The 72,089-nt window shown below is 42.7% G+C and overlaps 2 non-coding genes across 2 annotated transcripts; both read left to right on the top strand.

The window, feature by feature from the left end:
* The first annotated feature begins 21,985 nt into the window (after positions 1-21,985).
* On the top strand, positions 21,986-22,148 carry LOC124717484. Its single transcript, XR_007005755.1, has one exon. It is a non-coding gene; the product is annotated as a U1 spliceosomal RNA (small nuclear RNA).
* Positions 22,149-24,531: 2,383 nt separating this feature from the next.
* LOC124717485 lies at positions 24,532-24,695 on the top strand. The gene has a single exon (XR_007005756.1). It is a non-coding gene; the product is annotated as a U1 spliceosomal RNA (small nuclear RNA).
* The last annotated feature ends 47,394 nt before the right edge of the window (positions 24,696-72,089 follow it).

The following is a 72,089-nucleotide window of genomic DNA, read 5'->3' on the forward strand; positions in this document are numbered from 1 at the left end:
ATATGGCAGTTAAAATTACTTTCAGTCCAGTCAGTCCGTTTTTTAAAAAATGCACATAGGTGCTCGACACAATTTCCCACAGTGGCATTCTGCCACTCATGAAACCTACACAATACGCTTGTCCGTCCCTAATTCATCCCTTCTCCCAGCCCCTAGCCTCTTGGTTCTTATCCCCGTAATATATGTTGAAGCAAGACCTTTCCCATTCATGCTCCCACCAGCACCTACTCCAGTTCGGTCACAAGCATCACCTATCCCTTCAGAGGCAGAGCAGTCATGTGATCTACAAGCTGAGCTGCAACTACTGTGCAGCTTTCTATATGGGCATGATAACCAACAAGGTGTCTGCATGAATGGCCACTGGCAAACTGTGGCCAAGAAACAGCTGGACCACCCAGATGTTGAGCACACTGCCTAACCAACACAACATTCTTCATTTTGATGACTGCTTCACAGCCTGCACCATCTGAACCCTTCATACCAACAGCAGCTTTTCTGAACTGCACAGGAGGGAACTCTCCATGCAATATATCCTTTGTTCCCGTAACGCCCCTCCTCGACCTTTGTTAGTCACTGTCCTTCACACACCTATCCCATTCTGTGTTCCCACTCCAGAACTACACAGCCTTGTATTCCACTAATGCACCCACAGTCTTTTCACTTCTCTCCTTTTTGGTTCCCTTGCCCCCACCCTCCATCTAACCTCCTGACTGCACCTAACTACCCTATCCTCTCCTCACCTCATCCTTGTATGCTCCCATAAGCAGCACTTGGCAGTCCCCCACCGCTACCCTACTGTCCTTCCACCTCCCTACCACAGCCTCCTTTTTCTAACTACCCAGGTATACTTCATCACATTTGATCCCGTGCCGATGACTGTGCCCACAACTGTGATGTAATGCAGGGCAGATTGAATAATGACATTGGTTGTAATATCTGTCTTTTTCATTGCAGATCTAGATTTCAGCCAGCAGTGCAGCTATTCATCAATGCTATAAATACAGATAGTACAAGAATCAGACACCGAGGCAGCACATTGATCAAAAGCTATGTCATAGTTGTGCTCAATTCCAATTCGACAAATACAGATCATTAGAGATAGTCATGTAGACACTTTTATAACAACACATATTCCAATATATTGTAGCATTAGTCCAACTGAAGCTGCTGTTTACAGACACATACAGCTAAAATCAGTTTGTGTCATACTGGATAGACAGCATCTTCTATTTTATTGATCATGATTAAAATACTGGGTTAAGATAAATTATTTTTTGATACATGACAGTACAGTGAATTTAAATAACAATTATAATAGACGCAATCTGCCTGTAGGCATATAAATTCAAACATCCTTACAGCAAGTATTACATTATACGAAACACTTTTTGTAAAGCACATCAGGATGTTAAAAACCTTTTCTCTGAAACAGGGAACAAAGATTATCAAATTGGTGTGAAAATTATAATTTACCATTCTTTACTTAATTAAATTGTCCAAATACAAACCATTTTTTCCAATATACTTGTAAGGAGACAGAATGTGGTGAAATTTTGAACCTAGTTTCTTAGCTGCACTTTAAAGATGACATTCAGTACCGTACGTTGTTTATAAAATTTTTATATAGCAATTTCAAGAAAAAAGATAGGAGGGCAACAGATATACAGGAGAAAAGGTTGAAGACATGGATGCTGAAAGAGGATGAACGGAGGACCCAGTACCAGTCACTGATCAGGAAGAAGCTGCCAAAGGAAGATCAGAGAACAGTGGAAGAAGAATGGGGAGATTTTAAGAGGGCCCTAGTTGAGGCAGCTGAGATTGTGTGCGGAAGAACTAGCACAAAGAGGAGAAGTAAGGAAACCCCATGGTGGAACAACATATGTAAAGAGGCAGTACTTCGAAAGAACAAAGCCTTCAGAGAATGGTTCCAGACCCGAACAGAGGAAGCTAGGGTAAAATATAAGGAAAGCAAGAAGCGGCACAGACCATAGTAAGGGCGGAGAAGAAGAAGTGGATGGAAAAATGGACAAGAATGTTAGAAGAGGACAGTGAAGGGAACAAAAAAGTACTTTACACCATGGTAAGAAATAAGAGGAACGACAGAAGTGAGTGCCTGAGGATCATGGATAATAATGGAAGAGTTGTGGAGGAAATGCATGAGCTCAAAAAGATTTGGAAGGAGTACTTTGAAGATCTGTTGAATCCCGCCAAGCGGGTAACTAACAGCGATGGAGAGCCTAAGGCAGCAGACGATGATAATAGTGGGGAAATTGATGATCTAACTTGGAATGAAGTGGAAGAAGCCATAAAGAGGATGAAAGGGGGCAAGGCACCAGGTTGGGACGAAGTAACAGTGGACATGATACGAGCAGCAGGAGAAGTAGGAACCCAGTGGCTATACAGAGTGCTGAGGGTGGTGTGGAAGGAGAACAGAATTCCTGAGGATTGGAAGAAAGGAATTATAGTCCCGATCTTCAAGAAAGGGGATAAAAGGAGATGTGAGAACTACAGAGGAATCACCCTGCTATGCCACTGTGGAAAAATCTATGAAAAGATCCTGGAGAAGAGAATAAGAAGCAGTATTGAAAGTAGACTGCAAGAGGAGCAGTACGGTTTCAGACCGGGAAGATCAACAATGGACCTCATATTTGCGGTAAGGCAACTGCAGGAAAGGCACTATGAGTACGGGAAGGACTTAATCATGGCCTTTTTAGATATTGAGAAGGCGTATGACAGTATCTGTAGGGACAAGCTCTGGGATGTGCTGAACGCAAAAGGGATAGATGAAGAGATAACACGAAAAGTCTGAAAAATGTATGAGGGAAATGAGAGTTGTGTGAAAGTCGGGAGGGAACGTACTGCATGGTTCAAGCTGGAAAATGGGCTGCGACAGGGAAGTGCACTTTCGCCTTTATTGTTTATTATTGTTATGGATGAAATCCTACAGCAAGTGTCAGATGCAATTGGAGATCATAAAATGAAAGCAGTGCTTTTTGCCGATGACCTGATGTTATGGGGAAATTGCGAGGAGGAGGTGCAAGAGCAGTTAGATGCATGGGAGGCAACGGCAGCACAATATGGAATGCATTTCTCTGCAAAGAAAAGTGAAATAATTGTCACAACAAGGAAGACGAATAGGCCAAATGTGGATATAACTTGTGGAGGGGAAAAACTACAAGTGGTAGAGAACTTCAAGTACCTGGGAAGCGTGATTGAAAGTAAGGGGGGAAACGCATTGGAAATAAATGAAAGGTGCAGAAAAGCAGGGCAGTTCTACAAATGCATTAGGGGGCTTATTTGGAGCAAGGAGGTGCCACAGAAATCCAAGGGAATTATATACCGAACCTACTTTGTCCCCATATTGGCATACGGAAGTGAGACATGGGTAATGCACAAAAGCGACAAAAGTAGAATACAGGCTAGTGAAATGAAGTTCCAGAGGAGCAGGTTGGGTGTAACAAGACGAGACAGATTGCCAAATGTGTATGTGAGGGAAAGACTAAAGGAGGAACCGGTACAGGACAGGATAGAAAAATCAAGACTGCAGTGGTATGGACACATGAAGAGAATGGATGAGGGAAGAATTCCAAAGAGGATGTTTGATCTGCAACTGGAGGGGAAGAGGCCCAGAGGAAGACCAAGAGATAGATGGGTGAAGGGAGTGAAGGAATGTGTGACGAGAAGAGGAGAGAACTGGACGAAGGTGGAAGAGGGGGAATGGTGGAAAGACAGAACACGATGGAGAGGCTTGTGTTCCCGACAGACCCAGCCAGTGGCTGGAAACTGTCCATGATGATGATGATGATGATGAATTTCAAGAAATGTAAGTGGCATACACTGATGTTAAAACAGCATTACAAAATGTACAATTGATAGGTGCTGGAAAGCTGTCTTAGATTTTTGGTTGTACCATTTGTACTTGGTCCGTGTACTGCCAAACCATTAGAAATGCATCTACTAGGTTGAATGCGTCCCTCCTGGTTCACCACCACGCCTTCTATGATGAACGCAGTTTTCAAAAAGCTCCCACACTGGGTGCTTCTAATTGCCCCTTGCTCAGTGAGCAAGATAGAGCAGGGAGATTTCTGATGTCTAAAAATCTCCGTCTCCTCCATCAAATGTAAAAATCTGCCCTTCTCAAATCTATGAAGCAATTTTAAATGTGAATTCAGATCTGGAACACTGTGTCTGCTCTCAGTCAAGTGAGTGACAAAATTAGATTTGTCAGTCACATCCCTTCTTTACAGTACCACATGCTCACCAGATCTGGCCTCAAGCTATCTCCCAGGTTGACCCACATAATGGTCTGAACACTACAATTTGTATACACTTTTTTTTTTAATATTGCATAATAATAACTGACCACAATTGTTCACAGTGAGAACAATTTCATCATTAATGCACAAAGAAACAACTTGCATACAATTCAGCATCTTACCTCAAAAACAAGAAATCTCCAGCATACTCCCAAACAACCAAGAGCTATCTAATGTTAATACTGTTAAGCTTCTTAGTATACGATTTGAAGAAAACTTGAAATGGAATAAGCTGTTAACTGTGTGTTATGTTCTATGGGTAATCTGCAAATCAGTCACCAGTTTGGTTCTACTACAAGTACATTATTCTTACTTTCAGTCAATATTACAGTATTTAATCATCTCTCCTTGCAAAAGAGATGTCTTCAGAATGCAAAAGAAGGCAGGCAGGTTGTGGATTTGGCGAATGCCCCGTGAATGTCATCTGCCAGCATGTGTAGTGCCAACAGTAAAATTCCGAGGCGGTGGTGTTATGGTGTGGTCGTGTTTTTCACGGATGGGGCTTTATTGTAATTATTGTGTGTAACAAACTTGTGTGAAAACAGTGTTCAAGAGTGAGAAAAAGTTTAAGCAATCAAAGGCTATAAGCAAATGCTACAGGCAGAAGCGTGCCATAGTGGTCCCGGTATATCAAGTCAAAACGGACGTGTGATTAAAAAAATTGTTAGAGTATCCACAACAAAGGATTGCAGCACATTCTAAGGGGCTTCCTGAACACAAATGCTACTAATTAGGAAAGAAGAGGATGATCTGGACACTTGCCAGACAGTATTCTGCAGCTGGTAAGCTGTGCATTGGGTGCTCCTTGGCTCTGTAATTCCACACCAGCTATTGTACTTCTTAGGATGGAGTATTCCTACCCAGTGCTGACAGGCACCAAACATATAAACTGTTCAGTTACTAACCATTTGCATTGCAGAAGCAACCAACACAGATCGGAAAAACCACACTCGACAATGGGATTTGGGAAGATAGTGTGAACAACAACCCAAAAAAGCTATCGTGAATTTAAATAAGATTTGTACGAGATAAACATTATATTAAACAACTTTATAAACTGTATGGGTTGAATATTTAAACTTCGAAATGAGAATGGACATTAATATGTTTGGACTTGCCAGCCTTACTAATTTGTATTTTACTTCTATTTTAACTTTTGATTCTAGTGTATAAGATATTCATAAGAGGTTTTGAACAAACATGTACTTGCAAAGAAATGGTCTCTTAATAAAGGATTTCTCTATCCCTGGACTGAATGAAAAGAAAATTTTAGATCTAAATGTATTTTCAAATTGTGTAAAATGCCAGTGTCCATTTTCTAAAGTCTCTGTAAAGATGTATATTCATAACAGACAATGCTGACTGCCGTAATCCATAAAAATGCTACTGCTTCTTATAGCAGTCACGGAGGCGAATGCAATGAATCATTCAAATATATAATGCCTGCTGAAGGTTAATGTCTAAAATGACGAGATTCCTTTTGACGAGCTCTAAAAGGTCAATCATTAATAGGCATGCGAGAAAAACAACAATAATAATAATTTAAACTTGTATGAAATCGAAAAAATGTTGTAAATGCTTTGAGCATAATTGATCGTGTCATTGAGTAATAATTATTACCATTACATTACACTGTAGCTTACTGCACATTAAAGATGTGGTATTATATGACGTATCATAAACTTTATATTATACAACTTGAGTGTCTTCTTTTGAATGTAGTGAAAGTTGCAATACAAAAATTATTTTCCAAATAAAAAACAAGTTAATTTATCACATATGTGAACAAATGTGCGAGTTGTACCACTACTGCATGTCTTAACCTTCCAAGGTAAGTAACACCTTTGTATTATTACCAATACTGATTCCACAAAAGAATACAGTAAACCACAAACTTCTGACTCAATAAAAACACAAAATACAGTATATATATTGTATCATCAAGAGATTTCTCAACTTCAATGTCCCAGGCAATATTGAATATAAGCATTTGCACTTCAAATTACTTTTCATTGGTACTGTGAGCTTGTCATTGTAACATACATTAATATACACTAAAGAGCCTAAGAAACTGGTACACCTGCCTAATATCATGTAGTGCCCCCGCCAGCATGCAGAAGTGCCACAAACCAACGTGGCATGGACTCTACTAATGTCTAAGTAGTGCTGGAGGGAACTGACACCATGAATCGTGCAGGACTGTTTATTACAGGGTGTATACGACCCAGGAAAGGAGTTTTGCTATTTAGGGAGTAAAATAACTGATTGGTCGAAGTAGAGAGTTTTGTGGCGGTGTTCGTAGCGACAAGCAATTCGCTGTAGAAACGGCTTACGAAGTCACCGCCACACTTTTAATAGCGGGCCGACCGGTCCGCTGGAACAGTGAACAGAAAGATGAAAACCGAAACACTCTGATTAAATAAAAGTCGGTACTTATCTTTATTAACGAAGATACAGAACACAGTAGTGAATGCCGTGTCTACAGAGATCTGTCTGGTTCGAGTCGGAGCGGCTAGGTCAGCGTCGGCTGACGACAAACAACTACTCTGCTGCGATGAACACACAACTGACTAGCAAGTACACAATTCGGTGGCGAGTATACAACTGAGCGGCGAATACAGAACTCCTAGTGCTTGCGACTCCAGCGCTTAAGGAGCCAGAATCCAGCGATGGCGCGCGCAGACTTGCGGCGATTTCCTGTCTCGCTGGCGCTGCTTATGCGAACGGCGTCCGGACTTTGATGCTGCCAACCTTTTGGCAGCGGGCTCGGGTGGCATTACTGGTTAGGATATAACACTCCTCCCCCCCAAATCGCCGCACCGTCGTTGAATAATGACGTGGCGAGCGTCGACGGCGGGGCAGGGGTCTGGCCGCAGGCGTAGTGGACGAGACCGGGGCGGAGACTGTTGTTGGTGGCAGTCCCCGGTCTGCACCCCAGCATTGGCTGCGCGGTGTTGTAACCGCAGGAACAAGCCAAGTCTAATTGCAGTACCTTAAGAATAGTACGTGGAACGAAGTTAAAACTGTAGCGTGGGACGCCAGGCATGGCAGAAGGGCCAGCCGAGGCGGCACTCGAGCTGCAGGGCAGCTGGGTGCTTTGATAAGAAGGTAAACAGCCGGTAGATACAAACGAGGGTCTGTGCAGGGACTCATGATAAGCATTCAATTAAGAATATCAACAGTAAGCATTCCTGGCTAGAGAGAGAGGTCTGGGAGTGGAGAGAGAAAGAAAGAGGGCCCTTGGTGGGGACCGCACTACGTCATGAGGAGCCAATGAAGGGCTCAGGACGCAGTGCGTGACCATATAGGGAGAGGCGCCTCTGCCCCTCCACTCAGCCTCTGAAGAACAATAGCAACAACAATGTTTTAACGATACCAAATAAGGACACGTTGCCTTCGACGCTACGTCAGGCCAAGCGCTGGCGGGGTCGGAGGGGAAACGTTAACAAAACCCGAGGGCACGCCGCTCTGGGGAGCTAAGTCTTGTCGTGTCGGGTGAGGGCGAAGAGTTAGATAGCAGCAGCCGACTTGGGCTGGGGAACGGGCTGTAGGCAGGCAGCCGGAGATGGTCGCTGGAGAGCGTTAAGGCGTAGCCGCGGGACTCTAACGTAGGGTGTTAAGAAACGTTGCAGACCTTCTAGTAGGCAGTCGGAACGGTGGAGTCAGTCACCGTCTCTGTGTTAGACTTGGCCTTCCTGTGAGTACAATCACCGTCAGATAGGGCGATTTGTATTCACTTAGAATAAACTGCAATTTGTTAAAGTTATCACGACTTTAATTTCTATCACCTTCCTAGCCTTGTGAAAACCAGGGATTATACATCTTAGCCAGATCAAAAGTCTCCCTCTCATTACGGTCAACCGGCTAAAATCCCATCCACGAACCGTGTCGCCCAATCCCTCGCAATACCCACGCTTGGGACGCGACAGCGGAGCCTCGGGAAACACCGACTGAAAACCGAGGTCAGGGTGCACGCCTGTGACCACGGGCACAGCTTCTGGTACTGGACGCGACGGGGCGTCGGGACCCACGAAGAGAGGCAGCGTCTCCTGACACTGCGTCGACGGCTGCTGAGTGGGCGCCGGACAAGGCGCTGCGGTGTCAGACTCCTTGGGAAGGCGGCCCGGCTGAGGGGTCGACATCGATCAGCTCCGAAGGCGGTGGCGAGTTAAGAGGGACCGCAGGCGCCGGAGCGACCACCTGGGGCGCTCCCGGATGAAGCTGCGCGGGAGGCATCAACGGGACGGGCTGTCGGCATGGTAGCGGCGACGGCTGCTGCTGCTGCCCTGGGGGACGCAGCGAAGTCGGAAGGCGTGGCTGGAACCCGCCGCAGACCAAATCTGTGGACAAAGAACGAGCGGCAGAATCCGGGCGGCCAGCGCGGCGCAACTGGTTCTGATGCCTCCAGTGCACCCCAATAGCACCTTGAACAGTATAAAAACCGCGACCCTGGACACTTATCACGGTACCACGTTCCCAACGACGGCGACCATGATAAACTCTGAAAAAAACGGCGTCGTTGCGCTGAAAACGCGTGCGATGCTCAGAAGCGGCGGGTCGATCCGGGGGGTGCAACAACCGTAGTAGGGTGCGATGACGACGGCCGTGGAGAAGCTCCGCAGGCGAAGGGCCGTCGCGTGGCGTGGTCCGGTACGACGACAGGAACGTGATGAGGGCCTGCTGACGAGAGTGCGTAGCACGAAGGCGGTCCATATGATCCTTGAATGTGCGTACAAAACGTTCCGCTGCACCATTCGATTGAGGGTGGAACGGCGGAGTAAGAACATGGCGAATGACATTGGCAGAACAAAAACTTTCAAATTCAGCAGAGGTAAATTGTGGACCATTGTCAGACACTAAAACTTCTGGAAGACCCTCAATACAAAAAATTGAAGTCAACGCCTGTATAGTTTGTGCAGACGTTGTAGACTGCATGAGCACAACAAACGGAAAATTACTAAATGCATCTATCACGATGAGCCAACAAGAATTCCAATATGGACCAGCGAAATCAATATGTATTCGCTGCCAGGGACCGGCAGGGCGTGCCCACTCAAAATAGCGTTGAGGCGGAGCAGCTTGGTGTTCGGCACACGTTGAACAATCTGTAGACATCTGCGTAATCTGCTTATCAATGCCGATCCATGTACAATGACGGCGGGCAAGCTGCTTGGTGCGGACCACTCCCCAATGACCTTGATGCAACAAGTCGACGACCTTGGATTGGAGCACTTGGGGAACCACTACACACAGCTGGTCATTCTCGGTGCGTAACAGCAAAACTCCGTGCGAAACAGACAACAGATGACGTTGCGGATAATAGCGACGAACCACAGGATCCGATATGTCCTTTGCCTTGGACGGCCAACCACGTTGAACAAAACGTAATAGTAAACTCAGATGAGGATCCGTAGCTGTCTCACGTGCCACCTGACGATAATCAATCGGAAAATCCCGGAGGGATTGATGCTCATCGGCGTCAATCTGATGGCAAGAGTCGTCAGAGGAATCGAAGACATCATCCGCAGCAATCAGCAATCTAGAAAGCGCGTCAGCGTTTGCATGCTGAGCTGTAGGGCGATACAGTATCTCATACTGGTATTGTGATAACAAAAGAGCCCAACGTTGTAGTCTCTGAGCTGTCCGCTGAGGAACTGGTTTAGACGGATGAAACAGTGACGTCAGGGGCTTGTGATCTGTTACTAAATAGAATGGTCTACCATAGAGGTAGTGATGGAATTTTGTGACACCGAACACAATAGCCAACGCTTCCTTGTCCAATTGGCTATAATTACACTGAGCTTTGTTTAGCAATTTAGATGCGAACGCAATAGGACGTTCGGTGTTACCGACTCGGTGAGACATCACAAGCTAACACCAGAGGCTTGTTAGGGTCGTAATGGACCAGACAACGATCATTCAATAAAGTCTCTTTAAGCTGCTGAAAGGCTGATTGGCAATCAGCTGACCACACAAACGGAACATTCTTACGGCGGAGACGATGCAACGGTGCAGCAATCTGTGATGCATTAGGTATAAACCTAATATAATATGTCAATTGGCCAAGAACTGCTTGCAATTCATGCAGATTGCGAGGGGCGGGCAAATCACGAATAGCTGCTAAATGTGACTGGGAGGGATGAATGCCTTGAGCATTAATAACATGTCCCAGATACTCCATCTCTGTAAGGAAAAATGAACATTTATCGATGTTGCAACGTAGGCCTGCCTGAGACAACACTTTAAACAAACACTCCAAATTACGGAAATGTTCAGCAGGCGTCCGACCGGACACAACAATATCGTCTAAATAGTTGCAACACGATGGCACATTAGCCAGAAATTGTGACAAAAAACGCTGAAAAACAGCTGGAGCTGACGCACAACCAAAAGGCAAACGCAGAAAATGGAACAACCCCAACGACGTGTTTATGACAAAATATTGTTGTGATTGCTCGTCGAGGGGCAATTGCAAATGTGCTTCATGGAGATCAATTTTGGAAAAGAAACGAGCTTCCCCTAACTTATCCATCAGCTCGTCCGGTCTAGGCAAAGGAAAAGAATCAATGACAGTCTGAGGATTAACTGTCGACTTAAAATCAGCACACAAACGTAACTTGCCAGACGGTTTCCTTACAATAACTAAGGGAGAAGCCCACTGGCTCGCTAAAACGGGTTGAATAACACCGTTGTTTTGCCAATGACGAAGTTCATCTTCTACAGGTGCCCGGAGGGCGTGAGGCACTGGACGAGCACGACAAAATCGAGGCTGAGCATTATCTTTTAACGTAATATGAGCGGCAAAGTTCGCAGCACAACCTAGTTCGTCTTTAAATATGTCACTGTATCGTTTACACAAATCGGTTATGCTGTCTTGAGGAACAACAACAGAATTAATTTGCAACACATAGTCTTGGATAGACAGGCCAAACAAGTCAAAACAGTCTAATCCGAAAATGTTTACACTGTCTGTAGTGCGGAGCACTGTGAATGAAACTGTTTTTGTATTGCCACGGAATGTGGCTGGCACGCTACATACACCTAACACAGGAATTTGATCTCCACTATAAGTAGCCAAAGAATGTTTTGCCGCTGAAAGTTTAGGGCGGCCGATAGCCGCATACGTAGCACTATTTATGAGAGTCACAGACGCACCAGTGTCTAATTGAAAATTGAAGGTCTTATCCTGGATGCGTAGCTTCACAAATAGTTTATTACACTGTCTCTGGATCGGTGCAGTGGAGGCGGAAGACACAAAATCAGCGCGTTTAGCGCGTGTTCGCTGCTTACGACAACTCGTGGGTTGGGCGGGTGGAACAACAACTCCCGCTTCACTTGCAGTCTGTACATTACTTGTTACAGCGTTTGAATTACGCTTGGGTCGCATAGCAGAGGGCTGGGTGGGTGGCTTATTGCGAACAAGTTTATTACCCACACGAACCGTGGAAGAGTCTTTAAACGCGACTTTCTGGGCGGGCTGGCTTCGAAGAACATGAATATCCATGGGCTGGGCAGCACTAGAATTGTTCTTGCGTTTACGCAAACAAACAGTCTGGATGTGTCCTTTCCTCTGACAAAAGTGACAAACCGCGTTTCTCAACAGGCAACGTTCACGAGGATGAGCAAGAACACACTTAGGGCAAGACTTAACTCTATCATTTTGCACACGCGGCTGACGAATGTGTTTAACATGACGCGGCCGGCTAGTGTTTACAGTCTGACTCTGCCGGTGGGGCCGCGGGCGTGACATGACTTGCTTAGCACAGGCAATTTGAGAAATACATGGCTGATCTAACTCACACACAGCATAGTCAAAAGTATCTTGGGCTTCAATGATGTTCATCACAGTCTCTAATGACGGGTCAGGCAACTTTAAGATAGCAGCACGAATACGAGAATCTGCAATGTTTTGAGTAATAGCGTCTCGTAACATGACATCACTGTAGGAAGCTCCACACACACAATTAAATCGGCACTGACGGGTGAGGCCCCGTAAATCTGTTAACCACTGTTTATTAGATTGATGTGGCAGTTTCTTTAATCTGAAGAACTTGAATCTGGCTGCTGCCACATGAACTCGCGACTCGAAATACTCATCAAGCTTGTTAACAACAACGTCATAGTCTAAAGCTTCTGGCTGGGATTCCGGGAACAACTTACAAAGTAGTCGATAGACTTCCACGCCTGCAGTGGAAACTAAATAAAGCTGCCGCTCAGTACCTGTGATTTTGTAGACTGTCATGTGCGCCTGCAACTGCGCGAAATATTCTCGCCATTCTTCTCTTGATGCATCAAAAGCACGGAAAGGTGGTGCTGCCTGTGCTTGTTCCTTTTGTGTTGGAGGATTAGCCGCTTGTTTGGCGATTGCTTCCACCAGACTTTGTATTTGCTGACTCTGTAACAAGATCAACTGTTGTAAGTCGGCAGACATAGTGAACACAAATTAAACCAGCCCCCAAAATTTTATCGCTAGAATTAATATAACCAGAAACAAGTTGAACCAGCCCTGCACACGAGTTCGGAAGCCTTCGTCGCCAGTTTTGTGGCGGTGTTCGTAGCGACAAGCAATTCGCTGTAGAAACGGCTTACGAAGTCACCGCCACACTTTTAATAGCGGGCCGACTGGTCCGCTGGAACAGTGAACAGAAAGATGAAAACCCAAACACTCTGATTAAATGAAAGTCGGTACTTATCTTTATTAACGAAGATACAGAACACAGTAGTGAACGCCGTGTCTACAGAGATCTGTCTACTTCGAGTCGGAGCGGCTAGGTCAGCGTCGGCTGACGACAAACAACAACTCTGCTGCGATGAACACACAACTGACTAGCAAGTACACAATTCGGTGGCGAGTATACAACTGAGCGGCGAATACAGAACTCCTAGCGCTCGCGACTCCAGCGCTTAAGAAGCCAGAAGCCAGCGGTGGCGCGCGCAGACTTGCGGCGATTTCCTGTCTCGCTGGCGCTGCTTATGCGGACGGCGTCCGGACTTTGATGCTGCCAACCTTTTGGCAGCGGGCTCGGGTGGCATTACTGGCTAGGATATAACAGAGAGGATATAAAATGTAGACTGGCAATGGCAAGGAAATCGTTTCTGAAGAAGAGAAATTTGCTAACATCGAGTATAGATTTAAGTGTCAGGAAATCGTTTCTGAAAGTATTTGTATGGAGTGTAGCCATGTATGGAAGTGAAACATGGACGATAACTAGTGTGGACAAGAAGAAAATAGCTTTTGAAATGTGGTGCTACAGAAGAATGCTGAAGATAATGTCAGTAGATCACGTAACTAATGAGGAGGTATTGAATAGGATTGGGGAGAAGAGAAGTTTGTGGCACAACTTGACTAGAAGAAGGGATTGGTTGGTAGGACATGTTTTGAGGGATCACAAATTTAGCATTGGAGGGCAGCGTGGAGGGTAAAAATCGTAGAGGGAGACCAAGAGATGAATACACTAAGCAGATTCAGAAGGATGTAGGTTGCAGTAGGTACTGGGAGATGATGAAGCTTGCAGAGGATAGAGTAGGATGGAGAGCTGCATCAAACCAGTCTCAGGACTGAAGACCACAACAACAACGACCCAGGAGATCCAGGAAAAACCGGGAATTTTTTTTAGAATTCTAGGAAGTTTTTGTTTTCAGTAAACTTTTTGAAATTTTGACTAGCAGGAACCGATACTCTAACAAAGTATATTACTGTATACCGCAATTTCAGAATAATACTGGAACAATAAAACATTAACGAGAGAAAAAACGGAAATAAAATTTAAATTGCAAAAGAAATGCGCCATATACAGCAACAAAACACAGTGCTCATACAAGCGTATGCCAACAGCAAAATGTGTCAAAGACTATGCAGTGCTTCGTAACAACAAATTGCCTCCAATGAGCGTAACGTCACAACTGTTTACATTAGATTCGTTTTAGGCTTACTTGACATCAAACCGGCGTTCTTGCCGGGCCGTCACAAAAGCCGCATCCCTTCACACTCACCCGACAGCAGCACGGCATGCAGTGCCGGGCCGTCATTCCGCGAGCAGTTGCTTTCAGACGACACATGGAGAGACGAAGTGGGTGCATTCTTTGTTCTTTTTGAGGAATTAAGGGGAGATGAAGATAAGTTTTCTAATTAATTTCTTATGAGTTTACGAACTTTTGACGATCGAATGAAGAGTTCCATTCGAGCCGCAACACGTTCTTCCGAGAATGTATCCAGCCTAAACAAATATTGGCAATTACAATCAGGTTAGTGGGATAAACAATAGTTAATTTTTTAAAAAGTTTATTATTCTGAAGGCTGTACATTTTTGTAACTGTCTCAAGAGCTAACGGCCTTTCTTCTCATTGTTCATTCAATTGGGAGGCCACATTTCGATTAGTGATAGAATTTAGTTTCAGAACACCTTCTTTATGCGTAAACGTATTTTCATGACGACGGAATTTTTCCAAAGCCTTTTTCCAGTTAGAAACTCCTACGGAAGTAAATGCATCTTGTTTTTTTGAAGAAAATTGTAACAGATTTTTAGCATCTGCCTCTTTACAAGTTTTGGAAAAAACTTTTTCGGTAGATGCTTCATATTCTAGCCATGTATACCTGATCAACCAAGACTTCTGAAATGGTCTTCCCTTATCGGATTGTCCAAGTTTCGGCAGTGGACGGTTCTCGCCTGAAGACGACAAAGCAATTAACGATACAATAATTGTTGGAGGTTGACTTGCAGTATCATCAACTTCTAAGCGCGCCTTTTTGGTAACAAATTTATCCATTGCAAAATTAATTCACAATACACTAAGAGACTAAAGTAAATGAACAAAATATAGTCATATAAAATAGTTCACTAGGCAGTAAAGTCGGAAGGGTCGAGGGGTATGAAAAGGAAGCAGTGGTTGGGAACGGAGCGAGATAGGGTTGTAGTCTCTCCCCGATGTTATTCAATCTGTATATTGAGCAAGCACTAAAGGAAACAAAAGAAAATTTCGGAGTAGGTATTAAAATCCATGGAGAAGAAATAAAAACTTTGAGGTTCGCCGACGACATTGTAATTCTGTCAGAGACAGCAAAGGACTTGGATGAGTTGTTGAACGGAATGGACAGTGTCTTGAAAGGAGGATATAAGATGAACATCAACAAAAGCAAAACGAGGATAATGGAATGTAGTCGAATTAAGTCTGGTGATGCTGAGGGAATTAGATTAGGAAATGAGACACTTAAGGTAGTAAAGGAGTTTTGCTATTTGGGGAGCAAAATAACTGATGATGGTCGAAGTAGAGAGGATATAAAACGTAGACTGGCAATGGCAAGGAAAGCGTTTCTGAAGAAGAGAAATTTGTTAACATCGAGTACAGATTTAAGTGTCAGGAAGTCGTTTCTGAAAGTATTTGTATGGAGTGTAGCCATGTATGGAAGTGAAACGTGGACGATAAATAGTTTGGACAAGAAGAGAATAGAAGCTTTCGAAATATGGTGCTACAGAAGAATGCTGAAGATTAGATGGGTAGATCACATGACTAATGAGGAGGTATTGAATAGGATTGGGGAGAAGAGGAGTTTCTGGTACAACTTGACTAGAAGAAGGGATCGGTTGGTAGGACATGCTCTGAGGCATCGAGGGATCACCAATTTAGTACTGGAGGGGCAGCGTGGAGGGTAAAAATCGTAAAGGGAGACCAAGAGATGAATACACTAAGCAGATTCTGAGGGATGTAGGTTGCAGTAGGTACTGGGAGATAATAAGCTTGCACAGGATAGAGTAGCATGGAGAGCTGCATCAAACCAGTCTCAGGACTGAAGACAACAACAACAACAATATAACTAATAATTTTCTTAAATTATTGGCGGGGGGGGAGGGGCTCAGCCCTCCCAAAGGAATTTTTGAGGGAGCTTCGGCGCCCTTAGGCCCCATGAAGTGCACTGAGATACGTCAATGAAAACGTTTCTCAATGAGCGAGACACAAGATACTTACAAATAGTGTAAGACTTCGCACAACTTAACTGTGGCAACAAAAAGGTACCACTCCAGCGAAGATGGGAATTTTTTTTTTTTTTTGATGGAAGCAATGTGAAATGCAAATAAATTGATAATTACGAGAGATGAAAAACATACCGAACCACCGTCACTATACAAGATGTGGGAGAACATCAGGCCAATGAGTACGTTGGGTGATGTCATTGTTCGATGATGTACGATCGATAAATTAAGAACAATTTTTCGCAAGGAATTACGCATAACAGAGAAAAACGATCGGCAAATTAATCTTAGGGGATTAAGGAACACAGAACGACAAAAAAGGAAATAATGTTGGATCGGTTCATCATTGAACTTTTCAGCTGCTAGCTTCACTCCATCGGCCACTATAAATAATAAAAATACAACGAAAATTATGTTCAAGGCAAAGAAAATGAGGAAAGTGAATATTTTTTAAACAATAACACACGATTAAATACATTAAATAGGTCAATTATTGCTAGCAAACAGCGAATGCATTCTACTTACTTCATGTCGCTCCTAGCATACACAGGAAATGGTAGAGAAATGTTTACAAAACAACTGATCATGCCGGCCGGTGTGGCCGAGCGGTTCTAGGCGCTACAGTCTGGAACGGCGCGACCGCTACGGTCGCAGGTTCGAATCCTGCTTCGGGCATGGATGTGTGTGATGTCCTTAGGTTAGTTAGGTTTAAGTAGTTCTAAGTTCTAGGGGACTGATGACCTCAGATGTTAAGTCCCATAGTGCTCAGAGCCATTTGAACTGATCATGCTCATTCGTTTGTTATAAACAGTGTAGATCATGCGAAATTACAGAAGCTTGAGAACTATTTAGTTTGATTACGAAGAAAACAATAACTCTTTTGTTTCCTTTATAAGTGTCTCACACAGAGTGGATTACATAGTACTTAAAACGGCAATGTTTCATCATTTTTGGTAAGTGCATACTTACATTTACTGCGTAACAGAAAAACAGCAGAACCCGTGTCATTTTTTTGAAGGCTCGAAATGATCCTATGAGACAGAAGGGCTTATCAATTGAGTTAAAATATTTTATTTAACTACATTGTCGGGGAGACATGGATGCAAGCATTGCAACATATCCTGTGACAGTCTAAGCTATCAGAGAAAACTAATATTTGCTAATCGTGTTTGCTATATTTACAGTCAAGAATGGAGAAACAAAAACTCTACGAATTTTATTGATTATTTTTTTAATTCTATATGTTCTCAAAAATGTTATTGCGTTTTTTTTTTTTCATTTCACAATGTTGAACAACCTGACGGGCGGCGGCGGAACACTGTAGAATAAAAACAAGCTATGATTGTTCAACTGTGGAATGTGGTTGAGGGAGCAAAGGGGTACGCTTATAACAAGGAATTGTTTTTTGGAGCAACAGTGACGTAAAAAGCATGGAGGTGAATCGTACTGTTTCTGCTAAGAGACGTGCGTGAGTAAGGTACGTTCAAAGTTTGCAATATCTTTTTCTTGCTTGTGGTAACGGACGTTGTAGTTGATGCAGTCATTTGCTCGTTGTTTAGATGAATTCGATGCCCTTTAATGATCACGAAGCGTTTAGGTCAGCAACGAATGTTTAAATGCGATGATGATACGTAAAACTAAGGTGTGTTGTGAAAGAAATTATGACAGCGTGGATATGTTGCATTTCTTCTGACTGTGTGTGGTAAAGCAAGAATAATCACGTGGTTACAGTTGATTTGGTGTAAATTACTGAATGAATGTTGTGAAAATGAGGGTTCCTGAAATAATTACCTGTCCAGACAGTCACCATTTTCTGTAGTATCTTGTATGGTGTAATAAATACCGTGACCTAATACCATAACTGTTGAAATTTTGAGCAACCGAACGCAAATTAAAGCACGCGTTTCTGGCCAGATATGTAAGTCTACATACTTCGAACTGACTTCTCTATATTCGTTGCTCTCTTTAAAATATTAACGGCTGTTAGTTCTGCAGGATATTTTGTTAAAAAAAGTCTCGTCCTGAAAACAGTGCTAACTTTACTGAATTATCGGTACAATCAGGAAGCTGTGCGATTGATTTGTGCCTAGAGCTCAGTATTTACGTATGTTAAAATTGGAAGTACGGCCAGTTTTGTCTTAAGCACTTTAGTTTACTGTTTATACATGTATAATAAATGTTACTAACCCTCTTCCCCAGGTATAACTTGCCGTCACTTTCACAGTTAACGAACCAAGTATGCCTAATATTGAAGGAAATGATAATAGTGTGTGATTATTATTGTATTTAAACATTTGTAATTTGTTTATATTTTTTGCATTTTTGGAAGAGGTGTATACTATACGCGCAAAGTTGACACTCGGCGCGGTGGCTGATGGTAGCGACCTTATTGCATTTCCCAGTTTTAGGTAGAATTCCAAGACTTTTGCCGTCATAGAACACGTATTACGTAAGTACTTGGCACCATCTATGGGGAACAGGCTAGCGAAACTGATTGTTTCTTGTTATAGCCATGTTTTGTAGTCAAAAGGAGTATTAAAACGACGGGACAGGTGTGTAGGGCTGATAGATATATCGTTCTGGCTTTTCCATGGTGATAGCGTAGTACCTTTTACGAAATTTGATGCAATTTCTTCGTCTGGTGCACAAGGTGTGACGTAAGATAGCACGGTTTTCCGAATGAAGGCATACTGGCCTCCATGCAGAGGCTCTTACATTGCACTTCGATTAGGCGGACCTCTGCGATCACCCAAAACGAATTGCAAAATGATTAGGATAAGGTGCGATTAGGATATGGTGTGAAAGGTGACCTGTATGGTGTGAAAAGTGACAATTGACCCTGAATAAAGAAAAGTGTGAAATTATTTACATGAGTACTAAAAGAAATACGCTAAATTTCGATTATGCCCTAAGTCACACAAATCTGAAGGCTGTAAATTCAGCTAAATACTTAAGGGATTACAATTGCGAATAATCTAAATTGGAACGATCTCATAGATAATGTGTGTAGAGCAAACCAAAGACTGCGATTCATTGGCAGAACACTTTGAAGTTGCAAACAGGTCAAGTTAAGAGACAGCTTACCACGCTTATTCGCCATATTCTGGAGTCCTGCTGTGTGATGTGGGATCCGCATCAGGTGGGACTGACGGATGACATCGAAAAAGTTCAAAGAAGGGCAGCTCCTTTTGTATTATCGCGAAATAGGGGAGATAGTGCCACAGACATGATACGTGAATTGGGAGTGGCAATCATTAAAACAAAAGCGTTTTTCTCTGGACCTTCTCATGAAATTTCAATCATCAGTTATCTCCTCGAATTGCAAAAACATTCTGTTGGCACCCACCTACATAGGGAGAAATGATCATCGTGATAAAATAAGAGAAATCAGGGCTCGCACAGACAAATTTAAGTGCTCGTTTTTCCCGCGCGCCGTTCGAGAGTGGAACGGTAGAGAGACAGCTTGAAGGTTCATTGAATCATCTGCCTGGAACTTTATTGTGAATAGTAGAGTAATCACGTAGATGTAGATGTAGAAACTGTTCGACCGTTAATACCGATACCCAAAAGAGACATATAAAATTTTTACAGACTCTCAGTCGATGTTCATTATTTACAAAACAACGCATGGTTTTGGTTTCTGTCTTCGACAGTATGGCGCACGATGTATTCACATTGGTTAGACAAATTCCCTGTCTTCCTTAAATTGGAAAATATCAGTCTCCTTCTATTTTCAGTGAACTTCAAGATACAATTTTGAGAACAGATTTGGCACGATAGGTCACTGTTATTATTACTGCTTGGCCGGAATTACGAAGGGCTTTTGCTTTTAAGTGCTTCCATTCCAAAGGATAGCTTACATTCTTTTTCTCTTTAGTGTTTACGTTACTTTCGGATTCCAGTTGCTGGTCCTAGTTAGAACGAGATGTTGATCACAATGTGGATGGTTCCTTTTCAGTTGTTTCAAATGGTTTTTTTATATGCATTTACAGGGTTCCCCAGGAGTAATAGTCAGTATTCGGGGCTATGAGAGGAAGTCTGAAAAAAATCTCTTCTACTGCAAGCTTTTTGCTTTCTGTATTTTAAAGAGGAGTTAGTGTGGACCAAAACAAGAAAAAAACGCCGAGTAAACATGGATTCTAAAATGCAAACCTTAAGAGCTATGAGAACTTGTTCAGTAGAAGAGTTGCACATTTCTTCCTGTTTTAGTCCACCTCTCAAAATATGGATAGTAAAAAGGTTGCAATGGAAGAGATTTGTTTTACAGTATCGTAGATGAAGAAGTGCTCATAGTTATGCATTTTAGAGCACATGTTTACTCTATTTTTTGCATCGAATGAGCAGACTTGTCTCCATGAGTATTGACCATTCCGCCAGGGACGCCCTGTATAAATCATGAATCTGCTAGTTTTGGCATGCGGATAATATTTGTTTTCATAATAATTAACTCGTTTGTTTGCATCTATTTTTCCAAAATTCTCCTTTATACCAGTTCACACTGGAGGCGGCAGTCATGGCTTAGCAGTGTGTCCGTAGTACCTGAAGTACTGGGAATTCGACAATATCGGACGTATTGTTCGTGAATTATTTCTACAACCCCTCCATCGGGAAAGATTAAGCACCAACCCGAGATAATGTTTTGCGATTTTTGGATAAAATATATTTCAGTAAAACCCTGTAAATTCAATTAAGAAACAGAATATTGAAAAATTAAAGGATTAATATTTTTTACCTATTTTCCCAGTGTTAGTTTTGTGCCTCACAGAGTGACTCTCTCTGGTCTGTCTACAGCGTAGCTCTATCACTTGTTCGACACATTAAGCTGCGAAAGCTTCTTACATATTTACACACTAGACTTAAGTGAAATTCTATTTTGTCGAAAGTCGACATGTTAAGGAACGTGGCTGTTGTACTTAAGGTTTATAATTTATATAAAAAACAGCTACCAGCCACATGTATGGTTTAAAAAGATAATAAACCTTTTTAAACCATACATGTGGCTGGTAGCTGTTTTTTATATAAATTATAAACCTTAAGTGAAATTGTTTTGATGATTTGTATTCTACGTTAGCTTACCAGCGAAGTTCATCGTGACGATGTGGCAGGACATACAGCAGTCCAAAAGTAATGTTGTAGTGTTTCAAAGGAAATGATATGCTATTCAGACTTTTTTTCTGTATTTTATAACTATTACATCTGCCTTTTCTCTTGTAACAATAATAGTAAAATGTGTGGTATTTGCTGCAGTGCAGAGTCGTACAGATAGTCACTTCCAATATGAAGGCACATTGAACTTCTTAGAAATTTCTTTGTACCAGCTGAATAGTATCACCGCGGGGAGAGAGAGAGAGAGAGAGAGCAGCTGTGCAGTCACGTGATGAGTAAGTGGTGGGGGAGGACGAGAGGGAGCGCACAGTGAGTGCGCACGCTCCACTATTTGGGTGCCATCTACACACTCCGCGTGGAACTTGGGGGCCGTATTAGACGGTACAAAGCAGAATACCATTATCGTCAAATTGAGCCCACACGTCCATTCGGAACGGAACAGCGTTGTGTTGTATGAAGGTCTATTTAGAGCTCTCCTGTGTACTACAGTGTGTGTGGTTGCATAGATCAGACGCGATGTAAACAGTGGTACGCACTCGCCTCGTGTGAATAGCACTGTATGACATAAAGTAGCGAACTTTTTCAGTTGAAGGCATACTTACCTGGCACAGGGGAAACCATGATCACGAAGGCGGTTCCTCCAGGACGAGGCACTTCCATTGCACTTCGGTTGGGCTGACCCCTGCGATTACCCCTAATGTGGGTAACTCGGGTGCATAATTTTTGGTAGTCGGGACTGCGTTCACGCAGACCCGGTCTAACACTAATCGAAACACTGTTTTATGTCTGTGGCGGTCAGATGGATTGTAACGATGTCCCTTGATTGTGGATTATACAAAGTTTGATACGAAATATCACCGTTTCGCCTTGAATAAAACATTGTTGGTACTGTGGTGCAATTATTTCATATTCTTGGGCTATTGTGTTCCGGGATGTAGATGATGCTTTTAAGAATCGGTGTCGGTACAAATACGAATTATAACGATGCTGTTGTTTCTGTTCATCCATCCAGGCCCTTCCAGTCTCCTTAGATCTTTCGACATGAAATCCTTCCAAATTTTGAATCATGGTCCGAAATGTATCACTATTTAACGTCTGAACTTCCTGATTGTTGAACCTTTCCTGTCTTCTTTTTCCACAGGTAGTCGAGTATCTTTTTGGGTAGTCTGGTTTTGTCCATTCTGTACAGGTGTCCAAGAAATGACAACCTCCTCTTTTTCATGGTCTCCGAGATTTTCTCCATTTTTTTGTAGATTTAATTGTTGCTCCAAAGTTTCCAATCAGTTTCAACCTGAGTCGGACCCATGATTTTCCGTACTTACTAGTATCTCCAGCTTTTCCAACTTGTAATTTATTGAGAGGCATTCGCTGGCATACATTCACTCTGTTTTTACCACAGTATTGTAGTGCTTTATTTTGGCGTTCTAAGTGATACACTTTTTGTTGTAAATATTTTTAGTCAATTCGTACGCTCTCTCCATTTTTGAAATCTGGCTTCACCGAGGTATTTGAATTTGTGGTCCATGTTTGCCACTGGTCGTGAATTTGGTCCTCTCTTTCGAGATACTAAGTCCTGTCTTGCCAGCGATCCTTTGTAGTAGGTTGATCTGTGTGGTCGCTTCTTCTAAGTTCTCTGAAAATATTGCAAAATTGCCAGCGAAAGCCAGGCAGGTGACTGGTTTCTCCCGATTTTCTTCCTAGACAGATCGGGCTAATCCCTTGATTTGCAAGTTCGGAATTCCAAATTCTCACAATCTTCTCCAGGACACAGTTAAATAGTATTGGTGATAGTCCATTGCCCTGTCGCACGCCTGACTTGGTTTCCAATAGTTCGGGTAATTCTGACAAACTTTATTTTGAAAGTTGTGCCTGTTACGGTATTTCTGATACTGTTTGCTAGCTTGTTTTTGACACCAAATTTTATTGATTGCCAAGTCGGGAAACTACTTTCTGTACTCGTATAGGTTACAGGATATCTGCTTTTAGCATGTAAAGAATATCAGTCTTCAAAATAAATATCTCATTTGTTTGCATTTTTGTGCTCCGAGATGTTTATATTTGCATTTTTGGATAAAATATTGACCAGGAAATCCAAGTTGCTAGCACAGTAAAAATATCCAACAAAAAGGGAACTTCACATTTAGTTGAGAAGTACTGAATATTGATAATGCAAAGGAATAATGTATTATGTGGATCATAATAGCGTTAAGTTTTGTGCGAAGGAAGCTGATTGTCAGCTGCATACTCGAGTCCTCCGTGACTGACGCTGTAGGGTCTGGAAGTTTCGTATTTACCAGCGAAGTTATTTGGTGATATACTTCGATGTTATCATTAATATGCGCGCATCCGATCAATTTCGAAGTTCACTGGGGCGCTGTGACAGAGAGAAGTGATCTCATTGTATAGGGTTAATATTTTTATTGAACTATTAGTCACAGTTTTTCAGTAACTTATGTCTGGCATAATGACGTTTCCATTTCTTGTAGTCATGTCTTCCTCATTTGCGTGTAATATTGCGGTATACTGATAATTTTTACTTTAGGGACCGTCTGACTACAAACACAACACGTCAGACGGTTATTTTATGGACCGTCTGACGTGTTGTGTTTGTAGTCAGACGGTCCCTAAAGTAAAAATTATTAGTATACTGTAAAATTACTTTTCCCTTGGAATAACAAGTGTTGTAGATACGATACTTTATATGTACATATGTATATATTAAATCACAATGACCGTCTCAGAAATTTTTTTGACCGACTTAACTGTATACATTGCAGCATATGGTTTACGAGAGAGAGAGAGAGATTCAGCCACGTGTTTCAAATGTTGGGGAGGAGGTGAGAGACAGCGCACGCGCAGGCTTCGCGATTTGGGTGACATCTACCGTCCGTACACAGAATTTGCTGGACCAATTGGACTGAGCATGGTGCTCCCAGGATACTGTTTTGTGTCAAATGGAGGCTGATTGTTCGTACGTGACAGAATGTGGCAGTACAACAGAACGGCCGGTCTAGTTCTCTTCAATTTCATTTAGAGTTGAATGGTGAGACAGATCACACGTGATGTGAAAAACTGTGTGTGCTCGCTTCGTATGATGAGCACTATATGACATAAAGCAGCGAGCTTTTCCGGTGTGAAGCATACTTACGTGGCATAGGGGATGCCGTGATCATGAAGGCGGATCCTCCAGGTCGAGGCTTTTCAATTGCACCTCGGTTGGGCTGACCCCTGCGATTACCCCTAATGTGGGTAACTCGGGTGCATAATTTTTTGGTGGTTGGGACTGCGTTCGTGCAGACCCGATCTAAATTCAATTGAAGCACTGTGTATTGTGTAAGTAACATATAGTTATTTTCGGAGGAAACCAGCACTCCCCAAGAATACACTACTCTAGAGAAGACTACTCAAATGCAGTTACAGAAGATTAATTCAAGATTACTTATTCCCATGAAATTATACCAGCAAGGCAACAACATAATTTACTCTGTAAATAGCACATAGGCAGATGTAACTTTTGTTTAGTTTTTTTTTCCATAGCGAAATATTAACCCTAAGGGCTTCGACTTGTGACACAAAAAAAATTAACCCTTACATTTATAGAGGGTAGGTAGCAAATAATATGAAAAAATAAATAATTACAAAAAATTATTATAAAGATATGTGCAAAATTATTTGAATCAAAAAACTGATCAAGGCAATTCTTTTAGTTTGTTTTATATGTTACATAAATTAGGCAGCACAGAAAACGTAACCTACAAGTTATTATAAAAAGCAAAATAATATTATGAAAATATATTTGTATCTACACTCCTGGAAATTGAAATAAGAACACCGTGAATTCATTGTCCCAGGAAGGGGAAACTTTATTGACACATTCCTGGGGTCAGATACATCACATGATCACAGTGACAGAACTACAGGCACATAGACACAGGCAACAGAGCATGCACAATGTCGGCACTAGTACAGTGTATATCCACCTTTCGCAGCAATGCAGGCTGCTATTCTCCCATGGAGACGATCGTAGAGATGCTGGATGTAGTCCTGTGGAACGGCTTGCCATGCCATTTCCACCTGGCGCCTCAGTTGGACCAGCGTTCGTGCTGGACGTGCAGACTGCGTGCGACGACACTTCATCCAGTCCCAAACATGCTCAATGGGGGACAGATCTGGAGATCTTGCTGGCCAGGGTAGTTGACTTACACCTTCTAGAGCACGTTGGGTGGCACGGGATACATGCGGACGTGCATTGTCCTGTTGGAACAGCAAGTTCCCTTGCCGGTCTAGGAATGGTAGAACGATGGGTTCGATGACGGTTTGGATGTACCGTGCACTATTCAGTGTCCCCTCGACGATCACCAGTGGTGTACGGCCAGTGTAGGAGATCGCTCCCCACACCATGATGCCAGGTGTTGGCCTTTGTGCCTCGGTCGTATGCAGTCCTGATTGTGGCGCTCACCTGCACGGCGCCAAACACGCATACGACCATCATTGGCACCAAGGCAGAAGCGACTCTCATCGCTTAAGACGACACGTCTCCATTCGTCCCTCCATTCACGCCTGTCGCGACACCACTGGAGGCGGGCTGCACGATGTTGGGGCGTGAGCGGAAGACGTCCTAACGGTGTGCGGGACCGTAGCCCAGCTTCATGGAGACGGTTGCGAATGGTCCTCGCCGATACCCCAGGAGCAACAGTGTCCCTAATTTGCTGGGAAGTGGCGGTGCGGTCCCCTACGGCACTGCGTAGGATCCTACGGTCTTGGCGTGCATCCCTGCGTCGCTGCGGTCTGGTCCCAGGTCGACGGGCACGTGCACCTTCCGGCGACCACTGGCGACAACATCGATGTACTGTGGAGACCTCACGCCCCACGTGTTGAGCAATTCGGCGGTACGTCCACCCGGCCTCCCGCATGCCCACTGTACGCCCTCGCTCAAAGTCCGTCAACTGCACATACGGTTCATGTCCACGCTGTCGCGGCATGCTACCAGTGTTAAAGACTGCGATGGAGCTCCGTATGCCACGGCAAACTGGCTGACACTGACGGCGGCGGTGCACAAATGCTGCGCAGCTAGCGCCATTCGACGGCCAACATCGCGGTTCCTGGTGTGTCCGCTGTGCCGTGCGTGTGATCATTGCTTGTACAGCCCTCTCGCAGTGTCCGGAGCAAGTATGGTGGGTCTGACACACCGGTGTCAGTGTGTTCTTTTTTCCATTTCCAGGAGTGTATTAACTGTAACATAACAGTTCAGTCTTTTTAGCACCGCTACATCTTTATTAGTAGTATAGGCTTTTGCCGTTGAGTAGCTTTACGATTATTAGTTAATAATACTACATTCAAATCTTGTTCACTATAAGAGTTATCGTAGATCAACTCGTTTGGATTATCTTGGTCAATTCTAAGAATCTTAACGTCAGAAACATTGAAGGTTTCTTTCTCGGTATTTCTTTTATTGATTTCAAAACCTTCATTTTGGAAGTCATAAAAATCGCCAAAACAAGCACAGTATATGTCGTGCCCGCTTTTTTTCCTGATCTTATAATGTTCACGCAATGATCAGGAACACACGTAGCACCAGATTTTCGAGCTTTCCAGAGCTGTTTCTCAGCATTAGAATGCACCCTATCTCCCTCGTTATGGATATGCTCAGAGATTAAATAGTTGTGAGTTATGGATTTAATCCACACGAAAGTCAAAATTGCATTATGGTACATAGTAATAATGGTTTTATTTTGAGCAGCGCCGTTATCTGAATAAAAAGTTCTGTTGTGTTTTGGTTGCTTGATTCACTGCTCATTTTTTTATTTACGGAGAGGTCCTCAGCAGTGGGGGCAGTGGGGTCGACATTTTGAAACAAAATATGCAGTGATGTAAGTTAAGGTCCCACGTACCACAACCTGCAGCCATTCACCCTGATAGGCCCTCCTTTGCAAATAATTGATGAAAAAAATTTCGGAATTTTGCGTCACACTCAATAGTGTTAAAAACGTTTCACTGCTAAGAGGATTTATGCGGCGTGGTAGATAGCTTAATAGCTTCACATGCGGGAGGGCATGGATTAAAAAAAACGAGATAATGTCTGTCTCCAAGTACATATCTGTGTTTATTAAAACCCATAAATAAAAGTTTATATGCAGTACAAAAAAATCTCGTCAGGTGCAGTAATTTTTTTATTTTAAATCTTTATCTAAATGACGTTGATCATTATTTTTATTCCTTTAATTATTTTTATTTCTATTCCTTTGTCACTTTAATTTAATTACCATATGATCTTCATTTGTTTTATTCTTTCTTTGTGTCATTCTTTTTCTAATCGAAGTTTTTGTGAATATTAATTTAATTATGTTTCTCTATTAAAATATTCAGTTATTTGAAATTTCCGATCGATCAGTTAAAGCAGAAAACACGAAATTATTTCCTTTGCTTGTATTGGCTGTGCAGTGGTATGAAAAATGGATTTTTCATTACCAGATGTACATTTTATTTATTTATTTATTTTTTGCGCAGTAGTTGTCACATAGACATTTGAAACATAACCTAAATAGCAGTTGCATTGTGGAGAAAATAATATAGAGGAAGATTTAAGTGAAAGAAGAGTTTATAAGCAAAACTAGATTCAAGCAAAGTGAGAAATAGATAGAATGAATGTAATAATGTGGACGAAAAAACAGAATTATAAAACAAACGAAATGAAATCGAAGTTAATACATAAAATTAATTAAAAATACAGGAACAAAGATTTCAAGTGAAGAACGAATGATAGGAAAAAATAAGAGCAAATGAAGTGGACATGATTAAAATTAAGTGAAAAAGGAATCGAAATAAAAAATTACATTTAAATCAGTTAATGGAAGAAAAAGATTGTCAAATTCATTTCGATAAAGACTTTTTAAAAGAAAAATTTAATCCATTTGGCGAGATTCGAACACACAACCTTGTGCACATCTATTATTAAATCCACTACTACACGCAACCAAACTGTTTAATCACTTTTTAACATTTTTGAGTACATCACAAGGTTAGGAATTTTTTTCGTTAATTATTCACAAACGGGGAACCACCAGGGTGAATGACCGCTGTGTGTAATATTTGCAGTCTTGACCTAAGTAACCGTACAAGATGGTTTTAAAAAGTCGATCCTACCCGAGGGGACCTCTCTTTGTAAGTAATGCCATACAGAGGAAGTGATTTCAACAGAACCTGGATTAAACTCTACTTCGTGCCGTAATTAGCAGTTAACTAATTTGGTATTAGGCTGAAAATCGTAAAATTAAAAACGTTTATTTTGGAAACGTAGTAAAACGTTAAGGCATCAAATCTGAGGCCATGGTAATACTGCTTGTAAGCAGTACACTGCTGCTATCGTAGTAGATTTCTTATCATTCCCTTTCTCAATTCGTGATGAATCCTTCTCTTTTAAATGGTTCTCATATTACACTGAAAAGTTTCCTTTTTATCGTTAGGTGCATTTTAAAACTTGATGCAGAGCCCGCTCTGATCGTTCGGGGTAAAAAATGCCACATTAAATTCTCTTTCAAATATTGCGTATACATGAGACAATTACCATACAGTACTCCAAATTTCTTATTCGCACATCTTTCTATAATCTCTATAAAGTTCACTTGTTGTTTTCCATCTACATTGATATTCCGCAAGCCACCGTACGGTGCGTGGCGGAGGGTACACTGTACCACTACTAGTCATTTCTTTTCCCGTTCCATTCACAAATAAAGCGAGGGAAAAACGACTATCTATATACCCCCGAATGAACCCTAATTTACTCGTATATTATCTTCGTGGTCCTTACGCACGATGTATGTTGGCGGCGGTAGAATCTTTCGGCCAGCTTCAAATGCCGGTTCTCTAAATTTCCTCAATAGTCCGAGCGTACCGGTAACAAATCTAGCAACCCTCCTCTGAATTGCTTCAATGCTATCTGGTACGGTTCCCAAACACTCAAAGGGTACTTAAGAATAGGCCACAGCAGCGGTCTGCTTTACATCTTACCCACACTTCCTAAATTGTCCCAATAAACCGAAGTCTACCAGTCGCCATTTCTATTGCAGTTCTCACACGCTCGTTCCATATCATATCGCTTTGCAGTGTTATGCCCAGATATTTAAACGATTTGACTACCGGTATGTCAGCACTTGTAATACAGTGTGTCCCACTCAAACCTCCCTGATTTCAGAGAGAGAAACCACAGTAGATACGACAATGAAAAATGCACCACACTGTAGAGCACCTCAAAGAATTGATATTCCCGCATCAGAAGTGCCAAGTATCGTCGCCAGATTGCAGCATGGTCGCATGAAGTGAAAATGGCGACTCCACAGCACCGCACACAAGCAGTAGTGTGGTTTGCAGAAACACAATCGCTGATTACTGTGCAAAGAAATTATCATCGTGTGTACGAATGTGATCCACCTTATGGGAAAACAATTAAGGAATGGTATAGGAAGTTTCTGGCAACAGGAAGTGTTCTGAAACATTCTGGCGGTGCACGTTACTGAGTTTCAAAAAAGCCAAACGTAAGTCAGTTCGTCAAGTATCCAGGCAACTTGATGTGCCTCTATCAACATTTCATTGAGTAGTTCAACAGTGTCTTCATATGTATGCTTACAAAGTGCAAATTATGCAACATCTGACACTGAACGACAAACCACGCTGACAGCAGTTTGCTGTGGATATGCTGCAGTGTATTGATATGGATGCCAGCTTCCTGGAAAGATGTTTTCTCAGGTGAGGCAACCTTTCATCTATAAGGAAGGGATAATAGGCATAATGTTCGGATTCGGGGTTCACAAAATCCGCAAGTTGTTATTGAACATGTTCGTGATAGCCCTAAAGTAAACGTCTGGTACGGGCTAGTGCACGATAGGATTTCTGGACTGTTCTTCTTTGCGCAAGAAGCAGTGAATGGGTCAGTGTATCTGGCCATGGTAAAGCAGTTTGTGTACCGTCCGATACAAGACTTGCAACCCAACACCATTTTTCAACAAGATGGAGCTCCGCCGCATTGGTCAACGGCTGCTCGCAAGTTCCTGGATCAGATACGGAGGACCCATTGCCTAGCCACCACCTTCACCCGACATTACGCCACTTGTATTCTAAAAGAATTCGGGCTTGCAGCCGGTCGTCGTTAGCTTCCAACCACGATATTTCGACTGGACAACTGCCAGCCATCGTCAGGTGAGCCATCGAAGACTGACGAAGACGCCCTCCGTTCCGTAATATAAAGCGTGGAGCGTTTATTCCGCGCTTGTGTCAAAATCATATGGACAGACGAACCACACCGCCCGCCAGCAGCGCCCTCGCTGGTGGAGCTGCAGAACCCAGCTGTCTTCGGCGTTGTCAATTGCCGCGGCCATCGGAGTACTCTGACGTCATCGTCTGGAGCAGATCTTAGAGATGACGGGGTTCCACGCATTATCTAGCTGGTAGCCATTGTCACGGTTGATAACATTGTCTGTCATGCGAATTTCCACTGATTCTTTTATGACGGAGTCCCAAAAGGATGTTGCTGTAGCCAAAATTGTTGTCTTGTCATACTCCATGGAGTGTCCAGTGGAAATGTAGTGCTCAGCAATTGCAGACTTGCTAGGCTGCAAAAGGCGAGTACAGTGGTGATGTTCAGTGCAACGTTCTTCCACTGTTCGCAATGTTTGCCCTATATATGACATGCCACACTGACAAGGTATTTTATAAATTCCCGCCTTCCGCAATACCAGATCGTCTTTCACTGATCCCAGCAGGTCGGAAATCTTCGATGGTGGACGGAAAAAATCAGTGAAATACTCCGCAAGCCACCTGACGGCGTGTGCCGGAGGATACCTTGAGTACCTCTGTCGGTTCTCCCTTCTATTCCAGTCTCGTATTGTTCGTGGAAAGAGGGATTGTCGGTATGCCTCTGTGTGGGCACTAATCTCTCTGATTTTATCCTCATGGTCTCTTCACGAGATATACGTAGGAGGGAGCAATATACAGGGTTATTACAAATGATTGAAGCGATTTCACAGCTCTACAATAACTTTATTATTTGAGATATTTTCACAATGCTTTGCACACACATACAAAAACTCAAAAAGTTTTTTTAGGCATTCACAAATGTTCGATATGTGCCCCTTTAGTGATTCGGCAGACATCAAGCCGATAATCAAGTTCCTCCCACACTCGGCGCAGCATGTCCCCATCAATGAATTCAAAAGCATCGGTGATGCGAGCTCGCAGTTCTGGCACATTTCTTGGTAGAGGAGGTTTAAACACTGAATCTTTCACATAACCCCACAGAAAGAAATCGCATGGGGTTAAGTCGGGAGAGCGTGGAGGCCATGACATGAATTGCTGATCATGATCTCCACCACGACCGATCCATCGGTTTTCCAATCTCCTGTTTAAGAAATGCCGAACATCATGGTGGAAATACGGTGGAGCACCATCCTGTTGAAAGATGAAGTCGGCGCTGTCGGTCTCCAATTGTGGCACGAGCCAATTTTCCAGCATGTCCAGGTACACGTGTCCTGTAACGTTTTTTTCGCAGAAGAAAAAGGGGGCGTAAACTTTAAACCATGAGATTGCACAAAACACGTTAACTTTTGGTGAATTGCGAATTTGCAGCACGAATGCGTGAGGATTCTCTACCGCCCAGATTCGCACATTGTGTCTGTTCACTTCACCATTAAGAAAAAATGTTGCTTCATCACTGAAAACAAGTTTCGCACTGAACGCATCCTCTTCCATGAGCTGTTGCAACCGCGCCGAAAATTCAAAGCGTTTGACTTTGTCATCGGGTGTCAGAGCTTGTAGCAATTGTAAACGGTAAGGCTTCTGCTTTAGCCTTTTCCGTAAGATTTTCCAAACCGTCGGCTGTGGTACGTTTAGCTCCCTGCTTGCTTTATTCGTCGACTTCCGCGGGCTACGCGTGAAACTTGCCCGCACGCGTTCAACCGTTTCTTCGCTCACTGCAGGCCGACCCGTTGATTTCCCCTTACAGAGGCATCCAGAAGCTTTAAACTGCGCATACCATCACCGAATGGAGTTAGCAGTTGGTGGATCTTTGTTGAACTTCATCCTGAAGTGTCGTTGCACTGTTATGACTGACTGATGTGACTGCATTACAAGTACGACATACGCTTTCTCGGCTACTGTCGCCATTTTGTCTCACTGCGCTCTCGAGCGCTCTGTCGGCAGAAACCTGAAGTGAGGCTTCAGCCGAACGAAATTTTATCAGTTTTTCTACGTATCTGTAGTGTGTCGTGACCATATGTCAATGAATGGAGCTACAGTGAATTTATGAAATCGCTTCAATCATTTGTAATAGCCCTGTATTGCTTGACTCCTCGGTGAAGGTATGTTCTCGAAACTTCAACAAAAGCCCATACCGAGCTACTGAGCGTCTCTCCTGCAGAGTCTTCCACTGGTGTTTATGTATCATCTCCGTAACGCTTTCGCGATTACTAAATGATGCTGTAACGAAGCGCGCTGCTCTCCGTTGGATCTTCTCTATCTCGTCTATCAACCCTATCTGGCACGGATCCCACACTGGTGAGCAGTATTCAAGCAGTGGGCATACAAGTGTACTGTAACCTACTTCCTTTGTTTTCGGATTGCATTTCCTGAGGATTCTTCCAATGAATCTGTCTGGCATCTGCTTTACCGACGATCAACTTTATATGATCATTCCATTTTAAATCACTCCTAATGCGTACTCCCAGATAATTTATGGAATTAACTGTTTCCAGTTGCTGACCTGCTATATTGTAGCTAAATGATAAGAGATCTTTCTTTCTATGTATTCGCAGCACATTACACTTGTCTACATTGAGATTCAATTGCCATTCCGTTCAGCATGCGTCAATTTGCTGCAGATCCTCCTGCATTTCAGTACAATTTACCATTGTTACAACCTTTCGATACACCACAGCATCATCCGCAAAAAGCCTCGGTGAACTTCCGATGTTATCCACAAGGTCATTTATGTATATTGTGAATCGCAACGGTCCTACGACACTCCCCTGCGGCACATCGGAAATCACTTTACTCCGGAAGACATCTCTCCATTGAGAATGACATGCTGCGTTCTGCTATCTAGGAACTCTTCAATCCAATCACACAATTGGTCTGATAGTCCATATGCTCTTACTTTGTTCATTAAACGACTGTGGGGAACTGTATCGAACGCCTTGTGAAAGTCAAGAAACACGGCATCTACCTGGGAACCCGTGTCTATGGCCGATGGAGTCTCGTGGACGAATAGCGCGAGCTGGGTTTCACACGATCGTCTTTTTCGAAAACCATGCTGATTCCTATAGAGTAGATTTCTAGTCTCCAGAAAAATCATTATACTCGAACATAATACGTGTTCCAAAATTCTACAACTGATAGAGATATTGGTCTATAGTTCTGCACATCAGTTCGACGTCCCTTCTTGAAAACGGGGATTACCTGTGCCCTTTTCCAATCCTTTGGCACGCTACGGCCTTCTAGAGACCTACGGTACACCGCTGCAAGAAGGGGGGCAAGTCCCTTCGCGTACTCTGTGTAAAATCGAACTGGTATCCCATCAGGTCCAGCGGCCTTTCCGCTTTTGAGCGATTTTAATTATATATTTTAATTGTTTCTCTATCCCTCTGTCGTCTATTTCGATATCTACCATTTTGTCATCTGTGCGACAATCTAGAGGAGGAACTACAGTGCAGTCTTCCTCTGTGAAACAGCTTCGGAAAAAGACATTTAGTATTTCGGCCTTTAGTCTGTCATCCTCTCTTTCAGTACCATTTTGGTCACAGAGTGTCTGGACATTTTGTTTTGATCCACCTACCGCTTTGACATAAGACCAAAATTTCTTAGGATTTTCTGCCAAGTCAGTACATAAAACTTTACTTTCGAAGTCATTGAACGCCTCTCGCATAGCCCTCCTCACACTACATTTCGCTTCGCGTAATTTTTGATTGTCTGCAAGGCTTTGGCTATGTTTATGTTTGCTGTGAAGTTCCCTTTGCTTCTGCAGCAGTTTTCTAACTCGGTTGTTGTACCACGGTGGCTCTTTTCCATCTCTTACGATCTTGCTTGGCACATACTCATCTAATGCATATTGAACGATGGTTTTGAACTTTGTCCACTGATCGTCAACACTATCTGTACTTGAGACAAAGAGACAAAACTTTTGTGTTGAGCCGTCAAGTAGTCTGAAATCTGCTTTTTGTCACCTTTGCTAAACAGAAAAATCTTCCTACCTTTTTTAATATTTCTATTTACGGCTGAAATCATCTATGCAGCAACCGCTTTATGATCGCTGATTCCATGTTCTGCATTAACTGTTTCAAATAGTTCGGGTCTGTTTGTCACCAGAAGGTCTAGTATGTTATCGCCACGAGTCTGTTCTCTGTTTAACTGCTAAAGGCAGTCTTCAGATAAAGCACTTTAAAAAATTTCACAGAATTCTTTGTCCCTGCCACCCGTTATGAACGTTTGTCTCCCAGACTGTACCCGACAAATTAAAATCTCCACCCAGAACTATAACATGGTGGGGAAATCTACTCGAAATATTTTCCAAATTTTCCTTCAGGTGCTGTGCCACAACAACTGCTGAGCCAGGGGGCCTATAGAGACATCCAATTACCATGTTAGCGCCTGCTTTAACCGTGACCTTTACCCAAATTGTTTCACACTTCGAATCTCCGTCAATTTCCTTCAATACTATAGCACTTTTTAACGCCACAACACACTTTCCCCTTCACTGTCCAGCCTGAGTTTAGAATTTCATTACTGTTTACATCTGGTTTCAGCCAACTTTCTGTCATTTTGGGCATTTTGACGGTTTATTAATGAGAGCAGTTCTGGGACCTTTCTATAGACGCTCCTGCAGTTTACTATTACGATATTAATTTTGTTGTTCCCTGTTGCGTTTTGTGTACTACTAGCTTGCCACGTCTCAGGAGGCGTCTTGTCGGGCCTAGGGAGGGAATTCTCTAATATAAAAAACCCACATGTGCACTCCACACGTACTCCGCTACCCTTGTAGCCACTTCCTGCGTGTAGTACACGCGTGACCTATTCAGGGGGACCCTATATTTCTCCACTCGATAGCGAAGGTCGAGAAATTTGCACCCCAGATCTCCGCAGAATCGCCTGAGCCTCTGGTTTACGCCTTCCACTCGGCTCCAAACCAGAGGACCGCGATCGGTTCTGGGAACGATACTACAAATCGTTAGCTCAGATTCCACCCTGCGAGCGAGGCTTTCCGCCTTCACCAACTCCGCCAACAGCCTGTATGAACTGAGGATGACCTCTGAACCCAGATGGCAGGAGTCATTGGTGCCGACATGAGCAACAACTTGCAGTCGGGTGCACCCAGTGCTCTCTATCGCCGCCGGCAAGGCCTCCTCCACGTCTCGGATGAGACCCCCCCCGGCAAGTAGACAGAGTGGACACTGGCCTTCTTCCCCGACTTTTCCGCTATTTCCCTAAGGGGTTCCATCACCCGCATAACGTTGGACCTCCCAGTCACTAATAATCCCCTCCCCCCGTGTGCCTGCTCGGACCTTGCTGAAGGAGCAGCCACATGTCCACTCACAGGTACAGCGGGTGATGCCAGCCTCCACATTGACCCTCCGCCTTGTGCGCCGCGAACGCCGCTGAACCCGCCACTCCCCTCGGGGAGAGGGTGGCCCAACCCCGCCCAGTACCCGCGAAGATGTCTCGACAGCAGGGACCGTGGGTGAAGCATGTAACACCTGGGGTGTACCATGCGACGCACCAGACTCACCACTGCCACTACACTCCGAGGCAGCAGCCTGAAGACGGATGACCGCGGCCATCAACACGTTCAGCTGTTCGCGAACAGTGGCCAACTCCTCCTGCGTCCATACACAGCAGTCACACATCCTATCCATTGTAAGAAATCAATTTACTGTTCATCAACTTTTAACTAGACTGCTAACTCACTAAAGGCGGCTGATAGCTGACTATACTGTGGTTACTAGACACTTCTTGTTGAAAACAATAAAAATAGCACTAACTGTCTCTGGACTGTATTCAAAACGAACACTAGCACTACTGGCACTATGGTTGACTAAAGGGACTCTCTCTGACGGTATTCAAAACAAAGACGAAACCTATGGAAAACTATTACTAGCACTCGACAATTAAAGCTTCCTAAAACACACGGAAGAAGAAGTGACTAGTAAGAAAAATACAGTTAATACTTAAATGAACGTTGCTCGCTGCACAGCAGACGTGACGCAGACGGCAGTTACGACGACACTGCACTTTCAGCGTTCAGTCTGGAGCATAGTCCCCCTCCTCCATGGTCCCCTATTCATTGCTAAAATTGGTGCCTCTTCTGATGTTAAGACTATTAATTCAAAATCAATCTTAACCGAATCCAGATACCTTCTCCTTGGTCTACCCTGACTCCTCCTACCCTCTACTGCTGAACCCATGAGTCTCTTGGGTAATCTTGCTTCTCCCATGCGTGTAACATGACCCCACCATCTAAGCCTGTTCGCCCTGACTGCTACATCTATAGAGTTCCTTTCCAATTTTTCTTTGATTTCCTCATTGTGCACACCCTCCTGCCATTGTTCTCATCTGCTAGTACCTGCAATCATCCTAGCTATTTTCATATCCGTAACCTCAACCTTATTGATAAGGTAACCTGAATCCACCCAGCTTTCGCTCCAATACAACAAAGTTGGTCGAAAGATTGAACGGTGCACAGATAACTTAGTCTTGGTACTGACTTTCTTCTTGCAGAAGAGAGTAGATCGTAGCTGAGCGCTCACCACATTAGCTTTGCTACACCTCGCTTCCAGTTCTTTCACTATGTTGCCATCCTGTGAGAATATGCATCTTAAGTACTTGAAATCGTCCACCTGTTCTAACTTTGTTCCTCCTATTTGGCACTCAATCCGTTTATATATCTTTCCCACAAACATTACTTTCGTTTTGGAGATGCTAATCTTCATACCATAGTCCTTACATTTCTGATCTAGCTCTGAAATATTACTTTGCAAACTTTCAATCGAATCTGTCATCACAATTAAGTCATCCGCATATGCAAGACTGCTTATTTTGTGTTCACATATCTTAATCTCACCCCGCCAGTCTATTGTTTTCAACATATGATCCATAAATAATACGAACAACAGTGGAGACAGGTTGCAGCCTTGTCTTACCCCTGAAACTACTCTGAACCATGAACTCAATTTACCGTCAACTCTAACTGCTGCCTTACTATGTATGTAAAGACCTTTAATTGCTTGCAAAAGTTTGCCTCCTATTCCATAATCTCGTAGAACAGACAGTAACTTCCTCCTAGGAACCCGGGTATATCCCTTTTCTAGATCTATAAAGCATAGATACAATTCTCTGTTCCACTCGTAACACTTCTCCATTATTTTCCGTAAGCTAAAGATCTGGGCCTGACAACCTCTAAGAGGCCTAAACCCACACTGATTTTCATCCAATTTGTCCTTATCTAATACTTGCACTTTCCTTTCAACAATACCAATGAAGAATTTACCCACAACACTGATTGAAGAGATACCTCTGTAGTTGTTACCATCTTTTCTGTTTCCATGTTAAAGATTGGTGTGATTACTGCTTTCGTCCAGTCTGATGGAACCTGTCACGACTCCCACGTCATTTCAGTTATCCTGTGTGCCATTTAAGACCTGACATTCCACTGTATTTGATGAGTTCCGACTTAATTTCATCCACCCCAGCCGCTTTGTTGCACTGCAATCTACTCACCATTTTCTCCACCCTCAAATATGATCCTATTTCCATTATCATTCCTTTCCCATTGTACACTGAAATCTGAAATATTACTGATCGTATTTTCACCTACATTGAGCAACTCTTCAAAATATTCCCTCCATCTGCCAAAGGCATCAACAGGATTCACCAGCAGTTTTCCTGACCTGTCCAAAATACTTGTCATTTCCTTCTTACCTCCGTTTCGAAGACTGCTAATTACACTCCAGAATGGTTTTCCAGCAGCTTGACCCAAAGTCTCCAACCTGTATCCATAGTCTTCCCACGATTTCTTCTTGGATGCTGCAATTATATGCTTGGCTTTGTTTCTTTCTTCAACATAACTTTCTCTGTCTACCTGAGTTCTAGTATGTAGCCATTTTTGATATGCCTTCTTTTTCCTGTTACAGGCTGCCTTGACTGTGTCATTCCACCAAGCTGTTTGCTTCATCCTACCTTTACACACTACTGTTCCAAGACATTCTGTAGCCACTTCTAGCACTGTGTCCCTGTACCTTGTCCATTCCTTTTCCAATGACTGTAATTGACTACCTTCAACTAACTGGTACCTTCCTGAGATCACTGTTATGTACTTGTGCCTGATTTCCTTATCCTTAAGTTTCTCCACTTTTATTCTCCTACATATGGACCTGACCTCCTGCACTTTTGGCCTCACAATCCCAATTTCGCTGCAGGTTAAATAGTGATCAGTGTCATCAAAGAATCCTCTGAATACACCTGTGTCCCTCACAGCCTTCCTGAATTCCTGATCTGTTATTATATAGTCAATGACAGATCTGGTTCCCCTGCCTTCCCAAGTATATCGGTGAATGTTCTTATGTTTAAAAAAGGAGTTTGTGATTACTAAGCCCATACTGGCACAGAAATTCAAGAGTTGTTTCCCGTTCCTGTTGGCCTCTATATCCTCTCCAAATTTACCCATAACCTTTTCACACCCTTCTGTTCGATTTCCATTCCTGGCATTAAAATCATCCATGAGCAGAACACTGTCCTTGTCCTTTACTCTAACAACTACATCACTGAGTGCCTCATAAAAACTATCCATCTTATCTTGATCTGTCCCTTCACAATGCGAATGTACTGACACAATCCTAATTTTCTTGCTAGACACTGTCAAATCTATCCACATCAATAGTTCGTTTACATACCTTATTGCAACTACACTGGGTTCCATTTCTTTCCTGATGTAAAGCCTTACACCCTATTGTGCTATTTCTGCTTTGAGTCCTGACAGATAGACCGTGTATTTTCCCACTTCCTCTTCTTTCTCACCCCTTACCCGAATGTCCCTAACAGCTAAAATGTCCAACCCCATCTTACTTGCAGCCTCTGCCAGCTCTACCTTCTTCCCGGAGTAGCCCCCATTGATATTAATAGCTCCCCATCTCGTTACCATTTGTTTGCCAAGTCGTATCTTAGGAGGCCCTGGTTTGTCAATTAGAGGTGGGACTCCGTCACCTCCAAAGGTCCAAGGCATTTTGCTCTGATTGTTGCCAGCATCATATTTAAAGTACCAGGGAAGCAGGTTGCTAGCCTTACTTGCCCCAGGTCCCATTGAGTTTTACCCCTAACGGTTGTGGGACTAACCGGTGGATTTGGTAGTCTTTGCCATCTGAGCACAAAGGTGACCACGACCCAGAATATGTCCGAGATGCCCAGCCTTATTCCAAAGTAACTGGTATACCGACTGTCAGGACCACTCACTTGGCCACTCTTACCTTGCCCGTGGTTCATGAACTGGGACATGACAACAGGAACCCACACAATGAACCAGTCTCGAACAAAAATTATGAATAACTTTTGAGAAGAGTGGCACAACTCGAATGGCCATTGTGTGTGATACTAGAGATCCTAACCTGCTAAGGTAAACGTTCATGTCGTTTTTCCTCTTTCTATATTACACAGCTCATACATAAGAATAATACTTACGAAGGACTGTCTTCCTCCTTCCGATGGACATCTAGCACACAAAATAGCGGAATTGGGATGATGTTAAGCAGTCATTGTGGATCTTTAAGAGTGAAAAGGAGGCGTGAGTAGGATGACTTAGTTTGTTGTTATTACTGGAGAATCTAGAATCGAGATTTCACAATTGCTAATGTGCATGCATAGTCTCTATATGTATGTATGTATGTATGTATGTATGTATGTAGAGCTACCAGTGGCGGGCGGTTGCTAACTGTTCATCTATAAGTTATGTTGCCGTGGATGCGCACTCTGTAGGCAATGGAAATGCCGTATTGCTAGAGCCTCCCATCGGGTAGAACGTTTGCTTGGTGCAAGTCTTTCAAGTTGACTTGCGTGTCGATGGGGATGAAATGATGATGATAATGACAACACAACACCCAGTCCCTGAGCGGAGAAAATCTCCGACCCAGCCATTAGGTATGACATTCCGTCACGCTGACCACTCCGTTACCAGGGGCAGACACTCTGTAGACATGGGGAAGGGAAACTCTCCATGTTCCAGGATGCTTAGTACGGTCGACACACTGTAGACAATGAATAACTTATTACTAGGATAAAAAAAAAAAAAAAAAAACTCGAAATCTACATTTTGTAGATGTCCTGACATGGTTGTGGCAACATATCAGATTTGGAAGTTGTAAACAGAAGTAACGAAACTCCTCTAGTAAGCAGTAAGAGCATATACTTGTGGGACAAAAATATCAGAGCAGCAGCAGAAATCAACTCTGTATGCGTGTCAACTCCCTGCTGCAGATCCGAACAGGGTCGAGTGGAAGTTGGATGAATGTGTAGAGCTGTGCCAGACTTCAAGTTTCCATCAAGTGCATCACTACATGAGTCCGCAGACAAGATCTCTGATGTGTCGTAGCAGTACATGGATTTGTTTCCAGCCTACGAGTTTCAACCTGCGCCACTCATTGAGTCTCATCTAGGTATGAGGCGAGTGTTACTGTACTTTACATGACATTCCTATCAAAAGTGCATGCACATAGATTGTTGGGAAGAGGGGTATGCTTAGAATGTTTTAGTTGGCTGTATATAGGGCATGTAAATATCCTCGTATAAAATCAAACAGTGCGTGGGTATGCTGCCAATATGACCATATACATGCAGAAAAAATATCAAAAAAGTATGAAAAAAATCACATAAATCGTTAAAAATGGAGGAAACCCGGGTAAAATTACAAAAAATTCATGGGAAATACCAAAAATTTAGGGAAATACGGCAAAATATGTAAAATCATGAAAAAACTTGCAAAATTATGTAAACTGACAGACAGTACATAAAATTACAGAGAAAGTACCACGAAATGCCGGCAATTGAGGTGGCTTGGGGGTGCCTGGACATTCAAGACAGAGAAAAGCTTAAAAATTATGCTCTGTCTGCATTCAGTTGTAACTCTCCCGTCCCCCTATGAACGACATACGCTTTTGTAACACATACTTCAACAAAGGCGATCTAAGTATTACACAGAGGCGTTAAAGCAGGTGAAAGATGTTTACCCCGATCCAGAACTGTTTTCTCACACATGCAGTCGAATATAGATTTTACCAAATTACTATTAATTCTCATAAGAAATGTTATTCCTTAAGTATTAAGAACAAGAATCAATGCAGGTATGAAACTTAAGCCATCCCATAGTGTGTTCTGTAGGAGAGCCGACTGATGCCACACATATCACCCTTAATAGTACGAGGAGGTTGTCTCTGTAGATGAAATTGCTACATTATCCTACAGATGAGCAAAAACTTCCTACCATCTGACCAGGACTTCTGTGTGCAAGAGGAATGCTACTGCGGCGATGTTAGTGTAAACAGCAGTAAGGCTGTTACGTTGCCCGTGGCTACTGATCGTGGTGCTTACTCCCTCGTAAGAAGTTGTTGCTTCTTCGCGTGCATTTTCGTGCAGCAGGGCATGGGTGGTAACTCCATGTATCGGCTGTCGAATATATTCGTATCATTTTTCCCTTGCTCTATTTCCTAGTGAGGCATAGCCGCATCTGTCAAAACAGCTACTACACTAATAATAATAAACATGATGTATGCGGGAAGTGTGATTGTGTGTACGTACATTTCCGATTTAAAAAGGTGAGTAAAATCCATTAATTTTCAAAGAGACAGAACAGCAATCTCCTAACTTCATTCTAGTCAGTCTATAAGCAGCTCGAGCAGTGGATATACGCTGACAAAGCCTTCCTAGGACACCAGAATAATGTAGAAGGAAGTAGTTTTATCATTTTAAAGTTTGTCGGCGTAGTGATTGGGGTAGGAAACTTGCAGGGTGGTTGTGCATCTTGTGTCGGATAAATATATCCTGCATTAGAGAATTAAGAGCATCCCATTCAGTACTACTAATACTTCAGAAACTGTGTGGCTTTAACAATATAGCAGCTTTAGGTGCAGAACCGTCTAGCCATAACAGTGTATAAGGAGGTTATTGTGTTGTAACCCCCGGGTGATAATTACTCGAAATATTTGTCAGGATTTGTAAGCAGTGGGTCCTTGAGGTACAGGAATATGCGAATACCGAGAAGTAAGTTAAAACAATTTATTAGCAAAAGACTGATCATAAAATGTGCACACTACGCCCACCCATCATCGTTCTGTCTGACATCCTAACACCGCACAATTACGGTCATATCGAAAGGCTCCACGGCGAGCTAAGGAAAGAGACATATTGGCGCCCTAGGCCACGCTAATTATACGGCACGCTGCCTACGCTGGCCAGTCGATTACTCTCCTGTGGTGGCGCACTGCAGCTGGACGCACGTCTGCTGACCGAGCAAAGTGTCAGCACTCCGAGATACGTCGGCTGGCGAGCGCATGTTACATACTGTACAGTTACGTCCAAACCCGTAGACCCTTACATCACTCTCCCCAGAGAAAAGGGGCAACCCTAGGTGGCTCAAAACTACCTCCTGGGCGTTTATTTTGTCATTTGTGGCATCAGAAGGCATTGAAACATGTATATCATTTGCAGACACAGTAACATTTGGTACAGAGAAGTGAGCTTTCAGGATGACAGTTTCATACATGACAAATGCTGTTGACAAAAGACAAATTAATAAAAGCAATAAAAACACAATACTGACAATCAAGTATGCATTAACATTACGGGATGTATCAAAGGACTTAATTCTATTTGCTGCTTCAATGAAGTTTAACTCATTATTGGAAGAAATTACATTTTCATCGTTATCCTTAATTAAATCATTGTCTTCAGAAAAACTTGATATGGAATGCTTTCCATACGTTAATGTGTATGAATCAGGGCAATCATCTCTTGGAGGGTGATTCATAAACAATTCTTTCTCACAGCTGTACACTCCACTATCTAAGAATACTGCTAATTCAGGGCAAATTAACTTATGACTAAGTTTACACATATGCAAATCGTTTTCATTTAGTGACACAAAATATCTTCGATCCTTGCTGATCAGTAGATAATCATTTAGTACATACTTAACATGAATACCTGCCTGTCTCCATTTCACAGGGTAAGTATAAATCTTATACATTTCAAAATTATGCTTTGATCTAGCAATGGGTATAGAAACAATAACAGTTAATTCATCTTCAATCATTAAAGAGTGTATGGTGGCTAACTTGTTGTAAGAATATAAATTGTAAGAGTTACGAGGGTAAATCATAGTATATGTTGCATCTAGCTTTCGTTCAATTGATAGTAGGATCTGTAAAAATTGTTCTGAATGTAGTAGTCCACTGCTCAAACAGTCATTTTAACTACTTTCCAAGGCTGTTCTTAATTTAAGGGCATCAATCCTAGCATTTGATAAACTATCAGTAATCCTTTACAAGAGAGCATTTAAATCTAAGTGTGAACTCACAGCATTTAATCCTTGGAACAGTTCTTGGATATTTGCATTCATTTCATTACAAATTACATGGAAATGTGACTTTACAATCTGTTCAATGAAAACTGTGTGGTTAGTAATGGTTCTTTGCATATTCTTTAATACAATAATTTCATTTGTACTGGACTGTTGTTCAAGAGCTAATATTTTGCCTTTAACTTTCAGTAGATCTCGACTAGTTAAAGTACCAAATACAGTACGAAGGATACTCCCTCTAAAATCAAACCAGACACGTTTATGCCCAATTAAAGGTTTGTGTGGCAAAAGCTTTAAAACAATTAATCTCTTGTTCATAATTAGCAAATGTAGACTGTACCTGCATTTTGGCCGTGATCCAGGTATTATACCAAGATGTACTCATTTCCAAAATTGTATCATTATCCTTAACAGAACGAATTAGATCAATTTGCTTCTTTACAGATTTGAACTGTTGCTGGATTTCACTCAGATGGTACTTGAGTACAAGTTTTGCGTTACTTGTTGGAATTACCGTGTCTGATCGTGGTTCAAACAAAACACCTGTACTCTGTGGTACTATTACTACAGCAATTGGTAGAATATGCTATCACAGCAAACATTAGAATAAAAATTAACATGGTTAATTAGTTCTAAATACTAGAGTTAACAATGAACATAAAATAAATGAGTTTCTTGTGGTAACCCATGGAATAAAAGTTTTAGTTTCGCTTGTGCACTCGTCTAATAGCTTCAGTACTAAATTTTCACAACACATTCACGTAAGCACATGGCTGAAATAAACACACGCATTGCACTCTCACACACTACATACTTTTACGCAGATTGTTGGGTTGTCTGGAACAGGATCGTTCAGAGCATGGTGATGCCTCGGCCTCGAAGTCTGGACTGCGACCTCGCGATTCTCGCTTCCTGGGTTTGAGAACAGCAGGTCTGCCTCTCGGTCAGTCCTAGTTGTCCTGCGGTGCTACTTGAAATCTACCCAGAAATGGCTTTACATTATTAACATGAACAACAATTGAACGAAAGGGCAGTTGGAGCTTAAGAGTGACAGGCGACATCTCCAAGATTGGATATGGTCCCACCCAAAACTTCTTAAATTTCTTGAGTTGACTCTTCTTTAACACCACGTTGCTCAGATACACAAGATCTCCAACTCGATACTGTGGCACTGCTGCTTGATGGTTGTGTTGTCTTGCTTGCTGAAGAAAGGATTGATGATTCCACTGTTTCACTCCCCTTCATGCTTCCTTTAGTTTGCATGGTAGATCCCTTGCGTGTTCATTGCTGATTCCAGCAGTAGATCATACAAAAGTCCAAGGGTGAATGCATTCTTTTTCCGTAGACGATCTCATACGGACTTGGGCCAGTTGAGCTGTGCATTTTGGCCTTGTAACAACTTACTAAGTATGGTAAACAGACATCCCAATTGTCGTTTTTGCTACCCACATAATGGCTAACCATTTTAATAATTGTTCTGTGGACTAGCTCGACATTTCCATTTCCTTCAGGGTGCGCTGGTGTAGTCCTTAACTGAGTTATTTGCATGAGCTTACAAGTCTATTTAAGTAACTCACTCATAAAATTCGTTCGTTGATCACTAATTATACTTAATGGTGATACAAACTTAAGAACCCATTCTTTTACAAAAACTTAAGCTATAATCTTAGCACTCTGATCAGGTATCGGTAATATGAGAAGGTATCCAGAGAAATCACTTAACATTGTCGATATGTGTTTGTTTCCTTCTTTAGTCTTAGGCCGGTATTACACTATCAAATTTCTTTGTCAAAGATTTGATCAAAGATGTGATCCAATATTCCATCCAATATATTTGACAAAGATCTTTGACGTAGCGCTACGAGGGGTATTAGGTATTACACTGTCATCAAATTTTTCGTCAAAGTTCAAGATGGCTGACAACAACTTGTTATTAACCGCAGCAGTTCTACGTACTCCAATTGCATTGTGTGCACATGCGGAAAAGAAGTGGGGGGAAAAAATGGAACCATACATACGAGGTTGACAGTCTTAAAAGTCCTGGGATTACAACTTTATAATAAATTCAGTTGGGAGGAGCACACCACAGAACTGCAGAAACGCCTTAACAAATCTGTATTTGCAATTCGAGTGTTAGCAGACATAGGCAACATAAAAATGAAAAAGCTTGCATACTTTCATTCCATAATGTCATATGGGATAATATTTTGGGGTAAATCTTGAAGTCAAACAAAAGTTTTCAAGGTCCAAAAGCGTGTAATACGTATTATTTGTGGAGTAAATTCACGGACCTCCTGCAGAAACCTCTTCAAAGAACTGGGTACTTCAGATTCTTGCATTGCTACTGGGGGAAAATAAGAAAGAAAATGAAACTGTTGGCGGGCCAGAAGTACAGTGAGACTGTTGTTTGGACGTACGAAATTTGCAGGTTAGCTTTTTTTGTTTTGTATTTCATGCCTAGATACTTCCGTAGAGATATTGTTGCATGTGGATCATTATATGTAATGATTATTACAATACATGCAACGATATGTTTGTACAGTTACCTAGGCATGAGAAACAAACAAAAAAAAACTATAACTCTCGTATGCCCAAATGACAGAGTCTCACTATACTCCCGGCTCGCAGGTTAACTACTGCCTCTCAGTATATTTACTTCTTAATAAAATTTGTCGTAAATAATATATCTCTTTTTCCAACAAACAACTCAGTTCATACATACAATACCAGGAACAAAAAAGATCTGCACACGGACTTAAGAACACTTACTTTAGTTCAAAAAGGGGTCCACTACTCAGGAACACTCATCTTCAATAATTTGCCAGGAAACATAAAAAATTTAGTTAGAAATAAAGACCAGTTTAAAAGGAGCCTGAAAGACTTACTACTGGCCAACTCCTTCCACTCCATTGGCGAAATTTTTAATAGAAACAAATGATGTATTGTATTTATTCATACTATTAGTATTTTTATTTCAGCTTTAAAAAAATCGACATGTTCCACATCCATGAGGATCTCCTCAGCACGGATCTATGGAACGAAAGACTAATCTAATCTGGGTGAAGCCGTGGGTTTTACGACGACACGATAAAAGCATTCAACAAAACTTGTTACCTGAGCTTACAGTGGAAGACGTCAAGTCGTACATCAATTACTTAAGAATGGATGAGCATACATTCCTGTATGTGCTCAATGAAGTGTATCCTCATATCACAAAGCACAATTTTCACTTAAGAACTGCTATATCTTCAGAAGACAGGCTCACTATAACACTCCGATTCCTTGCTACAGGAGAGGGTTATGTTATGTTAGGTTAGGTTAGGTTAGGTCAGGTTAGGTCTCCAATCTTCTTAATGTATTTTTGTATTCAGGGTGCCTCACGTTGTAAAGCGCCTCATAAGCTTCAGACATCTCTATTAATTCTGTAGTTGTCGGCACACATCAATTGTATTTACCGGCAATGGTTATAAAAACACTACAGACGACAGAACGCTGCAGCGATGCTAGCGCTCCGTGTGGTAACATATCGCATTGCAGTGAACAGAAGACAAGTGATTTCTTTGATCAAATATACGGCCTCGGCCTAGATTTGATCAAATATTGGACGACATTTGTCAAAGATCCCTATTACACTATCAAATATCTTTGACAAAGTTATTGGACAAAGATATTGGACAAAGAAATTTGATAGTGTAAAGCCCGGTCCACACGCAACGATCTGTCTGCGCAGACATCGGCGCAGATGTCTGTACATGCAAAAGATCGCTGCAAATGTGGTGTGTTCACGCGACACAAACCCCAATCTACCACTCGCCCGTCATCTGTCGGTGTAGAAAAGAAATATCAGTGGCAAGCGACTACGCTCCCCGTAAGCGTCAAAAATTTAATTCAGTTATTTTGAAATATAGAGATGGAGAGTTCTGTTGTGGTCTGTGTTCGCAACTTGTGTTGGAAAAAACATTCAGACCAACCGCAGGAAACAGAGAAAGCGGTCAAAATGGTGTAGACAGTGGCTGCTAAAGCGAAAGCAGTTTTCTCACGTAAATTTACTGCGAGAGCTGCTGGGCGAACCTAACGACTGGCGAAATTATTTGCGGATGGATGTCGAAATTTATAATTATCTCTTAAAGCTTGTAACCATTCATATTATGAGAAAAAATACTTGTATGAGAAGAACAATTTCTCCACATGAACGGCTGCAAAGCAGACCAAAATATCATAGCGTTGGCTGGTATACTTGATCTACTCCTACACCAGATCTTCTAGATTTCTGAACTTTGGATAACTCTTTTCGGTAACCAGTTCGCAACGAATTTTTTTTTTTTTGTATATGACTGTTTCTCTGTTTGCCGAGGCGTCAACTGCCCGCAATTTTTCAATTAGAGCATTGTATCGTGGCCGGCCGGAGTGGCCAAGTGGTTAAAGGCGCTACAGTCTGGAGCCGCACGACCGCTACGGTCGCAGGTTCGAATCCTGCCTCGGGCATGGATGTGTGTGATGTCCTTAGGTTAGTTAGGTTTAAGTAGTTCTAAGTTCTAGGGGATTATGACCACAGCAGTTGAGTCCCATAGCGCTCAGAGCCATTTGAACCATTGTATCGTGCTGTCTTTTTGTCTCGGTCACTATATTCTTTACTTTTAATCTTCCACAAACATGGGTGGTTTCTATATATTTCAATGAATTCACTAACAAACTCTCGAGAACACTGACGAGTATCAGCCACTTTAATGCCCTGTGCGCACAAATACAAACACTAGACTGAGCAAACAGCTGTTTCACGCCAGATTTGCGGCGATCTCCTGTCCACACGCTCCAACTTGTCTGCGCAGATGTGGTTTGAACCCACAGATTTGAGAGGTTTCGCTCAAACCTCCAACTCCAACTTCCAGGTTTGCACACACCTCAGGTTGGTGCAAATCATCTGTCCACACGCAACGATCTGTGTGCGCAGATGTGATGTGCGCAGACATTTGTGCAGACAGATCGTTGCGTGTGGACGGGCCTTAATACCGGCCTTAGGCAACGGTCCTACAACATCTAGTCCTACTCATTCAAATGGTTCACTTGTCTCTGGCAGTTCTTGCGATGGTGCTCTATTTTTTTCTACATTATTCTGTCTGGTACAGGGATCACATTGTGAAACAAACTTGAAAACAGCTTTGCTGCTCGGCCACCAAAACTTTTGAGTTATTTCGGTGTTTGTTGCTTTTTTACCGCAATGTCCTGATAATAAAGAATTGTGTTGTTCTCTCATGATTTGCTCTTTCATACTTTCTGGAATAACTAGGTGGTTTCCTTTACTAGTGATTTTGTACAATAATATCTAATATAATTTACTAGCACATTATAATATTAACTTTTTGCAGGTTCTGAAGAAGACGTTATTACTAATGTTGAAACCTAGGTAAACGATAAAGTTAACCTGCAACTGTAGACTGTATATTCTTACATAAACAATATCAGTTGCTGTCGCTGCATAAAAATGTTAAAAATTATGAAATTCGTCCCAGCCGAGGCCTAGAAAGCAGCTAATAAGTATGTAGATGTTATGCATAAGATCTGCAAAACAGGTATGGCCATCACTTTTATTAAGCAATGTAAATTTTGCAACGTAATCCTAGAATTTGTTATAGATTTTTTAAACAGTAAAATGTGCAATAAGTCGCCTAGTCTTAAACGGAAATTGATACAGCAAATATTAGTTGAAAGAACGGCGGAACTTCACACGAAAAAAGATAACCTCAATGCTGAAGCATATGATCTCGCTATTATTTTTGTCTAAAACCTTTAGAGATAACTACAATTTTCAGATAGATGGGTTCTGGTTACATGTCAACCTATGGTGAGATAATCATAAAATGGAAATTGCTCAACGACATGACAAAAAGTTAAAGAAATTAGTTAGTCGAGTTAATTCCGGTGTATCCCAAAATGCGCGCAAAAGGGAGGCTACCCAGTCTGTGTTTCTACAACACGTTGTAAATAAAACAGACATCATTTTCACAGAGGACAAAAATAAATTGTTAAACAAAGGCTTCAAATATAATATAGAACCTAGTTTGACCCCTCAAAATCTTGGGAAGATGGTAGTGGATCTTAAGGTTGGCCTTGATAGCGGTAAAGCAGATAAAGGTATCCAAACGAGACTTGCTTACGATTCTAGTAAAATAATACAAAAAGAGTGTCTAGGTAGTAATATGTTCACGAAAGATATGTTCAATGTTAACAACATTAACGAAAAACTAAGAAATAATGAAGCCCTAATAACTAAGGCCGATAAGGGGAACACGATTATCATTTCTACAAAAAAAGAATATATTCAAAAAACGGAAATGTTCTTTGAAGAGAATGACATCGTACCACTAGAGGTAGACCCAACGGCTGCCATACAGAGGAATATTAGAGCGACTCTTAGCAATACTAAGAAGCTGATGGAGAATTTTGAAAAAAGGCATTGATAAACATGAACCCCGAGCCCCCGACGTTAAGGAGTCAATTTAAGCTCCACAAAATTTCCCGTCCAATCCGCCCTATTGTGGATAGCACCAATAGTGCTTATCATAAATTAGCAAGACACTTATATTATAAAATTAAAGAATATTTCGTGTTTCAAAATAATTTTTTGATGAAAAATTCAGTGGACCTAATCAACAGACTTAAAACCGTAACATGTTCCAAAAACACCAAATTGGTGTCATTTGACATCATTAGCTTGTACACAAACGTACCAGTGGATCAGACGTTAAACATTATAGAACAAAACTTCAGGTATCACGAAAAATTATCCACCAAAGAAACTGATGAGCTAATGTTACTTCTTAGAACGACTCTTAAATACAATTATTTTTCATTCAATAAAAATTATATTCACAGCCATGTGGCCTAACTATGGGGAGTCCACTTGCATGTATCATGTCTAAAATTTGTATAAATTCTCTGGAATTGATTTTTTTTCCGAAATTACCCGGAATTAGTGAACATCATCACCTTTTATGTGAGATACGTGGATGACATTCTTCTACTTGTTAATAACTCTCCAGAAGGAATAAAGCAAATTTTCACAATGTTTAACAGTCTACATGAAAAAATAAAATTCACACAAGAATTGGAATCAGCTGATAGATCACTAAATTATCTTGATTTAACGTTGACTATTAAAGATGCTAAAATAGAGTTCAACATATTCTGGAAGGCAACTTATTCAGACGACATCATCCCGGCCGATTCAACCCACCCCCAAGCGCATAAAATGGCGTTCTTCTATTCTAGTATACATGGGGAGATTTCTATCCCATTGTCAGATGTCAGCCTCGAAAAAGAATTACAAATTCTCGAGAGTATTGCACAGAATAATGGCTATGATCCAAAGATAGTTAGGCAATTATATCATAAGAAAACGCAAAAAAGGACAGCGACTTTAGTAAACACAAATACTCAAACCCAAGATCAGATCAAGAAATGGTTGTCGGTTCCTTATATAGGTAATGTCTCCTACGAGATAGGGCGCCTGTTGAAAAATTCAGGTTTTAAAATTTCCTTCTCGACGAGTAATAGTTTAAAGCGAAATTTGGTTGATACCCTTGAGAAAGACTCTGATAAGTCAGCGAAATCAGGTGTATATAAGATTATGTGTGATGATTGCCCATGTTATTGCATAGGTCAAACTGGCAGAGCTATAGCAGTAAGGTTTAAAGAACATCTTCCAATAAAGGGCGTAGGAACACGGGGGTCAGCCTTTGCGGAACATCTGGTGCAAATGGCTCATACACCTAAACCTTTACGTGACAGAGAGCTACTACATCATGAAGTTAAGGGCTATAGACTCGACACGCTTGAGGAACTACAAATTTATGCACACCTAATTACAGATAGAGGCAACTTACTGAACGATCAACTGTATCTAAAATATAGGGCATACTTCGAAGGCTTCCAGCCTATATTAGGTTTACAATAATTCATAATGCATGTGACCGTTACAGTTTCTGTAATAATAGAACCTTTCCTACAGATGTTCATAAGAGATTTGTTGGTCATTTTATTAGGCTCTGTAGTATCATGTAAAACATAGTCATGCTGGATACTGTAATTAACTTACAATAGTAAAGTATAAAATTAATTCATAGCAAAAATTTTATCTGACGCGTGCGTAATAAGAGTTTGATTCTATACGTCTTGCGCATGCGCGCCACCCTCTGTGAGGCAGACCGTGAAGCCCTCGTGGTCCGCAGTCTCTAGTCACACGATGAGGCCCATACGACGGGCTTAATGTGAATTTGCTACAGATTGTGTAATAGATGTGACAAAACCTTATGGTTATGCATCAAGTTTTGTAAAGTTGACTTAGGACATGGCTTGTTTTAGGCAAACATTTAAATAATATTTTATGTAAGTACTACACGTTGCATCCTGTAAGATGACCATATCTAATATAATTTACTAGCACATTATAATATTAACTTTTTACAGGTTCTGAAGAATATGTTATTGCTAACGTTGAAACCTAGGTAAACGATAAAGTTAACCTGCAACTGTAGGCTTTATATTCATATATAAATTATTTATATCTTCAATTAATTTTGGATCAGGTCGAATACCTTCACTGGTTATAACATGACCAAGATAGTTAACTTTACTTTGTGCAAAATGACATTTATCTGTTGATAAAGACACGTTTACACTTCTCATAACACTCGAAAACTGCTTCGTGTTTTCACCAAATATTATTACATCATCGAGGTACACAAGTGCTTGTGTTATGGTGATCCCTCGTAAAACTGAATCCATCAGGCATTGAAATGTAGCTGAAGCATTACAAAGTACAAATGGCATACGAAGATACTTGTGTACTCATGTTGCAGTTACAAATGAAGTTTTTGCTTTATCATTTGGATGCACTGTTAACTGGTGATAACCACTTGTTAAGTCACATACTGAAAAAATTTGACATCTCCCCAAATAAACCAAGGTTTCCACTAAATTTCGTAAGGGGTAAATGTCGGGTGTGGTCACAACATTCAAAGATTGGTAATCAACACCAAAACATTTCTTCTTTACAGTTACAACAGGCGAACACCACGGTGGGCCTGAAGGATCTCTTGGTTTTATAATTCCGGCTTCTAATAGTTCTTTAACCATGTCTTCTACCAACTCTCTTTGACTGAATGGTATTGCGTACGGTTTCTGTGCGGTTGGGGCTGTATTCCCTGTATGAATACGATGCTGAACTAAATGAGTGACAGATAAATATGCATGTTCTGGGAATAAATCTGCATACTCCAACAAAACAGGCACTAAAATCTTCTGTTCATTAGTTGTCAAATGTTCTATCTTCTTCCAAATCTTGGTGCTTCAGTTCATTATTAACTTCGTCTCCTCGTTGCAATTTTGTGGTACTCTTACGAAAATGTGTGTTTATAACTGCAGCATTTGTGACCTCGTCTGGAATCTGTATTACGTCACTTTTACTTACACTCGTCACTTCAGTAACTTTCTTTCCTCGTGGCAAAACAACATCCTCATGCTCATATTCGTTATTGTAACCGGGACTTCTGCGACATTCTGTCTCACCATTGTAGTGACACCTACACTTCTAGCAACATAACAATGCATTGTATCCAGTAACTCACTTTTCTCAGATCGTTCAATTAATAACAAAGTTCCTTCCTTACATCGGGGTGACTTCACTTCAACATAGACTGTCTTTCCTGCTCCCTTGGGAATTTGCTTAGGCTGATCAATTTGAACATCGACTCGGACGGTTTGAACCGATGCATCGTTTGGGCGGTCCATTCCCGCAACATCAGTATTGCTGTTCCTTTGAGTACAATATGAAGAAAAATTTTCTAGATTGCAGTCGCTACAGCCTAATCTGATCTTTCTTTCTGCGACAAATATCTTTGCCTCATTAGCGGACAATAAATCAAATCCAAACACACCATTGTAACACGTTTCGTTATTTGAAACTACTTGCACCCTGGCTGTGTATTTATCTTTATCTTCATTTTCACATTCATCTTGGCCTTGGCCAATAATTAATTCTACCTCAACTTCTCCGTAGTTGCGTAGTTTTTCTCCGTTTAATCCTTGCGGTGGTTTTAATTTATCCCGTTTGTCTACGCAACACCACATTAACGAGGTCTGTGTTCCTTTGTCAATAAGTAGTTTGATGTTTCTCCCACGATATACAGCACCTACCACGAAGTTATTTTCGGTCTGATTTTTGCTGGAACTAACAGGAATCACTGTCTCTGGCAAGGGGTGGACGGAGTGGTGGCCCATACGTCCCCATACTCGTATAAAGATCTGGCAGATTGTCTGTCGTTCGCATTACCTTTCCTCTTGTTGCTACAGTCTCTCGAAACATCCTGCATCCCACAATGATAGCAGATTCGATTCTCTTTACAATCCTTACACTTGTGACCCAGCTTATTGCTGTAGCGTTGTACTGTTGTGTTGAAAACTCTGCGCTCTTGTTTCTGCATCTCATTTGGTCATCTTAATGCTTCAACGAAACCAACAGCTGATTCTACTGCTTCCTGAAACGATTTACATTGTGCCAATCTTAACAGCTTTGCTTACTTCCTCTCTTTTCAACCCACGAATACACGAGTCCAAGGCTCTCTGGTCATCTTCGAACAACTGAATGCGATTTTCATTTTCATCTTCTACTAACTCTTATGTTTGAGGGTTGATGTTTCGAATTCTGTCAGCAAACTGCTCGACAGATTCATCGTGTCACATTTGCAAACTGTAAAGCTCTCTGTAAAATCTGAACAACAACCTTCCTAAACTCACTGCAATCTTCTGTTTTCACGCAAGTAGGCTCTATGCTAATGAAATCTTGTGCTGCTCCGTGAATTCTTAATTTGGCAACCACTAGCTTATTGGAATCTGTCCATGATCCTAACAGGGCAGCACCTTCAAGTTTATGAAAAAGCACTTCACATCACCTTCGGGTTTCCCGCTAAACACTGGTACTGATGACAATAATGAAAAATTCTTTATTGTAGTTGTACTTGTACTGCATGAACTATCATTTGACAATTCTTTCGGAATGGTTATTCTCACTTCTTTCTGCTTTTAACTGCCGAATCTCTTCTTGCAGTTCATTAATAACAGTTTGTAGATCGACAATGTTATTCTGACTGAATTGTGGCATTTCATCTAATTTAACACCAATGAGTCACTCGAGTGTAAAATAAAAACCAATACTGCCTTTTGTATTCTAGCCAAACTGGAGTAGACCAACCTGATTTCCACCATCGGATGTCCTCGCGTAGTCGGAAGATGTTCATGCTGCTGCAGCTCGAAGTTCATGTTGTGCTGCACCTCTTCAGGGCTGTAGATTTTCCAAAATTATCCCCATTTCTGATACCACTTCTATAAGGAGGTTGTGTTGTTGTCCCCGGATGATAATTACACGAAATTTTTGCCCCGATTTGTAAGCAGTGGGTCTTTGAGGTACAGGAAAATGCGAACACAGAGAAGTAAGTTTAAACAGTTTATTAACAAAAGACTGATTATAGAATATGCACAGTACGCGCACCCATCATCACTGTGTCTGACATCCTAACTCCGGCTAATTACGGTCGTATTGAAAGGCTCCGGGGTGAGCTAAGAAGAGAGGCTTATTCGCGCCTGAGGCCACTCTAGTTATATGGCGCGCTGCGGACTGTGCCAGTGGCCTACTCTAGTTATATGGCGCGCTGCGGACTGTGCCAGTGGCCTACTCTAGTTATATGGCGCGCTGCGGACTGTGCCAGTGGCCTACTCTAGTTATATGGCGCGCTGCGGACTGTGCCAGTGGCCTACTCTAGTTATATGGCGCGCTGCGGACTGTGCCAGTGGCCTACTCTAGTTATATGGCGCGCTGCGGACTGTGCCAGTGGCCTACTCTAGTTATATGGCGCGCTGCGGACTGTGCCAGTGGCCTACTCTAGTTATATGGCGCGCTGCGGACTGTGCCAGTGGCCTCCTCTAGTTATATGGCGCGCTGCGGACTGTGCCAGTGGCCTACTCTAGTTATATGGCGCGCTGCGGACTGTGCCAGTGGCCTACTCTAGTTATATGGCGCGCTGCGGACTGTGCCAGTGGCCTACTCTAGTTATATGGCGCGCTGCGGACTGTGCCAGTGGCCTACTCTAGTTATATGGCGCGCTGCGGACTGTGCCAGTGGCCTACTCTAGTTATATGGCGCGCTGCGGACTGTGCCAGTGGCCTACTCTAGTTATATGGCGCGCTGCGGACTGTGCCAGTGGCCTACTCTAGTTATATGGTGCGCTGCGGACTGTGCCAGTGGCCTACTCTAGTTATATGGCGCGCTGCGGACTGTGCCAGTGGCCTACTCTAGTTATATGGCGCGCTGCGGACTGTGCCAGTGGCCTACTCTAGTTATATGGCGCGCTGCGGACTGTGCCAGTGGCCTACTCTAGTTATATGGCGCGCTGCGGACTGTGCCAGTGGCCTACTCTAGTTATATGGCGCGCTGCGGACTGTGCCAGTGGCCTACTCTAGTTATATGGCGCGCTGCGGACTGTGCCAGTGGCCTACTCTAGTTATATGGCGCGCTGCGGACTGTGCCAGTGGCCTACTCTAGTTATATGGCGCGCTGCGGACTGTGCCAGTGGCCTACTCTAGTTATATGGCGCGCTGCGGACTGTGCCAGTGGCCTACTCTAGTTATATGGCGCGCTGCGGACTGTGCCAGTGGCCTACTCTAGTTATATGGCGCGCTGCGGACTGTGCCAGTGGCCTACTCTAGTTATATGGCGCGCTGCGGACTGTGCCAGTGGCCTACTCTAGTTATATGGCGCGCTGCGGACTGTGCCAGTGGCCTACTCTAGTTATATGGCGCGCTGCGGACTGTGCCAGTGGCCTACTCTAGTTATATGGCGCGCTGCGGACTGTGCCAGTGGCCTACTCTAGTTATATGGCGCGCTGCGGACTGTGCCAGTGGCCTACTCTAGTTATATGGCGCGCTGCGGACTGTGCCAGTGGCCTACTCTAGTTATATGGCGCGCTGCGGACTGTGCCAGTGGCCTACTCTAGTTATATGGCGCGCTGCGGACTGTGCCAGTGGCCTACTCTAGTTATATGGCGCGCTGCGGACTGTGCCAGTGGCCTACTCTAGTTATATGGCGCGCTGCGGACTGTGCCAGTGGCCTACTCTAGTTATATGGCGCGCTGCGGACTGTGCCAGTGGCCTACTCTAGTTATATGGCGCGCTGCGGACTGTGCCAGTGGCCTACTCTAGTTATATGGCGCGCTGCGGACTGTGCCAGTGGCCTACTCTAGTTATATGGCGCGCTGCGGACTGTGCCAGTGGCCTACTCTAGTTATATGGCGCGCTGCGGACTGTGCCAGTGGCCTACTCTAGTTATATGGCGCGCTGCGGACTGTGCCAGTGGCCTACTCTAGTTATATGGCGCGCTGCGGACTGTGCCAGTGGCCTACTCTAGATATATATGGCGCGCTGCGGACTGTGCCAGTGGCCTACTCTAGATATATATGGCGCGCTGCGGACTGTGCCAGTGGCCTACTCTAGATATATATGGCGCGCTGCGGACTGTGCCAGTGGCCTACTCTAGATATATATGGCGCGCTGCGGACTGTGCCAGTGGCCTACTCTAGATATATATGGCGCGCTGCGGACTGTGCCAGTGGCCTACTCTAGATATATATGGCGCGCTGCGGACTGTGCCAGTGGCCTACTCTAGATATATATGGCGCGTTGCGGACTGTGCCAGTGGCCTACTCTAGATATATATGGCGCGCTGCGGACTGTGCCAGTGGCCTACTCTAGATATATATGGCGCGCTGCGGACTGTGCCAGTGGCCTACTCTAGATATATATGGCGCGCTGCGGACTGTGCCAGTGGCCTACTCTAGTTATATGGCGCGCTGCGGACTGTGCCAGTGGCCTACTCTAGTTATATGGCGCGCTGCGGACTGTGCCAGTGGCCTACTCTAGTTATATGGCGCGCTGCGGACTGTGCCAGTGGCCTACTCTAGTTATATGGCGCGCTGCGGACTGTGCCAGTGGCCTACTCTAGTTATATGGCGCGCTGCGGACTGTGCCAGTGGCCTACTCTAGTTATATGGCGCGCTGCGGACTGTGCCAGTGGCCTACTCTAGTTATATGGCGCGCTGCGGACTGTGCCAGTGGCCTACTCTAGTTATATGGCGCGCTGCGGACTGTGCCAGTGGCCTACTCTAGTTATATGGCGCGCTGCGGACTGTGCCAGTGGCCTACTCTAGTTATATGGCGCGCTGCGGACTGTGCCAGTGGCCTACTCTAGTTATATGGCGCGCTGCGGACTGTGCCAGTGGCCTACTCTAGTTATATGGCGCGCTGCGGACTGTGCCAGTGGCCTACTCTAGTTATATGGCGCGCTGCGGACTGTGCCAGTGGCCTACTCTAGTTATATGGCGCGCTGCGGACTGTGCCAGTGGCCTACTCTAGTTATATGGCGCGCTGCGGACTGTGCCAGTGGCCTACTCTAGTTATATGGCGCGCTGCGGACTGTGCCAGTGGCCTACTCTAGTTATATGGCGCGCTGCGGACTGTGCCAGTGGCCTACTCTAGTTATATGGCGCGCTGCGGACTGTGCCAGTGGCCTACTCTAGTTATATGGCGCGCTGCGGACTGTGCCAGTGGCCTACTCTAGTTATATGGCGCGCTGCGGACTGTGCCAGTGGCCTACTCTAGTTATATGGCGCGCTGCGGACTGTGCCAGTGGCCTACTCTAGTTATATGGCGCGCTGCGGACTGTGCCAGTGGCCTACTCTAGTTATATGGCGCGCTGCGGACTGTGCCAGTGGCCTACTCTAGTTATATGGCGCGCTGCGGACTGTGCCAGTGGCCTACTCTAGTTATATGGCGCGCTGCGGACTGTGCCAGTGGCCTACTCTAGTTATATGGCGCGCTGCGGACTGTGCCAGTGGCCTACTCTAGTTATATGGCGCGCTGCGGACTGTGCCAGTGGCCTACTCTAGTTATATGGCGCGCTGCGGACTGTGCCAGTGGCCTACTCTAGTTATATGGCGCGCTGCGGACTGTGCCAGTGGCCTACTCTAGTTATATGGCGCGCTGCGGACTGTGCCAGTGGCCTACTCTAGTTATATGGCGCGCTGCGGACTGTGCCAGTGGCCTACTCTAGTTATATGGCGCGCTGCGGACTGTGCCAGTGGCCTACTCTAGTTATATGGCGCGCTGCGGACTGTGCCAGTGGCCTACTCTAGTTATATGGCGCGCTGCGGACTGTGCCAGTGGCCTACTCTAGTTATATGGCGCGCTGCGGACTGTGCCAGTGGCCTACTCTAGTTATATGGCGCGCTGCGGACTGTGCCAGTGGCCTACTCTAGTTATATGGCGCGCTGCGGACTGTGCCAGTGGCCTACTCTAGTTATATGGCGCGCTGCGGACTGTGCCAGTGGCCTACTCTAGTTATATGGCGCGCTGCGGACTGTGCCAGTGGCCTACTCTAGTTATATGGCGCGCTGCGGACTGTGCCAGTGGCCTACTCTAGTTATATGGCGCGCTGCGCACTGTGCCAGTGGCCTACTCTAGTTATATGGCGCGCTGCGCACTGTGCCAGTGGCCTACTCTAGTTATATGGCGCGCTGCGGACTGTGCCAGTGGCCTACTCTAGTTATATGGCGCGCTGCGGACTGTGCCAGTGGCCTACTCTAGTTATATGGCGCGCTGCGCACTGTGCCAGTGGCCTACTCTAGTTATATGGCGCGCTGCGCACTGTGCCAGTGGCCTACTCTAGTTATATGGCGCGCTGCGGACTGTGCCAGTGGCCTACTCTAGTTATATGGCGCGCTGCGGACTGTGCCAGTGGCCTACTCTAGTTATATGGCGCGCTGCGCACTGTGCCAGTGGCCTACTCTAGTTATATGGCGCGCTGCGCACTGTGCCAGTGGCCTACTCTAGTTATATGGCGCGCTGCGCACTGTGCCAGTGGCCTACTCTAGTTATATGGCGCGCTGCGGACTGTGCCAGTGGCCTACTCTAGTTATATGGCGCGCTGCGGACTGTGCCAGTGGCCTACTCTAGTTATATGGCGCGCTGCGGACTGTGCCAGTGGCCTACTCTAGTTATATGGCGCGCTGCGGACTGTGCCAGTGGCCTACTCTAGTTATATGGCGCGCTGCGCACTGTGCCAGTGGCCTACTCTAGTTATATGGCGCGCTGCGCACTGTGCCAGTGGCCTACTCTAGTTATATGGCGCGCTGCGGACTGTGCCAGTGGCCTACTCTAGTTATATGGCGCGCTGCGGACTGTGCCAGTGGCCTACGCACTATGGTCGCAGGCACGTCTACTGACTGAGCAAATTGTCAGCCTTCCGAGATAGGTCGGCTGGTGAGCACGTGTTACATACTGTACGGCTATGTGCAAACCCGTAAACCCTTACAAGTGCATGTGAATGCTCTATGATCATTTCTCTTATGTCAGAACCATCCTGGTACTGACTCCAGACATTGGAATAATACTTTAGAATTGATAGCACAATTAGTTTACGTGAAATGTTTCAAACTCCATCCATCTGGGGCTCCATCGTGTATAAACCACACTTTTCTTATTAACCACCTCCTATGCCACGGCAACACTCACGTCTTAGTATACAGTGATAAGGGCTGCTACCATCCTCGACATGCGTGCATTTGGAGAGATCTCGTGCGCTTGGACGGGCGCCGTGGGTAAGCGTAGTGTGGAACAGTCTTTGCTGAACAGTAGTTACATACATGGCTCACTCTGTCCCTTCACAAGACGTGGGATGTAGTGGGTATTGGACCCTCGTACTTGTGGTCAGTTGCAGATTAAATCGGCGGCCGTGCCACAGGGAGAATTAGTCTGCGACTATGCGTGGGGATCTTGTCATTCTCTGACTTTAACCTATGAATGCGAGAATACTTTATGCCTCCCATCCATAAAGTCTGCACTATGGAAATATGTAGATAACCTAACGGCATCCGTATAGGACTCTGGTATACTTTGGTGTATGTGTCCAGTGAATGTACGGCACAGTCATCTATCTACATTCATAATCTGGTGTAAAGTACCTGCAAAGTAGTGGAGGAGGAGTGGTTTAGCGCTCTCTCTCTCTCTCTCTCTCTCTCTCTCTCTCTCTCTCTCTCTCTCTCTCTCTCTCTCTCTCTCTCTCTTGTCATCCTTTCAGCAGTGGTACATTTAGTTCCTGAGATATCTTCAAGTTATGTATGTGTCAATATTCCACAACACCAGATGTAATAACTCCTGAAGCAGTTCGTGTTCAATGGCAAAGGGTATATGCACACCAGGGATGGGAAGGCTTAAGGCCGTGGGTATTTCCAATGTGACAGGAAGTGCTCAGCAGCTACAGCATGAATGTGCCATTGGCTGGTGTGCTCCCTGGCTGTGCCATAAGCTGGCACGTTATCTCTCCCAGTGGGGCATGGAGATTCTGGGGTGAACGTCTTGCCTCTTGCTCTTTGGAAGACAGTCTGAGTGGACTTTTATCAAATGATCTACAGTCACAGCACATGCATTTATCAGTACGAATTGCAAAGCGTAACTTAGCCCCATCCTGCTATCATAGATGAGTCCTTTTCCCACCAATTTTGAGGCAAAAAATAAACACTTATGTCCATCCTATTTGGCAGCCCAGCACAGACTGAATCCTTTTCCCACTAGTTTCCTGATAGGGGAGGGTTGAGGAGGCGGGCTAGGTTAGTGGAGGTAGTCCAATTGACAGGTGCGCCCACATTTGAACTTCTTGCCATGATGACACTGCAACATTGCTTCATCTATGGTCGCCATCTTGGATTCGCCATCTTGAATAAATTTGCAAGAATGCAGTGTGTGGTCATGCCGCCCTTATGGAACAGCGGAACTCATCTGCATCTGTATCACGAAGTTGCCACTGCAGCTTTTTTATGTACTCTTAGCCAGTAGATGCAAAGATAACCTAGAATCATTCAAACACCTATTACAAGAGCTAGAATACCACGCGAGTGACCACCGAACAAACAGTGGGCAATCCACACGGAATAATTACAGGCCACTCCTGCGTGATAACCGTTGCGGACGTAGTAGAATGAGGAGAAACCACGCACAGTGGGAAGACCAAGGTGATAATCAGCAAAGCCTCCCTAAACAACTGGCATCACAATGATGGCAATGATGGGAATGCTGACACGAGGAACAATAGGCACGATGAATGTAACGCACAGAACAGCAACAGAACCAGCTACAGTAAACCAGACCATTTCCCCAATGACTGTGGTGAGCAACAAAACTACAAAGTCGCTCCAAGGCTTAACACTAAAATAAGGTCAGTCAGTCCCCACCACAATCGGCCAAACAACAAACTGCACATGCACCAATAACACTTGTCATATGTGGAGGGTGTCATCACTAGCCACAACATACCGGAAATGTGCAATGTACAGCTTGTTGTTAAGATATTCATAGTTAATTCATCATCTTATTTTTGTAGGTTTCAACTCCAGTCAAAATTAACGTTGTGCTCTCTTTGCTCATTATTCATTAGGTACTATATGGAATTTTTCTTGTTAATTTTGGAACATTATAACCAGTTGCTCTTAGCCACGCATGCAAGCCATTGTTCTGCTCTACCTCTGTTCAAACATGTGGACTCGGGGTGATATATCTTCTCAGTTCAGTCTGATTTAATTCATTGGTGATCTCACGAGTGTAGTATAATTCAACAGTTTTCTGAAACTTCGCTAATTTTGATTTCAGTTCTCAATCTAGTTTCCACATTCTCTGTTGTCTCAGCATGTGTTAAGTATGGATCTGAGAGCCTTAAGTTCGCAGATCGTGTCTCTCAGTAATGTCTCCTGTGCAGTTTGCTTAGTTATTCTAAAGTTTATCACTCATGTTATGCAGAATTTTTGTTTGTGACAACCATGTGTTCGCAGATTGTGAGAATCTTTACATGTCACAGTTGCTGATTCTCTTGGTAAAACATCAAAATTAGTTTCAGAATCTGTATCACTTCAGGGGGGGGGGGGGGGGGGGGGGAGCGTTGCATATGTTAAAATTCAGGAGTAAGTAAAGAACATGTATTTTTTTGTGTTTTCTCCGCAAAAAAAATCCTGTCTGAGATACAGGCCTCCAAAGATGAGTTCTAGATATTTTGTTGGATGCTTCGAAAAAAAATCTGAGACCATCCAGTGAGTTCGTGTTTTTGTGAGGAATTTGCCAGTTGACACAGTTGTAGTGTGTTTTGTGAAATGGACTGTTTGAAATGTCCTCTGTCTGAGGCCACAGGAGAGTGAAATGTGCTGACCATTTGCATATCCATAAATGACTGATATATAAGACAAACAAAAAAAACAGACCTTTTTCAGGTTGGGAATAAGTGTTCTCATTTGAAGACTCTTGTTTCAAAGTGAATATGTTTCCAGTGACGACTTTCTGTATTCTAAATGTTTTGACAGAATAACAACAATGACAGTAGCTGAACAAGGTGAAACCTCCCATGGTGCAGTTGATGTAGATTTTACATCAATAGAGGAATAATTAATATCCCGAATCAGTCAACTACAGAGGTAGGTGTTAAACCTGTTAAGAAACTGTGGTCAGTGAAGTCAAGTCATAAGCTCTATGCATCACGAAAGTGCAGAGAAATTACTAAAGCTGTGGATGAATACGCTACAGCAAAACTGACCACACTTTTGAAAGTAGAAATTCTGTTTTCAGAAGAAAATGAACCAAAGCATTCTTGCACCTCTTGCTAGGAATTTTTCACAAATATCAATCCAGTTGTTGAATATTGTGCAGCCTGCAGGTGCAAGTTTTAACTATTATTCTAGAGACATTTTCAAAGAAAACAATTTTGAATCATGTTCCATCAGTATCAAAGTACATGGTAGACAAATAAGAAAAGGAGTCTTTGGAATACCAAATCCCTATTATGGTCAACCTGTAGAAGCACCTCAAGTTCAAATAGTGCAGTCATTTTATCTGGAAGATAAATGGGGACTGTTCTCGCCAGAGTGCCAACAAAAAAGACGCTAACTGTAACAGTTGAAGGTCAAAAAGTTGTGAGAGTGAAGAGATACATGACTTGCAATATTAAAGAAACTTTTGCAATTTATAAGAGCAACTATGCAACTTCACATATTGGAAGATCAAAATTTAATCTAAGTGGGTAGTTCCACACCCACCTAGAGATGTCTGTTTATGTGTGTACTGGGTGAATTTTGAACTTTGTGTGGTAACATTGAGGAACGTACTGGAGCATGTGACATATGCCATCTTGATTGGGCATGTGAAGTCATTAGTGGTCTGTGACGTAAAGCGAGAGACTGTTTGTTTCAAGAATGTGGTGACTGCCCTGGAACGGGATGACTGTCTTTACAGACACTTGGCCTGGAAGAAGTAGCAGATAACTCTGCAGAAATTACATATGCGACTTGGGAGGAAAATAAACTAATTAAGAAAACTATTGCCTTTGGCAGATTCATTGATGAACTAAATGGTCAGTGAAAGTAGTAACACACCAGCATTTGAAGAAATTGCAACAACACATTTCAGAAGTGAAAGGGTGTGTACAGGCTGAAGAACTATGTTTAGTGCTTCACTGTGATTTTGCTGAGAACTGGTCTGTGATTCTCCCAAAAGAAGTATAAGGGTATCATTGAAGTACTGACCAGGTTTCAGTTTTTACAGGAGTGACATTTTTTTCAAAACAAGACCACAAGTGTTGCAGTTATAAGTGATGACACAGGACATGACTCAGCACATGCTTTGCTAGCAATGTGCAAAATTCTTCAACTGCAAACAGGGGCAGAGAAGATCACCATTATTTCTGATGGTGCTCCTAGTCATTTTAAAAATCGTTAACAGCTGTTTGAATTAAGTCGCTTGTGCCAACTGACTGGACATACAGTGCTACTGGTCACAGGAAGGGGCCTTGTGATGGTGTAGGAGGCCTGCTGAAGCACCATGCTACAACAAAACATAATCTTTCCAGACTAAATACAGATGATGCTGATGATTTTATGAGAGTTATGAAATCGCACACATCCACAGCCCTCATTCTTTTATCCAAAGAGGAAATCGAAGAGTTCTGTTGCAGAAAAAAGAGGAATGGTCCAAAAAAACTACAATTGTGAAAGGAATTCAGAAGACACATTTTTGGATGCAAAGTGATTGGCAAACTCATATTGCTCACACTTTAAAGAACAAGCAAGAAGAAATTTCGTTTGTTTGGCCAACACATCAGAAAAAGCAGGATAATATTCAGATTCACAACCTGAGACGTGTTTGTGGCATGTGTGACTCGTGGATTGCAGAGATTATAGACACCATTTATGAGTGAAATGAAACTGTAGTGAACTTTATGCTACCACATGGACCAGCTGCTGGATACACAGTATGAGTGTGCACGAAATTTAATAATGAGTGTGTCAGGAAGTGCTTCCTTTACTGTTATAATGAAGCAGAGGAAGAAATCTATGTAAGCAAGATAAATAATGCAAAAGAGACAATGTGTGTTGTGTCTGCATCTCCGATCAGTTACTGAGAAAACAGGAATCGAAAGATCTCCTAAGTGTTACTGTCGAAAACAAGCTGCAAAAGGTGTTTGTGTGTGAAATTATAATCATTATAGAAGAAGCTGCTGATACAAAATCCACAACTAAGGTACATCAATTGATAGAATAAAGAAGAAAGTGAACACAACATGGCAACGAGAAATAATATTCTAGCCCCATCTTTCTATAAATTGTGACTATTTAGTGTCAGTTGAATGTTGTATGTGTGGTGATATTGTATCAAAAGGTATTAGGCTATGTTCAGCAACACACAGATGGTATCATACATCATGTTTCGCTCGACTGGAACTAGGAAACGTATCTTCTGATTGTGAAAACTACCCTGCCGGTCGCGAGACAGCAGTGCAAAAATGTGGTAACGGTTTGGAAGTCAACATGATAGATGTACTGCAACAGGACCTTGCAGGAATTACAGCATATGCTGAAAAGTTGCATCACATGGTACAACGTTTATCAGAAACTTGTGAAGAAACAGACTCAAAAGTATATATCCACTGCAGTTCAGGCAACAAAAACTATTTACAGAATGAGATTTTCACTCTGCAGCGGAGTGTGCGCTGATATGAAACTTCCTGGCAGATTAAAACTGCGTGCCGGACCGAGACTCGAACTCGGGACCTTTGCCTTTCGCGGGCAAGTGCTCTACCGACTGAGCTACCCAAGCACGACTTACAGAAGCTCTCCTGCGAACCCTGCAGAACTAGCACTCCTGAAAGAAAGAATACTGCGGAGACATGGCTTAGCCACAGCCTGGGGGATGTTTCCAGAATAAGATTTTCACTCTGCAGAGGAGTGTGCACTGATATGAAACTTCCTGGCAGATTAAAACTGTGTGCCGGACCGAGACTCGAACTCGGGACCTTTGCCTTTCGCGGGCAAGTGCTCTATCGACTGAGCTACCCAAGCATGACTCATGCCCCGTCCTCACAGCTTTACTTCTGCCAGTACCTCATCTCCTACCTTCCAAACTTTACAGAAGCTCTCCTGCGAACCCTGCAGAACTAGCACTCCTCCATGTTGATCAACAATTAAAATGGGATAAACATATTAGGATGCTTGGGAAAAGAATTAGCACAGCATGCTACACCGTACGAATATTAGTCACTGTGTGCAATAGTTCATGCCAGAGAATGACATACTTTGCACACATACATTCTATAATAAGTTACGGCATAACATTCTGGGATGCAAGTGCCCAAAACGTGAAATATGTGTTCAGATTACAAAAACGAGAAAACGAGCTATCAGAATAATGAGCAAGAGTCACAAAAGAGCACACTGCAATGAGCTATTTAAAAAGTGTGGTATTCTGACTATCCCAAGTGAATATATCTTGTAAACTACAGTTTTTATTCACAAAAATATTGAGCAATACTTAGCAAACAGCTGCATACATGATCACCAAACCAGAAACAGTAATTGCTTGCACCTAGACAGAATGAATAAAACTAAAACCCAAACCACTACGTTTTACCAAGGTGTCAAGATATACAATAAATTGCCAAAATAAATCAAAAGCATAAAGGAACTCTGTAAATTTAAAGTATTCCTTAAAGAATATTTATTAAAAAATAATTTTTACTCGATTAGATAATTCATGCAGCATAAAATTGGCATAAATAAATAATCAGGTTAATCAATTATAAAGTGGACATTCTAGATTGTAATTTACCCATACAAGTATTACAGGTGACTTGTGAAATATTTCTTTTGATTGAAGCAGGTTCTTCAGCATTATGTAATTCAGTGATAAATTGTGTGTGTAATATACATATATGTATTATGAATTTATTATGTATAGCTTGTATTTCATTACTTTATATGACAAAATAATGTACATATGTATGTATAATGACGACATCCATACAAAGAAATTTGTTTACGGATGAATAAATAAACAAATAAAAGGTTTCCAGCTGAAGGACAGCAGCAACGTAACGTCATCAGTGCTCACTTCCTGTTCACAGTGGTTTGAAGATTGTAAGTGCTCCAGTTCCTGTTGATTCAACAGGAAGGCATAACTCTATATCAAAGGAAGATACTGAAGCAGTGGAACACATTTTTAGTTCATTGTCTGGATAATTTCAGTATAAAACAGAGTGCACAGAAGTTGTATAAATTGAAACCTTTAAGTCTTTGGACCTTTCACATACATTTTGGAACCATTAAAATGTTTGAAAAAGATTCTCTTTCTCAGTTTCCGAAACTAAAATTATGTTAAATAAGGCTAGGTCTTGATTTTTATAAGTCTGTTATGTGATAATGTGGTAATAAAACAGGTTTTATGCATGCCAAAAACTTCAATACAGGGTGATTCAAAAAGAATACCACAACTTTAGGAATTTAAAACTCTGCAACAACAAAAGGCAGAGCTAAGCACTATCTGTCGGCGAATTAAGGGAGCTATAAAGTTTCATTTAGTTGTACATTTGTTTGCTTGAGGCGCTGTTGACTAGGCGTCAGCGTCAGTTGATGCTAAGATGGCGACCGCTCAACAGAAAGCTTTTTGTGTTATTGAGTACGGCAGAAGTGAATCGACGACAGTTGTTCAGCGTGCATTTCGAACGAAGTATGGTGTTAAACCTCCTGATAGGTGGTGTATTAAACGTTGGTATAAACAGTTTACAGAGAATGGGTGTTTGTGCAGAGGGAAAAGTTCTGGACGGCCGAGAACGAGTGATGAAAATGTAGCACGCATCCAGCAAGCATTTGTTTGTGGGTGTATGTTAAGGATATGGTGTTTCGGCCACCTCTCCCGGCCACCATTGATGATTTGAAACGAGAAATAACAGCAGCTATCCAAACTGTTACGCCTGATATGCTACAGAGAGTGTGGAACGAGTTGGAGTATCGGGTTGATATTGCTCGAGTGTCTGGAGGGGGCCATATTGAACATCTCTGAACTTGTTTTTGAGTGAAAAAAAAAACCTTTTTAAATACTCTTTGTAATGATGTATAACAGAAGGTTGTATTATGTTTCTTTCATTAAATACACATTTTTAAAGTAGTGGTATTCTTTTTGAATCACCCTGTATTTTATAAAACGTGTTCAAAGTGGAAGCTCTTCTTTTCAGGGAATGTAGAACTATACTGTACTTATCAATAGAAAAAAATCAAAATTTTATGGCTTGGAATTAAAAAAAAAAAAAAAAAAAAAAAAAAAATCCATGAATTATAACTGTTGCAGAGATACAATATTTTAAAATGTTTTCCAAAATTCACAGCTTCAAAATGGTATGCACAGTGTCATCTTTGGATGGCTGTATCTCAGAGCAGAAACTTTTTGGAGAATACAAAAAAATGTGTTCCTTACTCAGTTCTTCATTTTAACATATGCTAAATTCAATAACATCTGAGACTATGAAGGTAATATTTTTTCCTAGCCTGCCTGAATTGATATGGACTATTCCAAGCATTATATGGAATTTTTCTTGTTAATTTTGGAACATTATAACCAGTTGCTCTTAGCCACACATGCAATCCTTTATTCTGCTCTACCTGTTCAAGCACATGGACTCATGATATATCTCCTCAGTTCAGTCATATTTAGTTTGTAGGTGATCTCACGAGTATAGTACAATTCAACAGATTTCTGAAACTTAGCTAATTTCGATTTCAGTTCGCAATCTAGATTCCACATGCCTCTGTTGTCTCCGCACATGTTAAGTTTGGATCTGAGAGCCTTAAGTTTGCAGATCGTGTCTCTCAGTAATGTATCCTGTCCAATTTGCGTAGCTTCGCATCAAATGCATCAATTTCTTTTTAGGTAATGTCGCAGTACTCTTATCTGAGGCATATTTGTTGCCATGTTCAGTGAAGTAGCATTATGCCTTGAAGGCTCTAAATTAACAGTGTTCTTAGGTTTTGGGATGAAAGATATTAAGTAAGTAATATCTGGTAAAACAAATAAGTTTTACATTATCTCTCAGGAGCTCCTTTGAAATCTTTCTTCTTCTTATTATTATTTTTTATATGTGTTGCCTTTTTGTGTCCTCTTACCAGTTTGACAAGTATGTTTGCTTTGATTCATGAGGATATTTATGGCTTCAAACAAAGAAAAGAAAAAAAAGGTGGTGACAATGCAGGCTGCAAATTTAGTTAATACAGTGGTTTGAGTTAAATCTGCTGTTCATCTTTCAGTAGAGAGGTCAAGCCTTTTGGTGGTGGTTCAATATTTGTAAAAATAGGTAATAATTACAGCCCCATAGATGTAAGTTCTTGAAGTGTTGAAGGTGTCACTGAACTTCCTGTGATTAACTGTAGATGGAAAAGGAAATATGTAACTGCTGGTGTACACAGACCTCCATCTGCAAGTATACATATCTTTCTAGCTAATCTCAATGAGATGCTTGTAGGGAGAGATAGTGAACACTGTGGGTAAATTTGCTGATACATGTTCTCCGTCTGGTGGAACCTTACGTAACAGAAATAAATCTTTACTGTAAAGAATGGCGAGTGGTGCCCATCCAGATCTTACATTGTGGACGTGTAGTACAGGCTACCCAGGGTTCTGCACTGGGATACCTTCTTTTCTTAATTTATGTAATGACATAAAATACTGGTCCCCAAATTGAAAGATAATTCTGTGTGTGGCTACTACATCTATTGCGTGCAAGCATAAGGATCATGAGCAACTACAAAATACTGTGGAACTTTATTACTGCATGTACTGTATGAAATAATTCAGTACTTCAGTGACACTCATCTCATTGTCATCATTAAGATAACAGCAGCAATGGATTTTAACCCCACTAGATTGAAATTCAGTTGCGCATTGGAACTGGTATTGCCATCAAAGAAAACAATATAAAAATTCTGGGAATAACAATACTGGGATACAGGTGTTCACTCTCTGGCAGGCAAACTGGCTTAAAATATATTGGCAATAAATGTGCAGAGCAAATACTGAAACACTACCCATGTACTACAGTGTGCTTACCATGTGGTAATGAATTCCTGTATAAACTACGGAAAAGAAGTATAAGATGTCACAACATAAGCAAACCTTTACAACATAAGCAAACCTTCATAAGCTTTTAAAGTTACAGAAGAAGGCTGTAAGAATATTTTGTGATGTAAAACCAAGAGACTCATACTTTGGGTCTAGTCCCTAAAGTTGGGATATTAACTGTTATAAACTTGTACACTGATCACCTAGCACATTATGACCACCTACCTAATAGCCAGTACGATCACGTTCGGAACAGATAACACCGCGACGCATCACGGTGCAGAAGCAGTGGCCTCAGTAGCTTACTGGAGGGAATTGTCACCACACACGCACACACACGTCACCTATTTCCTGAACTTTCAGGGAGAGCGACGAAGAGCTCTGACGCCACATTCAATCGCACCCCAGATGAGTTCGACTGAGTTCAGATATGGCTAGTTACGGGGCCAACACATCAATTGGAACTCACCACTGTGTTCCTCAAGCCACTCCATCACACTCCTCACATTGTGACACGGCACACTACCTTGTTGAAAAATGCCTCTGCTGTCAGGAAACGTGACCGTCACGAAGAAGTGTACGTGTGCAACCAGTGTACGATACTTCTTTGACATCACGGTACAATGCTCGAGCTCCACTGAACCCACAGATGCCCACGTGAGTGTTCCCAGAGCATAATGAAACCACCTCCAGCTTTTCTGTCTCTCACAGTACTGGTATCAAGGAGCTGTTCCCCTGGAGGACGACGGATTTGCGCTTTCCAGTAGGCACGATGAAGAAGATGTCGGGAATTATCAAACCGTGCTACATCTACATCTTCTCCGCTAGCCACCAAGCGGTGTGTGGTGGAGGGCACAATTCTTGCCCAAGTCATATTCCCCCCCCCACCTCCCCCCTCTCTGTTCCACTCGTGGATCACACGAAGGAAAAACGACTGTCTGAATGCTCCAGTATGAGCTCTAATTTCCCTTAGCTTTTACTGGTGATCATTGTGCAATTTGAAAGTTGGTGGTAATAATATGTGCTCTATATCCTTGGCGAAGATCGAATTTAGGAATTTAGTTAGCTGCCCCTACCGTTTAGTGCATCGTCTATCTGCAAGTGTATCCCACTTCAAACTTTCTATGAGTCGCGATGGCTAAATGTACCAGTCATGAATCCTGCCACTCTTCTTTGGACCTTCTCAATCTCTTGAATCAGACCCAACTGGTAAGGGCCCCATACAGACGAACAATAGTCTAAGACTGGACAAACTAACGTATTGTAAGCAATTTCCTTTGTTGAAGGACTGCATCGCTTCAGGATACTACCAATAAACCGCAATATAGAGTTCGCCTTGCCCGTTACTTGTGTAATCTGATTATTGCATTTGAGGTCATTTCGAATAGTCACACCCAGATACTTGACAGATGTTACTGCTTCCAAAGACTGGGCATTTATTTTGTACTCGTACATTAATGGGGATTTTTGCCTTGTTATATGCAGTAGGTTACACTTACTAATATTGAGAGATAACTGCCAGTCATTACACCACACCTGTATTTTCTGCAAATCCTCATTAATTTGTTCACAACTTTCGTG

The sequence above is a fragment of the Schistocerca piceifrons genome, chromosome 9, assembly GCF_021461385.2.
Source record: "Schistocerca piceifrons isolate TAMUIC-IGC-003096 chromosome 9, iqSchPice1.1, whole genome shotgun sequence".
Classification (NCBI taxonomy): Eukaryota; Metazoa; Arthropoda; class Insecta; order Orthoptera; family Acrididae; genus Schistocerca; species Schistocerca piceifrons.